Genomic DNA, 72,089 nt, shown 5'->3' with positions numbered 1-72,089 from the left:
AGTATCTTATATCCCTATAAAGTTTTTTCTTTTTAGGTAATTCTTATATAATACACCTGTAAGTATCTGATATCCCTATAAAGTTTTTTCTTTTTAGATAATTCTTATGTAATACACCTGTAAGTATCATATATCCCTATAAAGTTTTTTTCTTTTTAGATAATTCTTATGTAATACACCTGTAAGTATCTTATATCCCTATAAAGTTTTTTCTTTTTAGATAATTCTTATGTAATACACCTGTAAGTATCTGATATCCCTATAAAGTTTTTTCTTTTTAGATAATTCTTATGTAATACACCTGTAAGTATCATATATCCCTATAAAGTTTTTTTCTTTTTAGATAATTCTTATGTAATACACCTGTAAGTATCATATATCCCTATAAAGTTTTTTTCTTTTTAGATAATTCTTATGTAATACACCTGTAAGTATCTGATATCCCTATAAAGTTTTTTCTTTTTAGATAATTCTTATGTAATACACCTGTAAGTATCTCATATCCATATAAAGTTTTTCTGTTTAGATAATTCTTATGTAATACACCTGTAAGTATCATATATCCCTATAAAGTTTTTTTCTTTTTAGATAATTCTTATGTAATACACCTGTAAGTATCTGATATCCCTATAAAGTTTTTTCTTTTTAGATACTTCTTATGTAATACACCTGTAAGTATCTTATATCCCTATAAAGTTTTTTCTTTTTAGGTAATTCTTATGTAATACACCTGTAAGTATCTTATATCCCTATAAGGTTTTTTCTTTTTAGATAATTCTTATGTAATACACCTGTAAGTATCTGATATCCCTATAAAGTTTTTTCTTTTTAGATAATTCTTATGTAATACACCTGTAAGTATCTGATATCCCTATAAAGTTTTTTTCTTTTTAGATACTTCTTATGTAATACACCTGTAAGTATCTGATATCCCTATAAAGTTTTTTCTTTTTAGGTAATTCTTATGTAATACACCTGTAAGTATCATATATCCCTATAAAGTTTTTTTTCTTTTTAGATAATTCTTATGTAATACACCTGTAAGTATCTGATATCCCTATAATGTTTTTCTATTTAGATAATTCTTATGTAATACACCTGTAAGTATCTTATATACCTATAAAGTTTTTTCTTTTTATATAATTCTTATGTAATACACCTGTAAGTATCTGATATCCCTATAAAGGTTTTTCTTTTTAGATAATTCTTATGTAATACACCTGTAAGTATCTGATATCCCTATAAAGTTTTTTTCTTTTTAGGTAATTCTTATGGAATACACCTTTAAGTATCTTATATCCCTATAAAGTTTTTTCATTTTAGGTAATTCTTATGTAATACACCTGTAAGTATCTGATATCCCTATAAAGTTTTTTCTTTTTAGATAATTCTTATGTAATACACCTGTAAGTATCTTATATCCCTATAAAGTTTTTTCTTTTTAGATAATTCTTATGTAATACACCTGTAAGTATCTTATATCCCTATAAAGTTTTTCTGTTTAGATAATTCTGATGTAATACACCTGTAAGTATCTGATATCCCTATAAAGTTTTTTCTTTTTATATAATTCTTATGTAATACACCTGTAAGTATCTCATATCCCTATAAAGTTTTTCTGTTTAGATAATTCTTATATAATACACTTGTAAGTATCTCATATCCCTATAAAGTTTTTCTTTTTAGATAATTCTTATGTAATACACCTGTAAGTATCCCATATCCCTATAAAGTTTTTTCTTTTTATATAATTCTTATGTAATACACCTGTAAGTATCATATATCCCTATAAAGTTTTTTCTTTTTAGGTAATCCTTATGTAATACACCTGTAAGTATCTCATATCCCTATAAAGTTTTTCTGTTTAGATAATTCTTATATAATACACCTGTACGTATTTCATATCCCTATAAAGTTTTTCTGTTTAGATAATTCTTATATAATACACTTGTAAGTATCTCATATCCCTATAAGGTTTTTTCTTTTTATATAATTCTTATGTAATACACCTGTAAGTATCTGATATCCCTATAAAGTTTTTTTCTTTTTATATAATTCTTATGTAATACACCTGTAAGTATCTGATATCCCTATAAAGTTTTTTCTTTTTATATAATTCTTATATAATACACCTGTAAGTATCTCACATCCCTATAAAGTTTTTTACTTTTCATATAATTCTTATGTAATACACATGTAAGTATCTTATATCCCTATAAAGATTTCCTTTTTAGATAATTCTTATGTAATACACCTGTAAGTATCTATAAAGCCGCTATTCGCCCATGCATGAAGTATTGTTGCCACGTCATAGCTAGTGCATATAAGGTAGACAAAAAATTTGTTGCGGTTTTTAACATTAGATTTCAGATGAACATATCTCGGCTCAAACAAAAATTTATTGATCTAAATAAGCACCATCAGAACCAACACAAATCAAATGTATTCATGCCAGAAACGTAAAAATCTTGCCTTCTTATGACGATGAAGTCGCTGAAGTCGTTTTTGATATCGCTTATGTTTTTTAAGCATTTCTTATGCAGAAAGTTGTCGAGATCTTTGAAAAAATGGTAGTCGGTTGGTGAGAAATCTGGAGAGTATGGTGGATGAGGTAGAGTTTCGTAGCCCAATTCGTTCAACTTCTGCAGGGTCGGTTTACCAACGTGCGATCGGCCATTGTCGGAAAAGAGAATTGGACCTTTTCTGTTGACTAATGCTGAGTGTTGTCGAAGTTTCTGATGCATTTCTTCCCCGCCATAATGGTTTCACCTGCATAAAAAAAACTATAATGGATGAGATCGATCGCAGACCACTAAACAGTTAGAATTGTCGTTGAGCTCGCCGTTGGCCAGTACCAAACGGGGGAACTACTAAAATAAAAACCAACTATCGGAAAAAAATGTTAGATGGTCACGTCCAACAACATGTACCCAGCAAAATCAGGAATGGGATCTACTGACCAACGGATGTTTTGAATAATACGTATGGTTCTGCTATAACTGACCATTTGCTTAAAACCCCGTGATATGCAATGAATTTCAGCAGTGACTCATTTTCTATTCTAAGTCACGCTCATTCGCTATTTCATCTGAAGGTCTTGTAGACTATTCACGTCCGTTTAAGAAGACCTTCTGTCTGTAAGCTAAGGGATTGTCTTTTGGGTCTAGACGTGATTAGTCTCTAAGGCGTTGCCTCTCGATTGTATAATTATCATAACGATAGTTATTATAGTCGTTCCCCTGTCCCCCTCCCCCCGATAGATGGATTTTATTTAAGTCGTTTCCCCGTTTGAATTTCTTTTCCCTATACATAAATAAACCCTCGATTCGGTTTTTAAAAGTGAAGGCGAAACCTAGTCGGCTGACTCTACCCCCTTATTTATTTAATTTTTTTTTAACCTTCATTAAATGCTTACCCTCCGGCCTCCTTTTTACCATGGATACTAAAAAATTCAGTCTTCCTTTTTTCACAGCCATAATAAAGTTTTGTACCCCTCCCCAAAATAATGTATATATATTTGTAGTCATCGACATACAGTCCTGTTTAGTTGTATCACAAGTCATCAGTGCCGCTAGACTAGCATCTTTCCCAAGCCAAGGATTGAACCTAGAACCGTCGTATTGACAGTCGGCAGTTCTCCCACTCGACCATGGAATCGACGCCCGTAAATAACTCGTCGGAATGTCTATTTAAATAGACACCAGCCACCACCTTTATAGTGCTCAAATCGCCTGTTCGTAAACAAACAAACAACGCGTTTCGCATTTTCATCCAATTAAGTAGCGGGTGAGATTATTTACGACGCTCTACCCAAAGAGGGGGGGGGCTTAAAATATATCTGTAGTCATCGACATACAGTCCTGTTTCGTTGTATCACAGCTCATCAGTGTCGCTAGACTAGCATCTTTCCAAAGCCAAGGATTGATTCTAGAACCGTCGTGTTGACAGTCGGCAGTTCTCCCACTCGACCATGGAATCGACGCCCGCAAATAACTCGTCGGAATGTCTATTTAAATATATATCACAGCTACTTTCATAAGAAAAAAATAAAGGTATCAGAATCACCAGCCAGGCTATGAAAATTCAAATATTTTCAGAATTCATTCATGCTTTTTTGTAATTTTTTAAAAAGAAAATAGTAGTTCAATCTTAAGGTTGCATATTATTAATGTTATATTACATCCATGGGACATGCATTCATACCTCGTTTATTTCACAGATAAAAATTGAAAAACAAAACATACTTCATAATTAACATGTAAGTATTTATAGTCACAAACAACCGCAATCGTTTGAATGTAAAAACCTATTTTCCATTTCCTTCTTGCTCTCTTCTCTCATTTTTACTCTGTTCGTCATATGTCCTCAAGTTTACAAATTAGCTGTCTGTTGTTCTTATCAAATTGTGACAGACATCCATACCCATCTGATTGAATCACTAATTATTACTAGTTCTCATTTTAACTATCATTCTATTCATGCTTTTTTTTTTTCATGCTGAAAGAATATAAATAAATCTACGAATATTAATTCAATTATCTCTTAATATTGTATTGTAAAGTATAAGTTATATGTCCGTGTATTTTCTAGTGGAATCCAACTACGAACACCATTCGATAAGCTATATTCAGCATATGGTTTCTGACAGGAAAACAGCTTTTTTTTTTTTTAAATTCTGGTTTTTAATTGATTTCTATTTCAACTTACGTTTTAGTTTGTTGAATAATATTTTGTCATTGAACAATATCATACTATCATAGCCTATGCTATAATACGAAATGTTTTTATTTATCTTATACAGTATTGATTAAAAACGTTTGTTAATTGCAAAAATGAGATATCCATGAATCAAATAAGATATTTCCTTAACGTTTATTAAGTTCGAATGATATTGGATGGCATGTTACATTATGTAAATTAAAGCCCTCGAGTGTTACTTGTCCTACTCATGTTTCTGATGTTAATAAAGTCAACTCAACCACTCGTTAATCTGTCGTCAAAAATTCAATACTTCAATCTACACTTCCCAATCTCTCAAAACTCAGGCTTTGTTATTCCTAACCAAAGCATCCCATTTGCATATCACGTGACAAATTTGACAAACTCGGAGCCATATATAAAGAGAGATGTGGCCATTAGTTTTTTTTTTCTTTCTTCTGCATCATTTGAGGGTGTCGCACATATTTATTTTCTTGCCGACAGTTTTATTCAACTCATGGCTGAAGAATGGCTCAATTTCCAACCACTTTACCATGGGCATCCTGAAGCTGTTACGCAAAAAGAAAGATGGTGGGGACGGATTAGATAATTATAGATTATTAACAATGCTGAATGAAGAGCTAAAGATTTTGCCCAGCGTTCTTGCTAACCGCCTGCAGCTTGTGCTGGCTAGCCTTATTGGCCCGAAGCAATCCAGGATAATCTGCATGCGATGCGCTTGATCATAGAAAAAGTCGATACAGAAACCGCACTTAATTTGAATCTGTTCAAAGCCTTTGAAGTGTGGACTTAGCGCCTCTAACACGGTAAAGTACTCTGCCTATGCCGACGATGTGACTGTTTGTCACGAGCAATTCCGAGATTAGTGTTGTTGGGGCAGAAATCAATTTGTATGGGACAGTGGCAGGGGGCCAAGATTAACTGTGACAAGTCATGTGGCTGCGCATTGGTGTCTGGAGACGAGACTGTAATTCATGCTTTCTGCTATTGTCGCATCGTTGTGCCGCTAAGTGAGTTTGTTGCAGGGCTCATGGTTCTCATCCTGGACGTGCCGTCTTTCAATCTGGAACCCATCCATGTTTGTAGCATGAGTCCTGGCAACTGATAGGCTTAGAAGACAAATATGTCTGACTTTGTTAGCAGTGATGAGGGATGTCATATGGAGGACTCGCATGAAAGTGGTTTACGGTTGAGGACTTTGCTCTTCTCGACCTTGTTCGAATCTTTCGTTTTTGTTTGAAGGTTCGTATTAGGGCCGTGAGGGTTAGACTCTCTTCGTTTGACTTTGCTAAAAGGTGGGTGTCTGTTGCTCGTTTATGTCGAGTAAGTGGTGCAAGACTTGAGTTGTATTTGGACGAGTCCTAGGTTAGAGGATCTTGGGTTCCAAAAACAAACGTCAGCCTTGATTCGGTTCTGAAAGTCGAGAATATGGTTTAATTCAGGTTTCATCTTTAGACACCTCAAGTTTATAACTTAGCTAGAGTGTGAGAAGTATCATTAGGCCTCCCTTTGCCCCTTTCTCCGGACCCTATGTAAGTGACAGAGCATGCGATTTGTTTGAGATGCGGATTCACTTACAATGTTTTCGTAAGTGGTGTTAGCAATAAAGCGATCGGATCCGCGTCACCCTTTTTGACTGGCAAATCCATGTAGCTGCCACATGGTTTTAAAGGGGGATGTTTCTACATAGTATAATTTCTATTCATTGTAAATATCACCTTTCTTTTCTTCTTACACCTTCAACCCTCCTTTCGCTTGGGTTTAAGTAGGATAATCAGAGTGAAAGGTTTAGGTGATTGACGAAGGATGTACACGGTGATGGTAGTCTATAAATATAAAAGCGAAAATGTATGTATGTATGTGTGTTCGCTTTTTCTGCGTGTCTACAAAAGGCTTTTTTCAGAGAAGCGGTCGCTCGTTTCACAACTTTTTAAAACTTTTTATATCACATATAAATCGTAATATCTCACAGTTAACAACGAAGCTCGCCTGTCTATATAATTTGCTCGATTTCGGGAAGATAAATATTCAACATTTGTCGCTCGCCGCATGTGAGTTAGTCTTTTTCCTATAACATCTTGAGGGGCGGGGGAAGCGTTTAGCAGTAAATGAAATCCCGCAGTCAAACTTGACCTCATTAACTCATAAAAAAGGGCACCTGCTAAATCCAAGTAATTTAATGTTTCCGTTAGCATGTCGCGGTGGGGTAATGGTTAACGTCGCACTTTTTTTTTCACACTTTAATTTACAACTTTGCCCCAACGGCTTGGGTTCGATTCTCATACTTACTTTTTTTTTAAACCCCCAAACACCTCCAAACACCCGGGCAACGCCGGGTACCCCTCGCTAGTCTATATATATAAAAGCGAAAATGTATGTATGTATGTATGTATGTGTGTACGTTTGCGTGTCTACTAAAAACTTTCGACAGACACGACGAAAATTCACAAACTCGGTATCAGATCGAAGCCCCATCCTTCGCTCGAAAAATATCGAAAAATTGGCCAAAAACGTTAATTTTTTCACCCCGAAATCGACAGTTTTCGGCAGGGGGGGTCAACAAAAACAGTCTTTCGTGACAACAAGCGGTTCTACGCATGCGCCAGATGACGTCATGACCTGATTTACTTTAAATAGTTGAAAAACTTACAAAATTTCATGTACGTCGCGTTAGGTCAGTCGATTAGAGCTTTGTTTCATAATCTAAATCTTTTGCGTTCGAGTCGTGGTATGAGATGTCTTTAGTTTTTTTCGATTTTTAGAATTTAACGTTCGTATTTCTGTTTTTTTTTTTTACTTCGCTTATCCACCCCCGACTACACACCCAAAAATACTCGGGTACCCACCGATTTTTAAAATTTTAATATCAAAACAGGCTTATTTAAGCCATTTTTCCCGTGTTCGATCTGTTTTCATCGTCCGTTTGCCTTACGTTAGATTTTTTGTGTTTTTTTTTCGATGTTTTGATTACCCCCCCCCCCCGCTTAATTAAAACGTTGTTTTCTTTTTTTACTTCGCTTATAACAAACAAACCTGGTCACTGACGTTGTCGTCGTTGTCGTCGTCGTCGTCGTCGTCGTCGTCGTCGTAACGCTCGACGACTTCCGGGCGCTCACCTGTCAATTTGGTTCTTACTTAAATTCAAACATCTTTCACTAACTCATTCTGGCTGGCCGATTTCAAACTTCGCCCCAGAGCTTCGGGTTCGATCCTACTCCCGGTTTCTTTTTTATTTAACACCACACACACCTACAAACACCCGGGCAACGCCGGATACCCCCGCTAGTATAGTATAAATGCTGTATTTTGGTGAGAGTAAAATGAAAGTTAAATTAGGCAGCATTTGTTAGTCATGACCGACCTCTTCACCATTGCCCATTTTCCGGCCTTGTGCCAAATTTTTCTTTAAAAGTCTTGTAATTTTTATTGGAAATAAAAAACCTTTCTTCTTCATTCTTTCCGGCTGCCCCAGAACAGGTTTCTGCTAATTTTTAACATCTTGTCTTTGGTAACATTTCAGCTCACATATTCCAAGACCAAATAAGATCCTCTCAGCATTGCGAACGCACTGGCTCATACGATGAATAGTGCACCTATAACAAACTAAATCATTAAATCACACATTAGAAGCAAGAAAACTTGTGTGCATGTGTGCGTTTCAATGTGCTTATTCTGATCAGTGTGTGTGTGTGTGTGTGTGTGTGTGTGTGTGTGTGTGTGTGTGCATATGTATGCATAAATGTGTTCTGAATTTTGCTTCTTTATGTGCTTTTATTAATATTTGTTTAATGCCGGATTAAATTTTCTTGTGAAATTCCTTTCTTGTGTTAGTATATAGAAGTAATGTCCAGTTAGAAAAATTGGCATTATTTTGAATTTACCCCCACTGTATGTATAAATGTGCTGCGAAACACAACAGACTGTTTTCTGCGATTTTTATATTGCTTTTATGTAAAGCCATTCTATTGCAGAGAGTTAGATAAGATTTGTTGAATGCTGTGCATTATAGTACATAGACTACATTTCTGGAGGTGCACTTAATTTTGAATATTAGTCTTGAGTTCTTGAATATGTACGTGTTTCAGTCTATTATTATGTCATAAACTCTACCTCGTTGCAATATATATATATATATATATATATATATATATATATATATATATATATATATATATACTAGTCTGGGTACCCGGCGTTACCCGGGTGTTTGGAGATGTGTGCTGAGCAAAAAAAAAAAAAAAAAAAAAAAAAAAAGTAGTAGTAGGCAGGCAGGCTCGAAACCGTGACGTGAAGGCGGAAAAGAAAGTGAAAGAAAATCTGACGTCTTACCTTTACTCCATGACGTGACCGGAAGTTCGAAACGTTAAAATAGTGCAAAGTCAATTCAACCGATACAATGACTTGCAAAAATGGCTCGCAAAAAATCGACCCCTCCTTGTAGAAAACTGTCTAGTTGAGAGTGAAGGAATTAATGTTTTGACCAAGTTTTCGATATTTGTCGTCCGAGACGTCGAGCTTCAAAATGATACCGATCTTGTGAAAATCCGTCGCCTCTGTCAAAAGTTTTAGGCAGACACACATATACATTTAAACAGACAGGTTAGATTAATATTATAGAGTAGCCTGAGTACCCGGTGTTGTCCGGGTGTTTGGATGTGTGTGTTGAGCAAAACCAAAAAAAAAAAATGTGTAGTAGGCAAGCAGGGTCGAACCTGTACCGCGGAGGAGGAAAAGAACGTGAAAAAAACATGAGGTCTTTGCTGTTGCGCCCATCACTAAACCGGAAGAGACATTTATTTAAATTAAGGCTTGACAATCGAAAAGAGGGGATGACTTTCGAAAGTATCGGCGAAAAAAAGCGACCCCTCCCTGTAGAAAAGTGCACAGTTGAGAGCGAAGGAATTAATTTTTTAACCAATTATTCGATATTTGTCGTTCGAAGGGTGATGCTTCAAAGCGATACTGATCTCGTGAAAATTTGTCGTACTGTCGAAAGTTTTAGGCAGACATACATACATACAGACAGGTGAGATTTATATTATAGAAGACTAGCCTGGGTGCCCGGCATTGCCCGGGTGATTGGAGGTTTGTGTTGAGCAAAAAAAAAAAAAAAAAAAAAAAGAAAAAAGAAAAAAAGAAAAGAAAAAAGTGGTAGTAAGCAGGCAGCCTCGAACCCGTATCGCAAACGAGGTAAAGAACTTTAAAAAAAACGGTATGTCTTTGCTGTTGCGCCTATCGTCAACCTGGAAGTGACGTAGGTTTAAATTAAGGCTAGTCAATCGAAAAGAGGGGATGACATTTGAAAATATCGGCGGAAAAAGCTGCCCAGTTGAGAGTGAAGAAATTAATGTTTTTGGTTAATTTTTCGATATTTGTCGTCCAAAGGGTCGAGTTTCAAAATGATAACGATGTCGTGAAAACCCGTCGCCTCTGTCGAAAGTTTGAGGCAGACATACAAACACACATTTAAACAGACAGGTTAGATTTATATTATAGAAAATAACGTAGATTTGTTGTTGTTCTTTTTTTAACAATAATACTGTTAACTTAGCGCCTCCACCTTGAAGATCCTGTTTCTTAGAAAATCGCCCTTATTTTTATTTGGACGTAAACAAATAATATTTTATTTATTTATTGATTATTTTTTTAAACAGTAATCTATAGATATGCATTTTTTGGGGCCCTACCCCTCTCCAGCGTAACTTGACTGTTTTTAGGAATCGAACCCCGGATTTTGATATATATATATATATACTAGCATTTCAGCCCGGCGTTGCCCGGGTGTTTGGAGGTGTATGTTGAGCAAAAAAAAAAAATAGCGATCAATTTTTTTTAACTTTGACCCCTATTATGACCCCTTAAAATTTATAGTTTCGGGCTCAAATCACTTTATTAAGTTAGATCCAGGTTCAAGGAACCTATATCTAAAATTTCAAGTGTCTAGACCCAAAATTGTCGGAGGAGTTTGGTAGAGTTCTTAAAGGTCAAATCGTTGAAATTTGACCCCTTAACAGCCAAATTTCTGGCTGACACCCGTCACATCGATTTTCCCAAATCTCAGTACCCGGTATTTCAAATTTCGAGTCTATAGACTAAAAATTGACAGAGTTATTGCGTAGGGAAATGTACACAGGCAGACAGACACACAGACAGACACGTTCACTTTTATAGATATAATATATATATATATATATATATATATATATATATATATATATATATATATATATATATATATATGAGCAAACAGTTAATAAAATATGTTAAAAAAACACTTTGAAATGAATTAAAAACATATTTAATCTGAAAAGGAAACACTAGATAAATGGATAGTCCTTAATCCGCGGAGTTTCGAAGAAATACTTTCCTTCTCATCAGAGGGTAGGAATTAGCAAAGAGCGGGATCGGATTTTGTATGCAGAAGTATTTGATGAAACAACAAGTAAGTCAAAGATCTTTAGGGATTAATATTTGGTGCTTTTAAGGCACTCCCTAATAAAATAATTTAACACAATTTTCCGAACAAACAACAAACCACTTCTTAAACTTAACAAGGAAAAAGTTTATTTAGAAAGGCATTAAACTCGAAGGAGGAAAAGAAGGAAGGAAGGTTCGGGACTTCACTGCTTACTAGGTAGTTACAGCCGGTGGCTGTCGTCTGATACCTAGTAGGAGCAGAGAAGCAAAAGGTCTAGTCCCTTCGAAAGCTGGTGGAGTAAGAGAGAGTTTTTTCTTCTCAGGACCGGAAGCTGTCAGGTGCTTGGGGGTTAAAAATATTCATGCACTACTCCTCTGATTGGCCAGTGTATGGCCACATCACTCAATCAGGGAGGAATATGTGCAAGAAGAAAGAGGTCTATTTGCGTCTGCTACAGATCTTACTTGAAAACAAAGAAAAAGGTGAAGCAGAGGGAATACAGTGAAGAAAAAGGTGATTACACATGAATGGATAGTCTGGTGGAAAATAAAAAATCCAGTGACGGTAAAATCCAAATGTAAAACTTCAAGAAAGTTAAAAGAATTTCCATTTGTACAGGTGAAATCCAAGGAAATACCGTACTTAGAAGAAGATGGTCCATAATAATCCAAAGGCAGAAATCCATGGAATAATTCACAAAAATGTGTACAAAGAAAAAAGAAAAGATTCCAATAATATTAATAAGAGCATCAGACAAAGCCAAACTCTTTGTCAAGAACTTTGCAGCTAATTCTACCCTTTGCGATCAAGGCCGCCAACCCCCAATATTTCCTCCTGTATCAGAAAACACGCTATGTGATATACGTATATCTGTACGTGATGTTGCCAAGCTAATCAAAAACCTTGATTCCAGTAAAGTAACTGGCCCTGACGGTATTCCAATTATAGTACTCAAAAAACTTCAACCTGAACTAGCGCCCATACTTACAAAACTGTTTAAACGTTGTCTTAAGGAGAATAGTTTCCCATCTCCCTGGAAAATTTCATCAGTATGCCCTGTATTTAAGAATTCAGGTGATCGCTCATCCCCCTCTCAGTACAGGCCAATAAGTCTCCTGTGCGTCATGAGTAAGTTGCTGGAATCTGTGTTAAATACAGAAGTAACCAACCATCTCAACAAAAATAACCTTCTTAGTGACACACAATATGGTTTCCGTTCTGCTAGATCTACAGCAGATGTGCTTACAGTTATATCTCATAGGATTAGCAAATCTCTCGACGGAGGCAACCTTTCTAGGGCAATTACTCTTGACATATCTAAGGCCTTTGATAGGGTATGGCATAAAGGTTTACTTCATAAGATCTCTAGCTATGGTATTGCTGGAAATGTCTTCTCAATTATTAAATCATTTCTTTCTGATAGGTTCATAAGAGTAGTAGTTTATGGGCAAAAATCAGAAGCTCACAGTGTTAATGCCGGTGTCCCTCAGGGGTCCATCCTGGGCCCAACTCTATTCCTGATCTACATTAATGATCTTCCAAATCACATCCTTACATCATTTGTAGACATCTATGCTGACGACACTACCATTTATGGTAGCACATCTAAGACAGTAAACGACCAAGTTCTCTCCAATTCTCTCTCCTCTGATCTTGAGCACGTAGTACAATGGGATAAGGAGTGGCTGGTTACTTTTAATGCATCTAAAACCAAGCTTCTCTCTTTACATCATCAACATTTTGATCCACATCTGGCATCAATTGAAATGAATGGCTCTCGTCTTCAGGAGGCCTCAAGTTTTGACAAGCTTCTGGGCTTGACCATTACTCCTGATCTTAAATGGAACAAGTACTTTAAATCTGTTGCCAAGGCCGCTGGAAAAATGGTGGGATCTTTCTATCGATCCGGTAGATATCTCACTGCTGATGCTATTCTCTATCTATATAAGAGCCAAGTACGTCCAAGGATGGAATACTGTTGCCACATCTGGGCAGGAGCTGCTAGAAAGGACTTGGCCTGCCTTGATAGAGTTCAAAATAGACTTCGTAGCCTCGTAGGAGATGTCCTTTTCTCTTCCTTGCAACCTCTATCTCACAGAAGAGATGTTGCGAGTTTGTCTCTGATGTATCGTTATTTTCATGGAAAGTGTTCGACTGAGCTTCAATCTATGGTCCCCCCTCGCCAAACTTTCACAAGAAACACTCGTCTAGCTGTAAACACTATCAATAATTCCCCCCACTCTTTATCTGCGCCTAAACCTAAACATAGATTCCATGAACAAAGCTTCTTTCTTCGAACTGCACGCCTGTGGAATTGTCTTCCGTTTTCCTGCTTTCCGGCTGACTACAATATGGTTGTCTTCAAGTCTAACGTAAATAAGTTCTTGATGAGCCGTTCCATATAAGTTATCAAATTTACCAAATTTTCATTACTAATGATTACTATATTGTCCAATTTCTACTGTACACTCTGTAACCCTAATCCTTGAGTGGCCTCTTGGCCTTGATAATGTGGTGATGCCTATGTAAAAAAAAAGAAAAGAAAATTAAGATATGCTTTTAACTCTACTTCCGAGACATAAATATAAATAAGAAAAATCAGGGAAGAGAAAGAGGAAAAGAAAAAAATGATGATAAAGTTAAATATAAAATATAAAATAAAGGGAAACAAAAGTCAAAATGACCCAGACAGGAAATGTTAAAGGCGCGAAAAAATATATAGAGCAAAATAATATAGGTCAACTGAAATGTACAGGTCATCACTTAAAAAAATTTCAGCAAGAGTTATTAGACGAAACTAAATGGAAAATAAATAAATTAATAAATAAATAGAAAATAAATGATACAAAAAGAATAAATAAATAAATAATAAAAAATAAATAAATAATAAAAATAATAAAAATAAAATATAAAATATGAAATAAAATAAAAATAAAAAAACTAAATCAAAATTATTTAAGGGGATAGAGGATGGCCGCTATCTGCAAATTCAAGAAAAAGCAAGAAAAAAAATAAATGCATATATTAAAATATAAGTAAATATAGATACAAGATATGAAAATGTGGGTAGATTGATATATTAGATAGATAGGAAAGTTTAAAGAATAAAGCAGAAAATTCGGATAAATAACCGGCCATGCAAAGAAGAGATAAAGAATTAAAAATAAAGGATTATTAAATTATAAAGTATTGAGAAGTATGTAGAAAAAACGATAAAGTTAAAGAAAAATTTTTTATATCTATATAAAGGGTAAAAGTAATAACTATGTAATTTCAAAATTGCCATAATTAAATTTGGACTTATGTTTACAGAAAGAGATCAGTTCATTTTTAGAATTTATTATATTGTTACTTTGAGGGGAAGTAATTATAGTTATAGCTTCGGTTGTGCAGAGGCGACATGACTTAGAGCCTGGAGTATGAGACATAACTTTTTTATGATAGTCCATTTGATTGAGAAGGGGGTATTGTTAGAGTTAAGTTTTTTAATTAAAGTGGTTACAGAAGTTCCTTGGTTATTATTAAAATTATGATTGTTAAAAGAAGAAATGTGGTTTGATTTTCTTTTCTTAATTAATGTTGAAGTAGCGCCGATATATGTATGTACTTTATTAAAAGCTCGAGGTCTGGTATTAATATTAATTTGCTGATTTGTATTAGTTAAATAGTTTGAATTTTGTTCAAAATGTTCAACAAATGGTGGGACAATGTCTGTATGAGGACTATTTTGGAGGGGATAATGGGTGTTGTTAATGTTAGGATGGCTGTTAGGAGAAATATTATTATTATTATTATTATTATTATTATTATTATTATTATTACTAGTTGTATGATTGCAGATGGAAGGGCTGCTCGAGTGGTGTAACGGATTAGTAACTATATCAGATGGAGTATGGGAAGAAGAATAACTTGAAGACGAAATATTAGTGTCTGTTATGGGAGGATTGCGTGGGAGCTCAGTAATAGTGCAAGAATATATAACATCTTTATGGATGCAATCATTATTGAGTGGGCAAAGATATTTGTTATTACAATTACAGTTAGTTTTGGGCTTAATTGGGAAAGGGATTTAGTTTTGAGTTTAATTGGGAAAGGGATAGTTTTGGGTTTAATTGGGAAAGGGATGGCTGAGATAATTTTATAAATATTAATTCTTCAATATTTATAATATACTTTAATTTTACCATCTTGGATCATTTTGGTAAATTTAACTGTAATTTTTATTATATATATATATATATATATATAAATATATATATATATATATATATATATATATATATATATATATATATATATATATATTATTACATTTTCACCCCAAACAAAGCCCATTGCCACTTTGATATATGGGGCTACTATCAATGACATAATCTACAGGGGTACTCTGTGGGGAGTTGGGCAGCAAGATGTCGGGTCATGTTACACTTCAACTTCTGCATGTCACTACAGTTGGGGAAGCAGGAACCCGAAAGGGAATTCCAGAGTCTAGCGGTTCTGGGGAAGTAACTACTGGTATAGAAGACTCTCTTACATCTAGGGATCTCTACTGTCAAGGGATGGGATTTAGCTGCTTGTCTGGTTTGTCGAGGGTATTTACGTCGAAGGGGTACGAGTGCTTGCAGTTCGTCGGAGCATTCACCGTTAAAGTACTTGTAGAACAGGCAGAGGGATGCCACATTTCGTCGATGGGGCAGACGCTGAAGCTTAGATGACAGTTCAGGACTTATCAGATTGGCGACTCTCTTTTGAACCTTGTCTAGGAGTGAGAGACTAGTAGCAGATGCACCAGTCCACATATGACAACAATACTCTATACATGGACGAATGGTGGCCTTATAGAGGTATAGGATGTGGCCATCCATTTTCGTCTCCATTCCACTACAGATCTGAGGTCATCCTCTAGTGTTTCTGCCATTTCTTTAGATATGTGTTCATTTGTTATCCTGTCGTGTCTGTTAGAGAGCGTAGTGTAATCAGCATATATACCCATCTCAGGGAGGTCATTTATGAATATTAGAAATAACAGAGGTCCAAGGATAAACCCTTGAGGCAATCCCGCATTTATATCATATCGTTTAGATATACGACCGTCGAGGACAATCTGGATTTTTCTCTTATCTTAGAAGGATTTAATTATAGTAATTGTCTGTATTTTTTAGATGAGGTGTTTTCATTAATTGAGATTGTCGGACTGACTTCCTCATCTTGGTTGTTATTGTCACAACGTTTCGGCCGTTTTTCCCTCTGGCCTTCGTCAGGTGTTTTGTATCGAACTGGGGAACCGTTTGTTAGGAGTCTCGAACCCAACCCTTTATTATTATTACGGGGGTACCGTGTTCGGACTCTAGCTAGGCTTTGGGACATAGTTGCTGATTCTCTGTTTTCAACGTTACTTTTTCACTGCCTTCGTTCAGGATTGAACTCAGCACCTTTGGGTAACTGTCAACTTTGATACAACGTCTAGAACCACTCGGTCATATGTCACTAGAACAATTCTTAGTTGTTTTTTGTCAACTTTAAATCTTTGTTGTTATTCAAGGTTTTCTCTCTCTATCAGAGGTGTCCAAATTGCATTCAGCTCTATGCTTGGTTTGCTCAGTAGGTTGTTATGTCCGAGCATGTGAGCTGTTTCTTTAAGTTTTCTCACTTTCCAGTGTGTCTCTCTGTTTATTATTTTTACTCCATCCCATAGGGGGGCGATGGTCCTCCCTCTCCATCCAGACATGGTTGACTATATCCGATATTTCCGTCTCCCCTTTAGTTACCGCTTTGTTCTTACACCCTTACTTAAGGGGGTGGCATGTTTTACCCTTGTAAACTTTTCTGCAACTGTGTGGGATGGAGTATATGCAGTTTTTGGTCATGTTCTCATCCATGCGGGGCTTCACTCGTACCAGGTGTCGTCTGAGTGTTGACTCGCTTTTGAATACCGTCCTGATGTTGTAGGGGACACATATTCTCTGAATCTTTTCGGAGATGCCTCGTATGTATGGTAGGCAGACCGTTGGAGGGTTTTGGGTTTCATTCTCCTCTCTTATACTATTAACACGTCTGGTGGATAGTATGCTATCGGGGTAGTTGTTACGACGGAGGGTATTCTTCAACCTGACCATTTCTTGATGCTATGTAATGGTGTCTCTACTTATTGTCTCTGCTCGATGTTGTAAGCAGCGTGCGAGTCCATGTTTGATGCTGTATGGGTGATGGGAGTTGAAGTTTAGGTATTGTCCGGTGAAGGTAGGCTTGCGATATACGGATGTCTTAAACCCATGCTCCGTGCGTGATATGAGTATATCAAGGAAGGCCAGTTGGTTATCTTTTTCTTTCTCCATTGTGAACTGTATCGATAGTCTTATTGAGTTCACATGGTCTAGGAGAGCATGGATGTCTTCCTGATGGGGCCAGAGTATGAAGGTGTCATCAACGTATCTTAGCCACATGGTGGGCTTTAAGGGAGCTAAACCTAAGGCCATGTCTTCGAAGTATTCCATGTATATGTTCGCCATCAATAATAATAAAGGGTTGGGTTCGAGACTCCTAACAAACGGTTCCCCAGTTCGATACAAAACACCTGACGAAGGCCGGAGGGAAAAACGGCCGAAACGTTGTGACAATAACAACCAGGTTTTAATTATGTTAAGCATTCTTCCAGTGACACCGTATGATCTGATTTTCCTAAGAAGACCTTCATGCCATGATCTGTCAAAAGCCTTAGATATATCTAGAGCTACCACTCTACCCTCTCCTGCTTTGTCCAGTGAATGGTATATACTTTCAGAGATTACAGTTATGATGTGTGCTGTGGACCGGGCTTGCCTAAATCCATATTGTTGGTCAGTCACAAGTTTAGCATCTGTAAGGTGATAGACTAGAGCTTGGTTAATTATGGACTTAAATATTTTGGCGAAACGTGGGAAGAGGCTAATGTGGCGATAATTTACTGGGTCAGTTCTTTCGCCAGAATTCTTGAAAACTGGTACCACAGAAGCAGTTTTCCAGCAGGCTGGAAAGCAAGATCCATTAAGGCATTTGTATTACAGTCCGGCGTCTTATTCCTTACGCGAGACAATTTTACTGTTTACGTTTATCGCTTATATATTTTACTTAGATTTGTTGTTTTTTAAACGATAATGCGGTTAACTTAGCGTCTCCACTTTCAAGATCTTGTTTCTTAGAAAATCGCCCCCATTTGGACGTAAACAAATAATATTTTATTTATTTATTTATTTTAAAACAGTAATCTATGAGCATGCATGTTTTCGAGGTCCTACCCGTCTTCAGCTGAAGAAAGACAGTTGTTTCACTGTTGACAGATTTTATTTCCTTAAGTTTCAAAGATGTATCCATCATTGTTTCATGAATAGGAAATCAGTCAACTATCGGGCTTTGTTCCCCTACGTTGACAACTCAAATAAATGCAGGATGGCGTCTTCTAAGCATGTTCTACTCATCTGACATAGAAAAAGAAATAAAGTGGAAAAAAGACGGTCACATAAAATGGGATTGTGATGTAAGTGTATATGTTGATAAAAGAACATACCCTAAAAATAATCATTTTTATTATCTTCTGGGTTATCTATTCGCCCAGCACACGATATTCTCAGGATTGTATGCAATCTCCATTTCTTCCCTCCCTTTCTCACGTTGTTTTATTACGTGTTTGCTTGAAATGTTAACATAACATTGGAATTTACAATGAAGTCATATAGTAAAAAATAAAAAAAAATAATCGTAACCATTTAAGTTAACGTTCATTTGTTATGTTTACTAATAGAATACCCATTGAAGGACGGGTAACAATTCCCCGAACAAAACTGTTTTAGATCATTTTATGTCCACTAACGAAGATTAAAACGAAGATATAGTGCTGCTAAACCTTACGTCTAGATTTAAACCGGAGAAAATGTGTAAAATAAAAAGAGTCTTAAAAAATAACATTCAGGAAATCTTTGTAGTTCGTCTCATCAGTATGGAATTAAATTCAATGAAAATCAAATATATTCAAATTTTCGAATAGGAGGCTGTGTCAATAGTATACATACCCCTCCTAAAAAGTTTGAATACTCCACAAAAACTGAAATTTTGAGAATATTTATTAATTGATTGTTAAAATTCATAAAATTTGAACGCATCTGAATTTTTATGAAGCGTTTTCACACTCGTTCTAATCATTAGTGTTGATTAGGAAGAGAGTTAGGCCCAGGTTGAACCCATGAGGGACTCAAGCATTAATACTGTGAGCTTCTGATTTCTGCCCATCAACTACTACTTTTATGAACCTATCAGAGAGAAATTATTTAATAATTGAGAAGACATTTCCAGCTATACCATAGCTGGAGATCTTGTGAAGTAAACCTTTATGCCATACTCTATCAAAGGCCTTTGATATGTCAGGAGTAATTGCCCTAAAAAAGTTGACTCCGTCGAGAGATTCGCTAATCCTATGAGATATAACTGTAAGCACATCTGCTGTAGATCTAGCAGAACGGACACCATATTGAGTGTCACTAAGAAAGTTATTTTTGTTGAGATGGTTGATTACTTCTTTATATAACACAGATTCCAACGACTTACTCATGGCGCACAGGAGACTTATTAGTCAGTACTGAGAGGGAGATGAGCGATCACCTGAATTCTTAAATACAGGGCATACTGATGAGATTTCCCAGGGAGATGGGAAGCAATTCTCCTTAAGACAACGTTTAAACAGTTTTGCAAGTATGGGCGTTAGTTCTGGTTGAAGTTTTTTGAGTACTATAATTGGAATACCGTCAGGGCTGGTTGCTTTACTGGAATCAAAGTTTTTGATTAGTTTGGCAACATCACGTACAGATATTTGTATATCACATAGCGTGTTTTCAGATACAGGAGGAAATATTGAGGGTTGGCGGTTTTGATCGCAAAGGGTAGAATTAGCTGCAAAGTTCTTGGCAAAGGGTTTGGCTTTGTCTGATGCTGATGCGATGACCTCAGGCCCATTGATGATAGTTGGGATAGAGCACACGCTTCTGTTCAGGATTCTGTTTGTTATTTGCCAAAACTGGTGTGAACATAGCCGCTGTTCAGCTACTTTGGACTTGACGGACTGAGCATACAATTCTCTTGTGTATTTTTCACTTTTTTACAATGGTTGCTGACAGTTCTAAAAGCGGCTTTAGTCTCAATACATCTATTACATTGGAAGCAATGGAAAAAGTGATTTCTGTGAGCAATGGCAGCAGCTCATTCTGGAGAGAACCATGGCTGGCTGTTAGGTTTTTGCTAGAACTTTTTCGAGGGTATGAAACTGTCTATATCTACAATTAACCATTCTGTCAGGTCTGATACTATAGAGGACACATCATTTTTAAACATGGAACGCAGACGTAGATCTGATATAAAGGTGTGGAAGATATCCCAGTCAGCCAGTGTATGGATATACTGTACGATGAAGAGGTATGTCTGAGGACTTATTACATTTCATTTTTATCTTAATTGATACAACAGAGTGGTCGGAAGATCCAAGAGGAGACAGAAAGGAAACTGAACATAGTTAAGGGCAAGTTGTGAGAAAAGGGTCTAGGAGACTCGCATACTAGCCGTTAGTGTCGGGCACACGGGTGGGTTCATGAACAATCTAAGTGAGGCTATAAGCAATGGAGAAATCATGACAGAATTTCCCCTCATCTTCGTCTTATTTGCGTGGGTTAACCATTCCACATTGTGAACATTGAAGTTTCCACATACGTGAATGTTAGCTGAAGGATTAGTAGATAGGACTTGGTCAATTTTCTCAGATATGCTTTTAACGATAGTAACTCCGCTGTTGTGGGGGCGATAGAGAGTAAATATAAACGCAGTACTGTGAGCAAGTGCAACCTGGAAGCATATATAAGGTAAGTTAGGATCTTCTCTGGAGATGTTCCTACCACATGGAAAGCCATCTTTAATATAGGCACATATTCCATGCACATGGCGATCTTGGGGGTCAGATTTCGAAGTTAAGTTAGAGTATCCTTTAATTACGAACTCATTTAGGGAAATAGTATGTCCAATGCCAGTTTCGCTTAGAAATAATAGGTCTCGTTTAGTCTCCTTTAATTGGGGTTCAACCTCTGGAAGGTTAGAACGTAGACACCTGATGTTGGAGAAGGAGACATGGTAGTGGGAGTCTACGTTGGAAGTTGGAGATCCGGGTTTAATCATGTATTTTTTCTTGAAACTTTTCATGATAGAGTTTTGGGATTTGTGGACTAGGTCGACAGACTTGCTTAGACCAGGACAGAGAGGGAAACTAAGAGAGAAAAAGAAACGAAGACATTTTCTTTGTAGCACATGATAAGGTAAAGCCGTAACAATTGCCCACTAATATGGCAGCGAGAGGCCCAACCAGAAACAACTGCATGTTCATGAATCTATTCACCAAATGGCAATACAGCAGTCCCAGTACTTTGCACCTACTGATAGAACAGCCTCCTTAGTGGTTAATCCAAGGTCCGGGTCCCTGACTTTCAGGCGGATGTCAGCCCAGATAAAACGTTTACCTCCAGCACCCTTAGTAGTGACATGCTTACAGGGATAGACATAGAACCAGAAAATTTACGACATCTCTGGCAAAATACTGCTGACCTAAAATACAGCTTTTTTCTCTCTTTGCCAGAAAAATCACTTATTAAAAAATGAGGACTGAGTGACAAATAAAGAGAAGCAAGAGTAATGGGAGCTGCCAATAACGCACCCACAATACGTTCTCTACTCTCCATTAAAAATTATTTTATTAAGTATTGTACTTAATAAAAGTCCAATTGGCGTGTTTAAGGGAAAGTATGGTGATAGATTCCCCTTCTCACGAACTGAAAATTAATACAGTTGCCTAATTTATTTATGCAATCAACTAAGTAGATATAATAAAAAACATTTATGGATGAGAAAGTAATTATTAAATAAAACAATCAGAAAATAAAAATATAAATAAAATACTGAAATAAAATGTAGTGATTAACATTTGAATTTAAAAAGATAAAAATCAAAATTAATCTAGCAGCGACTTATCCCGAAAAAGAGTTACATCTCCAAAATAAATTGTTGAAGAGAAATTAGCTTTAAAAACATCACCATTTCAAAGACATTTTTTTTTAATTAACCGTTAAAAAGACAAACAAACGTGATCATATTCTGAACTTCGGCTAGTGGCGTTTTAAGAAATTGCGAGATAAAAGGAAAGCGGGAGGAGGGAAGTCTTCCGAAAGTCAGCTAGTGACATTTTAAGAAATTGCGAGATAAAAGGAAAGCGGGTGGGGGTGGGGGGTCTGTAAAGAGATTATAATGGTTGGGTCTATGCTATCATTAAGATCATCTTGGTAGATATAATAAACAACATTTATGAACGAGAAAAGCTATTATTGAATAAAACAATGAGAAAATAAAAATATGAATTAAATACTGAAATAAAATTTAGTTGTTAACATTTCAATCTAAAAAGGTAAAAATTAAAATTAATATAGCAGCGACTCTCTCTCTCTCTCTCTCTCTCTCTCTCTCTATATATATATATATATATATATATATATACACACACATATATCTTAGTGATGGGACGATTCCAATACTTTTCCCGATTCCAATAAAATTACCGATTCCATAATAAATTACCGATTCTGATACACTTACCTATTTCGATCCCGATTGTTAATAGATAACTATATATTTAATTATAGTATTGTCGTTTATCTTGATTACCGTAAAAACACGTGTTAAATTTGCAGCTATTTTCTTAGACGTAAAAATAAAAACTTGTGGCGTGGGGATTTATAGATTGCAGCTTCATTTGTTGTTTAAAATGAATGACTAGTTATTATTTTATTAGTACTACTAGCAGTAAAGATATTGTTTTAAACAAAATGGAATGAAAAAGGCAATTAAAAGAAACGTTTTTGGCATCGGAAAATATGCACCAATATTTTTCGATACCGATTCCTTTACCTCAAAATGTTCTGATTTTTCTGATTCCCGATTTAATCCTCCCATATATATATATATATATATATATATATATATATATATATATATATATATGTTTATATTTTGCTTTATTTTATTCATATATATATATATATATGTATATATATATATATATATATGTGTGTGTGTGTGTGTGTGTGTGTGTGTGTGTGTGTGTGTGTGTGTGTGTGTGCTTGTGTGTGTGTGTGCGCGCCCGCCCGCGTGAGTGTGCATATAGGAAACAATAAGACAAAACAAAACAATAAGACACAAAAACTATATATTGTCTTAGTGTGAAATAAATCTTCGTCCCAAAAACAGGTATCAAGAGTCCCTCCCAGACGAGAATTTCCAGATGGACCAACAAAATGGCAGAAGGTATGTTCAAATAACATGTCACACACATATTCACACTTAACAACATATGAACATATGTAATAGAAAGACCACTAGATGATCACATACAAACGACATTAACTCTGATAAGATAATCAAACACACAATCTTTTATAAATAGACACGTTTTCATATATCATCTCCATTCCAATTTCAACTAATATACAACAAACGCTCATTTTATGACACGACAACGTAACAAACACTCATTTGGTGTCCGTTGACCAGTTCGCATCGACGATGCGATATCGAACCTGGGTTACCATATTTCGTGTCAAGAAAAAAAAAAGACAAGAAAAACACATAAAACACAATAAAATGTGTGGAAAAAAAGAAAGAACAAGAGAAAAAAAGCAATACACACGTACAACCTTTTCACGAAGAAAGAAAAGAAAGACATATAGACACACAGATGTAAAACTTTATATATAGAAAATAGTTTAAAAAATGTTTATCGTAGTAGAAATTAGCTCGTTATGAACCGAAGAAAAATATCACTTAATGTAAAAATTAGAAGGGAAAAACAAAGAATTACGTTGTTCTGTTTAAAATAATGGACCGATGAGACAGTAAGAAAATGTAATGGGAACACGCACAGATGAAATTGTTTTGAATGTGTCAATCATGATTTGAAATATTTACACCGTTGCAGAAGTTTATAGAGGAAATGGCCATCGCTTGTTTTGAACTGGTTAAAAAAAGAAAAGAAAGAAGAAAAAAGAATTGATGCTCTTTTTCAGGTCAGAAGCAATGGACTGTTTCTGTAAATCGTGAACGTTGTTTTTCCAGTTTTAACGGCATTTTTGAACATTTTTTTAAGGACTGAAGAAGGTTGTTTATGTAATTACTTAGAAGTTAATGTTCATTGTTAAAAAAAATGTGTATTGATGATTTGATATTGTATTATATAATGTATAATTGTTGGATTCCAGGGGTCTGCAAAATAGTAATTAAAAAAAAAAAATGGAAAAGAAATCAGAAGATTAGATTAAGATAAAATGGTCGGTCTAGTCAAATTAGAATTTTAAAAAGGGGGCAGGTTTAAATTTACGTAGGCGGTTAACTATTTTTTTTTTGAAGAGATTCACAGGACCCTGCAAGGGGGATTTTTTAATAAGTTTTTCGATTATGAAAAATGCTATTTTCGCCGTCTGTATGTAGCTTGATTAAGCTGACCGGTGTTTCCGGTTGAAAGATCATGGGAGTACTGCAGACCTATGGGCTTAAAAGGCTTGTTGTAGCTGCAACGAGGGTGCGCGATAGAATGCACCCACATAGATGAAGCTTGCAGATAGGGCCGCTTGTGAGCTTCAGCTGATTGAAAATGCCCAATCTTGGGAGTAACAGAACTTCCAACTCAAGAGCGGACGTGTAGTGGTGACGTGGCCACTATGTAGTGAATCTGAAGTAGGAGAAAGAATTAAAAAAAAAAAAAAAAGGATAGAATATATGCCGCTAATACGTAATGACTTTAGAAGCCAGAAATCTGTCGGATGAGACGTCGGCAATTTTTTTTTATTTTAGATAAGGCGGGAAGCGCCTTAATATTGGAATTGGCATGGGATGGCTGGAAGACAGCTGTTAACGAACATGAGGTTACTTTACCCACATCCCTGAATGATGCCATATGGGCCGTGAAAAGGGGTCCGGCCGAATAAATTATTTAAGACGGGAGACATAGAAAACATTCTATGTTTGCGCCGTATATTTAACATATTTATTTTTATATTTTTTTTAGAATTTTCCTCTCACCCCACACAAATGAAATAGTAATAAATAAACGACTTTTTTTTATAAAATTTTATTTCTACATATGATACATATACGTATTTTATTAAAAAAAAAAAACAAAAAAAAACGCAAAAACAAAACAAAACTACCCCACTCCCGGTTTGGCGATGGACGCAACGTAAAGACGTCACTTTTTTTTTTTTATGTTCTTTTCCTCATTCGCGGTACGAGTTCGAACCTGACTGCCTACTACCACTTTTTTTTTTTTTTTTTGCTCATTTGTTTTGCTCAACACGTACCTCCAAGACGCCGGGTCCCCACATGAAAAAACGTAAACACATGTTCGTTTTGTCTGTTGCTAATCGAAGTCCATCCGGCTATCCCACTATGATAATAACAGATGTTTAGCGCATATCAGCCAGGAGGAAAATGAATCCATTCATTCATTTCGTATGAATCAGATAATTCTATTGTTGGCATTGGTTTCCCCGGTATATTTCTAGTTAAAATTCTTTCTACAAACACATCAGGTAGTTACAAATGGACCACGTGACGATTGCCAACTTTGCAAGTTAAAATGCTTCTGTGGAACGAAATGGATTCGAACCTAATACACCCAGTTCATCAGTCTGTCTCGTTAACAACTGAGCTACTGTCACATCCCGGCTAGTAAATATGAAGAGACAATAAAAAACGAGCCATTAAAAACAATTACTTCAACACAAGCTGGTATTTTATTTATAATATTACAATCTTTTCTTTTTTCTTTCTTTCTGGCTTTCATTTTCGTTGTCTTTTTCCCTTCATTTTACATACTTCTTTTTTCTTTTTTTCTTTCTTTCTTTCTTTCTTTCTTTCTTTCTTTCTTTCTTTCTTTCTATCTCTATGCCTTCTACACACTTCTATACACTTCTTACAGCGCTTCGTAATAAACATTCTACGCCGCCATCCGATGTCATCAGTCTGTCTCGTTAACAACTGAGCTACTGTCACCTTTCAGCAAGTAAATATGAAGAGACAATAAAAGACGAGCCATTCAAAACAATTCCTTCAACACAGGCTGGTATTTTATTTATAATAATCGTACTAGGTATGGGCAAAAATGGCTAGACAAAGATAGGGGGGAGCTAGTTTTTTCCCCCTTCATTTTACATTTTCTGTTTTCTTTCTTCCTTTCTATCTCTATCCTTTCTACACACTTCTATACACTTCTTACAGCGCTCCGTAATAAACATTTTCCGCCGCCATCCGATGTCAGCCGTAGTTCAGATAGAAAATAATAATTATCCCCGTCAAGGAGATTATGTCTTCAGTCGCGTTTAATTGTTGGCTTGTCATTATGTTTGCTTGTGTAAAGTCTGGTGTCAACATCGCTTGACCAATCCTCACCAAATATCGGTTATGGTCTAAATTAGAACTGAGTTAATGTTGGTATATCTAGATTCAAAAGTAAATGACAAGCTAGGCAATATTTTTGGTGATAATTTCGGTTCTGTTTATTGTAAAAAGTCGTTATTATCACATATTATAATCGATGAGGTCTATTGTGTCCCGGATAACGACTTTTGATGTTGATCTTGAAAAGTTCGATAAAATAAGTCAGCTGTTAGTTGTTTACTTGAATTTCTTCAGCCGTGTGCCTGATTTGGGTGCACACCGGCAATTTTTCAGTCCTCGGTTCTTATGGCGCTTTGACAATGGCAGTCGCTGGCTCGTTGGACATGCCCCTATCATTTAAATCGAGATGCACGGAACTTGTTAGTGATTAATGTTATTCTGTATTGTCGATGAAAGAGTTGATGTTGGAAAATTGTCAGTTTTATTGCGGTGTTTATTGAGCAATAACGGGTAGTCTAGTATATACACACACACACACACACACACACACACACACACACACACACACACATATATATATATATATATATATATATATATATATATATATATATATAAGGTGGAATGATTAAATTGTCACCCTAGAAAAAAAGGATATCATGATTCCATTTCGATTTGATGAAAACCGATTTTCTTTTTTTTTTTTTTGTTGCAGACCATCTACTAGTTGGTCCAGTTGAGTACAGACCCCTCCCCCAAAGCGATAGGAGCCTTCTATCATGTCTGAATTACTTAGTTGGTAGAGCGCTTGCCTCACATGCAAAGGGCTCGGGTTTCGAATTCTGAGTTCGGATGTGTCTAACTGATGAGCCCAAATTAGGGCGAAACTCGAGTTTTGGACTTCCGGTTCGTTGACTGTCATGGCTCTTGTGGTCTGCGACGTTGTTTAGCTGTGGATATATATATATATATATATATATATATATATATATATATATATATATATATATATATATACTAGCAGAAGTACCCGTATGATATATGATAGTATGAAAGGTTATGAAAAGGGGGTGAGCGTATGAATAAATAACTTCAAATTTTTGGGTATCGAAACCAAAGCAAAATATGATGAAAAAGAAAAGTACAACTTTGCAGAAATATATATTTTTATATCAACTTTCTTATCTTCCGTAGTTAATAGTGACCAACAAAATTATGTTTTTTATAAAAGAAGAAAAAAACGGAGATTCCGCACTCATTGACCCATTTCAATTTTTCAATTGCAAAGAGAATGTGAAACCATGTCAAACAATAGAATATTTGTCAACAGTTTGTCTATCAATAGTTCTTAGAAATGAAAATGAAGTCGGTTCTCTTATTGGATGACGAAGGAGTCTAAAAAAAAAGAAACGTTCATGGTGACGTAGGTGCACAGAGTAAACTCTTCCAATTGTAATGTCAAATTCTAAACCTGGATGACCCTCAACATTAGCCCCTCGTTTTCTCCTCTTCGCGTATTTTTACTCCATGTGTAATAAGATGGAACCTGGTTATAAATAGTTTTTTGCAAAATTATCTTTTTCACAGAATTAAAAAATGCAGTAAGAGTTGTATCTTTTGGGTTTAGGACAACTTGGCTAGCATTTTCGTTTGTGAAATAAACCCGTTGACACGTTTCAAGTTGGATTGGAGGATGCCTTTCATGAATAGGAAACCTCAAATTATGCAAAAATGCCTCATTACTGCCGATATATCTACTCAATCCATATTGAGTAAATGAAGTACTGCTGCCACATCAGGACAGGAGCTGCTAAAAACAGCCTATCCTGCCTTGACAGAGTACGAAATAGACTTCGTGGCTTAGTGGGGGATGCCCTTTTCTCTTCCCTGCAACCTCTCTCCCATAGAAGAGACGTTGCGAGCCTGTCTTTGTTTATCCTTATTTCCATGGCAAGTGCTCGTCTGAGCTCTAATCTCTGGTCCCCCTCGCCAAACCACTGTCATTAATTTTCCCCACTCTTTATCTTTGCCTAAATCAAAACGTAGATACCATGAACAAAGCTTCTTTCTTAGAAGTGCGCGCCTGTAGAACTCTCTTCCGTTTGCTTGTTTCCCACCTGACTACAACTTGGATGTCTTCAAGTCCAACATAAACAAATTCCTGATGAACCGCCCCTTAAGTAAGACACTCTATCAAATCTCCAATACTAACGATTATTACGATAGTATCCCATTGATTACTGTACACGCAATAACCCTTATTCCCGAGTGGCTTCCGGGCTTTGATAAGTGGTGACCTCCATGTAAAAAAAAAAAAGTTAATCGCTAACATTATTTTTTGTAAGGCTGCATCAGATCGCTTATTTAAGTATTTGCAAACATATTTGATAGATTTCATAGAATTGTAAAAAATGTGAGCATTGCATTTCTTTGAAAGTAAGGGAGAGTAAGGTACAACCCACCTATTGTCAACTTCATGCGTGCCAACCATAGTTTTAAAGCCACTATCTTCAGGCGATCTTCTCCTATAAGACGGATTACCATCCTCACCAAACTGAGTTTCAAGAGGAAAGTTTTTAGGATATCTTTTTGTACATTGTCATCAAGCATGCAGGGTGAATTTCTATAGATATTATCACAAGGCCCATGCACCATGTGACTTTTTACTATTTCAATTAAGGTTTGATCAGTTTGTATATCCGGTAATAAGAAAACGATATTATAAAAATATATACTAATGCGTATACATTTATTCGTTGATTCAATAAGAATGATACATCAATTAGGAGTGTAGGATAAATAGAACTCTTTATACCTACACCCGTACCATCATTATTGAATAAACGAATAAATATATACACGTTAGTCTATACTATCGTTTTCTTCCCCCTGCTTCCGTTCAGTCTTGAAAGATAAAGGATATCCCTTAGGGGTAGTAGCGCGGGTAATTGTGAGGCAAGGGTTGTGCAATCCTCTACCACACCTCTCCTGAATCGGCACTGCTTGAGTCCAGTGGAAAGGAGAAGACTAGGACGACTGGAAACAATGCCAAAATAAGTGGAGATCACATACAGCACCTGTACGTGGTCACCCATCTAGTCCTGACCAGGTTCAATGTTGCTTAACTTCGGTGGTCCAGCGGGAACCGGTGTGTCAACGTGATTATGCCGTTTTCTTATTTTCTTTATATTTTATGGATTATGAATCTTTAAAATTATCAGTTTATTTTTGATAAGTATTCCACATGCACTAGTAAATATAAGACTCCATGTTAATATTAATAAAATCCGGAATGGTAGTCCATGTCTTGATATTTTGATAGGACATACAACTTTTCCAAAAATAGAAAAGAGTTTAAAGAAAAGAAAACGTCCAAGATGGCTGCTTCTCAGAAGATAACATTTCTTTAATATCCACGATCAGTCTTAAATAGATAATTGTTAAGACTAATACTTCTAATATGACTTTCGATAGTTTGTTTTTGCTCAATATCTCTTTTATCGTTTCGGTTTTCTGCATTGTTGTCATCTTCATAAATATCCACATACTGAAATTTAAGATAATGCACTGTGCATATATTTTGTTTCACTTTATTATATCATCAGTTCTATATACATGAGTCAAACTATGTAGCGGTATAAAAAATATACTTATGGCAAGTAAGCTACGCAAAATGTTTTTGTTTCATCCAAACTAAATGCAATTAGCCTGACCTATCTATTAAAGAAATGAAACAAAACATTATGTGTATCAGGAGTATATTTTATATATATATATATATATATATATATATATATATATATATATATATATATATATATATATATGACTACTTCATTTAATCACATAAATTAATATACGAAAGTATAAATTTATGCGTAAACTTTAACTATTTACTTCATCAGTGCCCAATACGTAGGTAAAGCTAGGTAGTAAGTTATAAAATATATATGGCAATTAAGCTACACAGTGTATTCCGCGTTTCATCAACTCTAGGCATAAGCCTGATGAATCCGAGCGTATATGAAACGCGGAATATTCTATGTAGCTTAATTTCCATATATATATATATATATATATATATATATATATATATATATATATATATATATATATATATATATATAACATTAGGACTATTGAAGATTCGTGAAAGCAAATTGATTCAGCGATTGCAGGAAATTGACTTAATATCAAAATAAGTTTCCAACGAAGGACTAAAATATTTTTATATAGTTAAAAGGTTAAAAACTTCAAAGTTTAATGATATATATATATATATATATATATATATATATATATATATATATATATATATATATATATATATATATAATAAAATGGAACATCATACGTGGCAGCAAATTTTTGTCCTCTTTTAATAGAGTCCACCAACACAACCCGAATTCACCGGGTCTGTTTTCAAATTCATACTTCGTCAAATGACACCAGTGAATTATTCAACTGCTTAAATGCATTTTCTTTCATACCACGTTTACCTTAAACTTGAAAATCACTAACGTCCACGTTTCAGTGTTAGTTTGGCAGAATGACGCAATAGCCGCCAACGGCAATTGTCACTACACCTTAGAAACAATCACTTTCAGTATTACTATTATTATTACTTTAATTAGTAATAATATTACGACGATAACAGTTTTGTTTGTTTTATACGTTTTTATCTTTTCATTATTGTTCACATGCACCTTTCTATTATGTAATTATTAAATGAAACTCGAATATCACATCTACACATAGCACGGTTTGTCTTTTATTTATCAAGTCGCGTACACACAGCGTTTTGGCCTCGGACTTTTCTATCTCTTACAAAAACATTTATTAAGACGCACCTTATACGTAAACATTGAAGGAAACATATCTGCATATAGTACAGTTTGTATTTTATTTTCCTAATTTGGCCATTGAATTTTCGTCACTTACTGTAAATTCTCGGGCAACGCCGTGCCACAGGTAGGCTGGGTTATATATATATATATATATATATATATATATATATATATATATATATATATATATATATATATATATATATATATATATAGCTGCTCGTCTGTAGAACAAAATACCACGGAGTTACTTTCTGGCTGATTATGATATTGTCGTTTCATGTCCAATGAGAACAGGTTCTTGAAGAGCCGTCTGCTAAAATAAATTATGAAAATTATCTGGTTGCTTTGGTGGAGAAGAAAAAACCATCCCTGGCTGAGAAATGGTGGAATTAGAGGAGAAGGAGGGGAAAAAGATAGTTATTACATTTGGATTGTGTCCTTTATTTTCTTACTTGTCTACATCTTCAGTTAAAATTGTCGGGAAAATTATACTTCGCTCGTTTACGAAAATATACATTTGGAAAGTATAGAATTACGTCAGCAATTAAAATTTTCATATACAAATCATTATTATCATTTCTTATGACTTAGAAATAAAACTACGCTAGTTTCCATACACTGTGATATGCTGACACGCGAAAGCAATACTGGGACACAAAGCTAATAACTGCTACTAGGATGAGTATGCATCCTTTCTCTTTTTCGGATTAAATAGAAGATCAAGAACCGAGACATTAATACGTAATATCCGTAAGTAAAATCTGACTGATAAGAACTAATATTTTCAGGAGAACCGTGAGAGAAATGTTGTGGTGCGAAACGGGTAACGGCTATTGTGATGAATATATAACGTTTTTTCAGCAAGTAGGCCAATAATTGTAACAGTCTTTATTGGACAGGGTTAAAAAAAGATTCGCCAATATAATAGGTCGTGCTGTAAAAAAAAAAAAGCTCAAACAACTGTTTTATGTTGTATCCCTATGTATGCTAGTTTTACAAGTTCTTTAATGGAATATGCTCTACCGAACTAGTAGAACAGGTGTCCACTCGACGTAAATACCTTCGACTAAACCCGGCAATCATGTTGAAGTTAATATTTTGAATTTGATGTGGATCATTTAATTTGAGCTTGATCTTTTTTTTTTAAATTAAATAATGATATTGATAATATCAATATTATCATTAAAGTCAACATGAAATTTAAAGATCATGTTTAAATTGAAAAGATTTTAAATTAAAAAATTAAGTTCAAATTAAAGAACATAATGTTAAAATTATAATTTTTTAATTTGAAGTTATCTATTCAATTTTTACTTAATATTCGTTTAAGTTGGGAGTTTTTATGCAAATTGAGTTTTAAAATATTTAACTTGATCTTTTTTTAATTTGAAGTTGATCTGCTTTTATTTTATCTTGGTCTTTTTTTTTTAAATTTGAGCTTGAATGTTTTTAATTTGAAACTGATCTTTCTAGTTTGATTTCTCCATGTTTTTGTTTTCACCTGTTAGATTATGACAGGTGTAAACAAGGGTAACTCTTCGCACGCATCACGCCACTAGGTCAGAATACAGTCCTGATCTGAACAGAAATATCAACACTCATTGGCTGAGACTAATCTCCCGCCATGAGAGACCGTCGATATAAAAACCTCGCCGCGTTGGGGATTTGTCAGTTCACACATCGCAGTCGTAAACTCTGACATCTTTCACTGATTAATCCGTTAAACAGCCATGAAGAACACCTCTAAATTGTTGGCACTTGCCTTAACATTTGCCGCCGCAACATTGGTCACTGCTTCGCCTTATCAAAACTGCAGTGAGTATTTTAAAAAAAAAAACTTTTTTAACGGCTGTTGCTGGACTATCACCTTTATAAAAATTAACTAAAATTCTTAGATTATCACTTATATATATATATATATATATATATATATATATATATATATATATATATATATATATATATATATATATATATATATATATAATGTTGGTGCAAAATAATGTCGTTTTTTAACGTTCGGCTATATATAAAAACGACATTAATTTTGCACTAACCTATATCTATCGATCTTTTTTCTTTCTTTTTTTTATATTACATGTTCACCCCAAACCAGGCACATTGCCACTTTGGTGTACTATCAGGGGCACCAACTACTGGGGCACTATGTTGGGATTTGGGCAGCAAGATGTCGGTTCACGTTACACTTGAACTTCTGCGTGTCAGTACAGTTGGGGAAGCAGGGACCTGGACTGGAATTCCAGTCTAGCGGTTCTGGGGAAGAAACTACTGGAGTAGAAAGATCTTTTACATCTAGGAATTTCTACTGATTGGGGTGGGATTTAGCTGCCTTTCGGGTTTGTCGAAGGTGTCTACGTCGTGGGAGCACAATTGTTTGCAGTTCACCATTAAAATACTTGTAGAACAGACAGAGGGATGCAACGTTTCGTCGATGAGACAGAGGCTGAAGCTAAGATGCCAGTTCAGGGCCTATCAGATTGGTGACTCTCTTTTGAACCTTGTCTAGGATCTATCTATACATATATATATATATATATATATATATATATATATATATATATATGTGTGTGTGTGTGTGTGTGTGTGTGTGTGTGTGTGTATGTATATATAAATAGATATATATATGTATATATATATATATATATATATATATATATATATATGTGTGTGTGTGTGTGTGTTCCTTAGAAGCGTCGGTTGAGTTTGAATGAAATAAATACGTATTATATACGTTTGAAACCAAAAAAACAACGCATGATTTACAAAATAAGCAGACATTTATTTTGTTTGAAAATTATGTTGAAATTTCAACATAATTTTCAAACAAAGTAAATGGCTGTATATTTTGTAAATAATGCGTTGTTTTTTGTTTTTGTTTTCAAACGAACATAATACGTATTTTATATATATATATATATATATATATATATATATATATATATATATATATATATATATATATATATATATATATGCACTTTTGTTTATCTTTCTGCTATGTTTTGCTTTTTTATAGCATTATAGTATTATTTTTTAGTTTTATCTCCTGCTAATAATTCAAATTAATCCAGGCTTTTTCTTTGTTTTTGTTTTTTTCAAAGGTATCTTTCCTTTCTCTTTCTTTTAACTACTATCTACCTTTCAAAGTCTAATGCGTATTGATTTCTATATAAACAAATATATGTATTTCCATCCTGTCATTGACAAAAAAGTTTTACGAAATGAGAAAACAAATAGCAAGTCGAATAATCACTCCACACTTAGTCCCCATTATTGGGAATGATTTTTGAAAAAATTCACTGCACTGTAATAAAACCTCAACAGTGGGTGTTATTTTTTTTTTTTATTTACGTCATCACAAATGGTGGCAATTATTTATATATGAAAAGTTAGATTACTGGTGTAAGTCTTTGATTTCATACGATTATTTTAACAATACATGCAGATTAATATTGAATTTGAACACTGGCAAAATATAATTTTTCGTTACTTTTAGCGAAAGATATCTCCTAGCATATATATATATATATATATATATATATATATATATATATATATATATATATATATATGTAGTCATCGACATACAGTCCTGTTTCGTTGCATCACAACTCATCAGTGCCGCTAGACTAGCATCTCTCCTAAGCCAAGGATTGAACCTATATATATATATATATATATATATATATATATATATATATATATATATATATATATATATATATATATATACATGTATATGTATATATATATACATACATATACATGTATATATATATACATACATATATGTAAATATATATATATATATATATATATATATACGTATATATTAGTCCTCGCGCGAAAGAGCAGGACACAAAATGTTTTAAATAATAATAATAATAATAGAATAACAATAATAAAGACTTTCGCCGGCGAGGACTACTATTGACCGTAACCAGTTATACAGTCCTTTTGAAATTTTCATCTCTATTTTTCTCGTTATGTACTGAATATTTGTTAATGAAACCTATATAAAATATGTTCCTTATTAAATTTTAAAGATTTTCTATTCTGAAAGAAGTTTAAAAAAATTTAATCTAAAAAAGTTATTTTAAAGTTTTTGTTTTAAAAAATTCAAATTTTCTCATTATTTAGATCTGTATTACAAAGAGGGGTGTTGCAAAAAATGAGATGTGGTGTGAGGAGAAATACCAACTGAAACAGAGAGAAGGAGAGTTTTAAAATTTAATCTTAAAACGATAAGATACAAGTTAGAAAAGCATTTCATCCAAATCATAAAAATTGTTAAACAAAATGTTTTTACTATAGGCGTTAAAAATAAAGGTACAAGATTCAATTTGAAATTTATTTATCTTCAAAGTGCACTTTTATAAATTTTACAAAGTAAGGTATAAAAATTTAATTTAAATTGAATCAAAAAATTACCTTGGATTTATTTTATGTAATGTACATTTTGGTGCACTTTAAAAACATTATCTTTCATCTAGCAATTAATGATATAGATATAAAATTTTCAATGATTTTTAAAAATTGCAACAGAATGTACATTACATAAAATAAATCCAAGGTAATTTTTTGATTTAATTTAAATTAAATTTTTATACCTTACTTTGTAAAATTTATAAAAGTGCACTTTGAAGATAAATAAATTTCAAACTGAATCTTGTACCTTTATTTTTAAAGCCTGTAGTAAAAACATTTTGTTTAACAATTTTCATGCCTTCGATGAAATGCTTTTCTAACTTCTATATATATGGGCACATAAAAACACACACACACACACACACGTATATATATATATATATATATATATATATATATATATATATATATATATATATATATATATATATATACACACATATATACGCGTATATATACATATTACAAGAACAAGAGAGATAATGACACAATGAATACGACATAAATAAATTCTGGGTACGTCATGTGTTTTTCTTCCTTTTTATTTCTTTTATTTCCCTATATTTCTTTTATTTGCTGAGTAATTTTTTACGAGTTTAATAAATTGTTTCGAATGAAAAAACTGTGGTCAAATTAGGATATAAAAAAAAAATTATATAAAAAGTATATTGCCATGATGCGCACGTCTTTTCACCGTGTCTCGTCTCTTTCATGCTAAACAACGTCTCCTTATAATGTCGTTGGTTCGTTGATATGCAAATTAATGTTTATCTACTACAAAGATTGAAGACAAATGTTCAAAGTGATTTGGCAACAGAATTTTTCAGTTGTCGCTTGCCGAATTTGGAAAAAAATGACTAAAAAAAAAAGCCTCCAAAAGACACAAAATAGAGATAAAGGAGAAATGTAGGGTTGGCTCTCAGCGACTGCCATCAAGAGCATCTGTCATAATGCTGTCAACAGTTATTTCACATATTTAACACTTTTATCCGGTTATGGCTGACGGAACGAGAACAATCTCCCTCCGTGGATTAAATAAAGAGTTCTGTTCGAAATTCTGTGTAGGTTTACGGGTTTAATATAAGTATTTGAAGTTCGAAAAGCTGTACCTGAAGAAGGTTGGAGTTATATTGGCTGAAATGTTGTAAAAATAAGAAGAAAGACGTGATTAGTAGTCCGAATAATCCAAATACTTTAATTCACCGGGTGAGACAGATAAACCTACTAATTTGTTGTTAATCCGGGATAATCCTCAGAGTGCAGTTGTCGAACACAACACAAATAAATAATCAAGAGTGTAACCTCTCTCCTTCTCTCCCCCCTCTCTCACTCTCTTTATATATATATATATATATATATATATATATATATAGAGAGAGAGAGAGAGAGAGAGAGAGAGAGAGAGAGAGAGAGAGAGAGGGGAGAGAAGGAGAGAGGTTACACTCTTGATTATATATATATATAAGGAACTTTGTCTCTGTGTGTTTGTGCGAGTTCCTTCCTATGGACTCTGAAACGATTGGGTCGATTTTTATGAAATTTCAAACAAATGTACTTTATTTATCTGTCAGGGTTCTTAGATAGGTTTTGTATCGGAATGTCTTCGATAAGTATCGATAATCGATGATCGAAAAAATCTGATGGGAGACACTTTATACAGCCTAACATCACAATTGCATTTGAGAAGTTTTATTACCACACAAGCAGAAAGGTCCGGCATATAAATTCAACAGTAGATTATTTGATGTGACAGGGACGCGTTCGAAATGAACGTTTCTGTTTCAAGCAAAATCGACCCATGGTACTGGACTTTTTCATTTTGAACTTAAATTCAAGCTATTATCACCGCACAAGCAAAAAAACCAGGCATGTAAAATCAACAGTAAGGTTCTTTGATATGACAAGGGGCGCGTACAAAATAAATGTTTCTACTTAGGGCACAATTAAACCATTATACTTAACTATAAACTTTAATTCAAGCCATTATATGTAAAATTGCCATTCAATTCAAGCTATTACATACTAAATAATTTTATAAAATTAGCAATATGTTCTCTGCAGTGCATTTTAAACTACCATGTATTGTAGAATGCCACTGCGAGGAGGAATGTGAAGCTTCCTCATGGTGCACCACGATGGGTTCCCAACTAGAGGAGCTAATCAACCGATTTGATTGGAAAATAGGCGATTTCGTTGACAATAAAAATATGGGAGTGTGAAACATTCGTTGATCATTATTTAATTTACGGTCACGTCGGGCCTCCCTGCTAGTTATTAGTAGCTGAAGTACTCGCCTACCATATGGTTTTCAAATATTGTAGCGGTTTAAATTTCGAATTCCTCAGCGCCATTGTTGTGCTTTGCAGACCGTTAATAATCAAGATAACCACAGTGTTGTTGTGAACAAAATGTGTATCAGCAAAAATATGTTACAATTCATGATTCTAGGTGACATAATTAGTACGAATCGATATACTATATATAATAGTGTGTTAGATGTAACTATATCTATAGTCTCGCGGTAAGTTAATTCCTGAAATAGGTATATCAACTTACTCCATAACAAATACTTATCGCTTAAATGCCAACTAAATCGCATTTTTGGTCTTTATACGTCTTTGTTTTCTTCTGTTTGTTTTACTAATATTTTCATTGAAGAAATGACGTAATTCTATGCAATCGCTTCTGTCACTGTTTTCTTTCTTTTTTATTTTTTTTATTACATTTTCACCCCAAACAAGGCACATTGCCACTTTGGTGTAGGGGGCTACTATCAGGGGCAGCAACTACTGGGGCACTATGTAGGGATTTGGGCAGCAAGATGTCGGTTCACGTTGCACTTGAACTTCTGCATGTCAGTACATTTAGGGAAGCAGGGACCTGGAATGGAATTCCAGAGTCTAGCGGTTCTGGGGAAGAAACTACTAGAGTAGAAAGATCTTTTACATCTAGGGATCTCTACTGTGTGGGGTGGGATTTAGCTGCCTGTCGGGTTTGTCGAAGGTGTCTACGTCGTGGGGGCACAAGTGTCTGCAGTTCGTCAGAGCATTCACCATTAAAATACTTGTAGAACAAGCAGAGGGATGCAACGTTTCGTCGATGGGACAGAGGCTGAAGCTTAGATGCCAGTTCAGGGCCTATCAGATTGGCGACTCTTTTTTGAACCTTGTCTAGGAGCGAGAGACTAGTAGCAGATGCACCAGCCCAAATGTGACAACAATACTCCATACATGGGCGAATGGTGGCCTTATAGAGGTACAGGATACTTTCAGGTGTCAGTAGTTTTCTAGCACGGTAGAGAGAGCCTACCTTTTTCGCAGCGGCCCTGACAATGTTTCAATATAATTGTTCCAGCTCATGTTTCCTGTGAATGTTAGGCCAAGCAGTTTGAAAGATGTACTCTCAGACAGGGAGTTTCTCTAGCATATTTTATTGATATTTTCTCTAGTCTCCGACACGCAAAGTTCGGGAAGGGATAACTACATTATTCCTATTTCAATACAGGAAATTATTTTTCGCCTTTGGCAATAATGCATTTCCTTAACGCGATCACGTCATATTCAGTCCGTGACAAATATGGGTTAACAACAAACGCTAATATAGATGTCCCCACTTTAAACGTTGAATAAATGCAGGGTGAGATCATTTGAATATTAAGACTACTGTTCTCATTTTTAATTGTAATTCACACAACGTTTCAGCCGATATAACCTCCGACAAAATGTGTATCTTGTCGAATTTTGGAATATTTTTTTTGAACTCATTCTGTTGAACTCAAGAATTTATACAGAATTTCGAACGGAACCCTTTATTTAATCCCTAGAAATAATATATTCTCGTTCAGATCGCTAATCAATAGTTTGTTTTTTCTGACAACCTTACTTATTTTTACGAAACCCGACAAGAAAAATCAGGAGGCGTTATTTTGCTATAATAATAGCTATACTAACACTGTCTTACGTTGTTAAAATTAAGATGGCGGCAATGCTAAAACAAGATGGCGTAAAACCAGATGACGTGCTAAACATTATGCAGTAAAAAGTGTACTCCAGCTGGAAAGTTTAATTAAACATGTGATTAATTTGAATGATTTAATAGCAAACCACCCGGCGTTGCCCGATCATGAAATAGTTTTAAGTCTTTTCAAGTGCAACACGCGACTCACGTGAGTGCATTTAAAGGTAAATAAACATCCTTTCAAAAATTTTATATCGTTTGGTTTTTATCAAAAAATTAAGCATTTATTCATAACGATAATTTGAAACAAGTTTATTTTTTTTATTTCTTAATACATTTATCACGTGAGCCGCGTGTGGAACTTTAAAAGACTTAAAGCCGTCCATTTAACATCCTAACGGACTTATTACTCAGAGAAAAAGTTTATATCTTCAAGGAATAAAATGATTTATTTAAAAATAAATCGCATGAAAATGCTCTCAAAGGGACGAAAGCTTGCTTCATCTTTTAAGAAAAAAATCTTATATTTTCTGGCATTTTTTAATATATATATATATATATATATATATATATATATATATATATATATATATATATATATATCCCCGAAACAGTGTTTCATGGTTAACAACTGATGATTCCTTTAAGAACGTTGGTACTATTTTTTGTTCATGTAAGTAAGGCTACGGGAGATAAATAGACTTACTGGCAAAATAATGTTCCAAAGAAGGACAATATTTATTTATATAGTTTTAAAGGTTTTAAAGAAACTTTCAAGACTATATATATATATATATATATATATATATATATATATATATATATATATATATATATATATATATATAATATAAAGCTGAATGTGTGTGTGTGTGTGTGTGTGTGTGTGTGTGTGTGTGGTCACGAATAGGCTCCTATATGGTTGACTATTTTAAAAAACTGATTGCATATAATGATAGAAGATGTATCGAGACACAGGAATGGGTATGTTTGATCTGGCAGAACAGTGGTTCATTAAAATTGTGAGTCTGCGTTTGCGCCTGGTCCACAAAGTATGGAAATAAAAAAAAATGAAATTAAAAAAAAAACGTTTACAAGTGTTTTTGATATAGATGCACATAAGAATACTTTGATAAGTATGTTTTAACTTAAATAGGGATGGTATAATAAACTTGTGGGGTCTGCGTTCGCGCCTGGCCTCCATAGAATGGAAATAGGCACAAACTTTAATAAAGACTTTTCATATCTATCTGCGTAAGTATACTTTGATTATTATGTTTCAGTTTGAAGAAATATGGTATAATAAAATTATGGGGTGTTCGTTCGCCCCTGACCTACATAGAATGGAAATATGTCACAAAGTTTAACAAGGTTTTTTTTTTAATATAGATCCACAGAATATTGTGATAAGTATTTCAGTGTGAACAGGTATGGTATAATAAATTATGGGGTTTATCTATTTTATTTTTACTTTCATCATATTTTGCTTTAGTTTTGATACCCCCAAATTCGAAGCTATCTCTTTACAACCCTTCCTTTTCATAACCTATCATACTTTATAAATCAGAGTCCATTTTCTGTAGGCTGTTTTTGAACCCAGTCAACGACGGGTACTTTTGCTAATATATATATATATATATATATATATATATATATATATATATATATATATATATATATATATATATAAAGTTTGGATTGTAACTAGACAAACGAGCTTTTAAAATTAGGTTGCCGTCTCAAGCATGATGCGTTTACTCATATTCTTTGCTCTTCGATTTTCATTTCTACTCATTATTTTATGTTCTCACACGTTTGATCATTAAAAAAACCTCATTCACTTTTTATTATGATACTTTCATATTATTATGCCTTGTGAAACTACTATAAAAACAAACATAATATGAAAACATTTTAGAACAAATTCGTCAATTTCTTAAACGGAAAACATTAAACAGACATTTTGTAAAAATAACGACATATTAAAAAAAAAAAAATAATGAGACCCCCCCCCCCGAAAAAAATTTTGTTTTGCCCGAATTTCCTTTTCTTTTCCATAACTCTCAGTAATCGATTGTTTACACTTGATATTAGATGCGCAAATTAGTCGCTGGTTTGCCACTTTAACCGATTCTCAAAGAACATACATGCTATTGAATTGCCTTTCATATGAATGAATATCTCTTCTTCAGGATACTCTACAGGTTCTTGATAGGACCCAAATCACATATATTTGAAGGCCAGCCCATAAGATCTTCAAAAAATCCCTTTTCATTTAATCAGGATTTGATGCATCATGTGCTCGTTGTCTTCTTGCATAAAACTCATAGATCAACACTTAGTTAAAATCTGATTATGAAGCCATTCAAAGAAATGTTGCTCTAGAGGATCACAGTCACATTTGGAATTTATTTTGACCTCGTCTCTCACTGTCTGGACCCACAAACTCATTACAAGGGCTATAACAACTGAATATTCTTTTCATTATGTTGACTCTCGAGTATATATCAGTAAATATCTTATATGTTTTTATATAGAGTGATGTGGTTCTCGATTGGTTAACTGTGTCTACCTGTGTCGAATATATGCTCGAGAGTCAAAACAATGGTAAGAATATTCTCTTGTCATAGCCATACTCATTACTAATAATTCTAGCTCATATCACGATGACACCGCCCTTTGTTGGCGTCCAAAAACCCATCCGCGAGCCCATCCTCGGGCTTATCGAGGGTGATTCGTGATTCATCTGTCAAAAGCATTTTACTCCAATCAGTTTTCATGTATTTTCTGCCCACTGCAATCTTTTCTTTTTACGTAGGAGTCACCCACTTATCAAGGAACTGGGGCCACTTGAGGGTAAGGGTTATTGAGTGTACAGTAATCAATGGGATAATATCGTAGTAGTCGTTATTAATGGACATTTGGTAGATTTAATTACTTAATGGAACGGTTCATGAAGAATTTGTTTATGTTGGATTTGAAGACAACCAAGTTGTAGTCAGCTGGGAAACAAGCAAACGGGAAAGAGTTCCACAGGCGTGCAGTTCTAAGAAAGAAGCTTTGTTCATGGAATCTACGTTTTGATTTAGGCACAGTTAAAGAGTTAGGAAAGTTATTGAAAGTGGTTTCAGCTAGACGGGTGTTTTTCGAGAAAGAATCGCGAGGGAGACCAGAGATTTGAGCTCATACAATCACTTGCCATGGAAATAACGATAAAACAAAGAAGGCTCGCAACATCCCTTCTGTGGGAAAGAGGTTACAGGGAAGAGAAAAGGGGCATTCCCCACTAAGTTACGAAGTCCATTTTGTACTCTGTTAAGGCAGGATAAGCTGCTTCTAGCAGCTCCTGCCCAGATGTGGCAACAATACTCTGTCCCTGGATTTACTTGGCTTTTATATAGATAGAGAATTGCATCAGCAGTGAGATATCTACTGGAGCGGTAGAAAGATCCCACCATTCTTCCAGCGACCTGTGAAACATATTTGATGTACATGTTCCATTTCAGATCAGGAGTAAATGTCAAGCTCAGAAGTTTGTCAAAATATAAAGCTTTTCCAATACTAGAGTCATTCATTCCAATTAATGCCAGATGGGGATCAGAACAATGGTAATGTAAAGATAAAAGCTTGGTTTTAGATGCATTAAAAGTAACAAGTCACCTCTTTCCCCATTATACCACACGCTCAAGATCCGAGGAGAGAGAATCAGAGAGAACTTGGTCAATCACGGTCTTTGATGTGTTGCCATAGATGGTAGTGTCATCAGCATAGATGTCAACGAATGATCTAAGTATGGGTTTTGGGAGATCATTGATGTAGATCAGGAAAAGAGTTGGGCCCAGGACAGACCCTTGAGGGGCTCCAGCATTAATACTGTGAGCTTCTGATTTCTGCCCAACAACTACTACTCTTATGAGCCTATCAGAGAGAAATGATTTAATAATTGACAAGACATTTCCAGCTATACCGTAGCTGGAAATCTTGTGAAGTAGGCCTTTATGCCATACCCTATCAAACGCCTTTGATATGTCAAGAGCAATTGCCCTAGAGAGGAAGCCTTTGTCGAGAAATTCGCTAATCCTATGAGATAAAACCATTAGCGTATCTTGTGTAGGTCTAGCAGAACGGAAACCATATTGCATGTCACTAAGAAGGTTATTTCTGCTGAGGTGGTGGACTACTTTTTTATTTAATATGGATTCCAGCAACTTACTCATGACGCACAGGAGACTTATTGGTCTGTACTGAGAGGGAGATTATCTATCATCTAAATTCTTAAATACAGGTCATATTGATGAGGTTTTCCAGGTTGTTGGGAAGCACTTCTCCTTAAGACAACGCTTAAATTTTTTTGTGAGTATTGGAGCAAGTTCTTGTTGAAGCTTTTTCTTTATGTTATTTCATGGAAATAGGACAATTGATTTTATTTTTTACCTTAGAAAACTGCCTTAATACTTTATACCTTGTTTACCTTGGCAACATAGGAGCCCCAGCGGCCTCAAATATGAAAGCACATGGCGCATGTTGGGTTTCTTATTAATTCTCTTTACACATGTCATAAATCTCGCAATGTTGAATTCTTTTTCTTTTGTTGAATTCCCATTTGACATATTTTCTTGATTTCTCTCCCTTTAAAGCTTTAAAAATTTGAAGCGAATGATTTCCTTTGCTAATTTCTTAGATTATATAGTTCTCAAAAGATTGCTAGCTTTTTTTTTATGAGTCATAATACTAAATTCTAGCTTTCGCAAATAATTTCTTGACACTGCAAATTGCTGCAATTACTGAAAAATACTAAACATTTATCTGAAATTGAAAATTGTAACTTAATTGCTTCCATGCTTACTCGCTCTACCTAATAATACAAATTATTTAATTTGTTAACACACATGCTTTTTATATAACATATTCGACAATAGCTCATTTGCATATAATTACTAGATGCAGTTAAACATGTTTTATATAAGCTTAAGTATACAAGTGATTTATTTTACATATTGTAAATGTTGTTCATATTGCAGCGTCCAATGCCGGTTACGCCGTTGATGTCAGAGTCAGCAAGTGCGCAAGCAGCCCGTGCGTCCTAAAGAAAGGCACTAGCGTTTCCATTGAAGTCGACTTCATAGCGTGTAAGTACAATAATATCTATCGATATCAAGGGATAAACTACTTAACCGATCATTATTAAATTTGGCACAGAGCTATTAGGCGTGAAGGATCCAAATGTGAGCTATAATTAGTTTAATTTAATTTTATGAAATATATGAAAGCCCAACGTAAAAATTCAGATATCTTCAATTTTTGTGACATTTCGTCAATAAATATTAAATATAAATTAATAAATATTCAACAATTTTCAGTTTATTTGGAGTATTTTACTGATTTTATTACGCAGGGGGGTATAATATGGACACAATATATCAATATATAAGACTTTCATTGAATTTGATCCTTAATCATTAGGCATAAATTATACACAATTATTTTAATTTCAATTTGGTCTTAAGGACCCTTAAGCTTAAGGCTTCAATTTTAGATATTTTTTATAATCATAATTATGTAATAGAATTTGATCAAAAATGGAATAAGGATTCTAGACATAAGATTTAGTACTATTGTATCCTGGATTATAATCTTTACAAAAGATATATGAAAATGATGCGAATCTGTTTTGTTCGAGAAGTTAGTTTTACCTGTCCTAGATAGTAGATTATTATTATTATTATTATTATTATTATTATTATTATTATTATTATTATTATTATTATTATTACTAGTAGTAGTAGTTTTTAACCCGTGAAAACGAGCAAAAGTTATAGCCCGTTGACTAAGAATGAGTGCCTTATGCCAAATTGATGGTTGAATATGGTTATATTTGCGCTTGTTTTTTTGCAATAAATACTAATCCTATTAATACCTATGAACTCCTAACTATGCATCGACGGAATACCATAATACTTAGTTCGATACACCTCATCAGAATAAAGGACCAGACAAAATTTCAGCCAGATCGGCCCAGTACTTTCCTAAAAAGTGGAACGGACAGACAGACAAACAGACAGACAGAGAAATATAATATGGATGAAGATTATTACAACAACAACAACAATAGTAATTTATGAAATTCATAACGTAGATGACCCAAATAATTTGTAATTTTCTCCATGTCTCCTGAACATTAACTCCTTTTAACACTGTATCACCAAATGATGATAGAAAAGTATGGGAGCAACATACGAAATATAGATTGGAATAACTGACGCCATAACAAGTGTACGTAATTATAACATATCGGAAAACAGAAAAAAAAACATTGATTGTCAAGAAAATATAAATAACGAAGGAAAGAAAACATTAAAAAAAATTTTTTTTAGTGGAAACTACCAAGATAGCCCATTAATATCAACCGTACTATTGATGTTGCTGGTTGAGTTTATGTCAACTTAGCTTATGTTCAAGAGAGATTAGTATAGGCACAATATAAATTATTATTGGCATCCATAGCTGAAAAGTTTTTTTTTTTTTTTTTTTTTTTTTTCATAAATAAAATCTTATAGGATATTACCAGCAATGCACATTTACGGGTTAAAAACTATCGCAGGGAAATTCAACGAAACAGCGTGATTGAGATGCTGGGGATGTAATCAAATGAATGGTTACGATTCTGTTGGTTTTACATCAATTTTGAGGCAGTCGACCGAGACGGAGACAATGATCACCGACCCGACAGGATGACACTTTTAACTTTTCAAGCCGGAAAACTATGGATATAGGACACCTATGTTCCAGCCTGTAGCAGATGCTTATCTTGTGTTTAAGAGAGATAGACAATGAGTACAATATAGGTTATTATGGGCATCCGAATCTAAAAAGTTGATTTTCATAAATACTAACTTGTACATCATCTTAGGCATTACCTTCTATTTTGACAGATGTGTAGTGTCTGTTCATTCGTCATATATACATTGATTGGCGATAAAACAATGGCCTAAATTTGGTGAACAAGTCAGGCTTCGAGCAAAATTTATTTGTACCAAATATAATAAAAAAAATTTTAAGCTACCTATCAATTCTCTTTTTATTCCAGTGTTCGCTCTAAACAAATAAACGTTGATATTAAGTTGTGAAAGTGTGGTTTTATCTATATGAGATGGTGACCGTTTTCTTAAGTAAAGCATAGGCAGATACAGCATCATGTATCTATGTAACGTTACACTTACACACATGTTTCCACACGGGACCCAACACGTTGTATGCAGTCTACATCGCAAAGGAGATCAAGACAAAGAATAACTCAAACTCACTTTTTCATAACAATGACATTTATTTCCTCATTCTCCCACCACGCGTGACTTCTTGTTATGGCTGTAACACCTTTAACGTGATCGTCTTCTCAAACGTGCTCTCGAACGCCATCTACGTCTCTAACGTGATCGTCTTCTAGAAGAGGCTTTTTCTTTTTATGGTCTTATTTTCCTTACTGTGGCATCATTTCGCTCGGCATTTGCATATAGTCGTCAGCGCTATGTGACATCTACAAAACCACCATACGCATATGTCTCTGGTCTCTTTCTCCTAGACAGGGTTCAAAAAAAGAAACTGCAATATAATATGTATGTCTCGCACTTCAACCAAGCTCCAACCAATGTCTCATCGCCGCAGTGTTGTATCCCTGTGCCTATTTTACAAGCACTTTAATGAAATATGCACTGATGAACTCGTAGCAATTGTGATCTCTCAACGAATAACCTGAGAGACGCCTCTACCCTTCACTGTAGGGGTCCTTAGATGCTGAAAAGCTTTTTACTCTTATAATTTCTTGCTAGACTTCGGAATTCCTTCCATCTTCCTTGTTTCCCTGGCCGTATTAATGTGCAGAAATTTAAATGTAATGCGAAGAGATATTTCACTACCCAATTCTCTACCGTAGGCATAATCCCAAGTAGGAGCCCCTTACGTCCATAAAAAGATGGAACTAGTTTTTCCAAGTTACGTTATTCATCTTGACTTTCTGCCTTATCAACCAACCAACCAACCATGCAACTATCCAACCATAACCTCTTCACCCAAATAAATACATAAATAAATCTATATATATAAAAGCGAAAATAGGTGTATGTATGTATGTATGTATGTATGTATGTATGTATGTTCGGTTTTTGTGTATGTCTGTAAAAGGTTTTTTCGCTGGACTTCTCGGTCGGTTCATTCCTTCTTAAAACTTTTTTTTATATCACGTCTAAAAGATAATATCTATGAGTTACGAATGGGGGTCGCCTGTCTATTTAATTTGCCCGACTTTCACACGCTATTTTTTCCAGATTTTTAGAGCGTCTCGTATATCTTTCGCATTTCAGTATAAACCAAGCGAAAACTGGCTTGCAGCCGCGTCATGTTTCAAGGTCAAACATCACGCAACTTAAGTTTCTCGCACCTGTTAATTTCATTTTATAAACGTTAAATTATGAGGCTTTTCATTCCTCTTCGCTCGTGGCCGAGATGGCTAGGTCCCAGGGTTTTTGTTTTTATTTTCATTTCGTTTCCATCTCCATGTCAAAGGTTCGGGGTTCAAGCCTACTTTCCTACTAAAACTTTTTTCTTCTTTTATACCTCCCAACACCCGGCCAACGGTTTTTTTTAAACAGGGTGTTTTTGATCCCCCCCAACACACACTACAAACACCCGGGCCACGCCGGGTACCCTCCGTTAGTAAATAAATAAAATAAGCTCTAAATGTGAATTTCTGCTTTACAAGCACACATGGGGTCGACTAATTTAGATTATTGTTTCTATAGCGTATTTTTTTTAAATCGTGCCTTTTGATATCAAAATGAGATGCTTGATAATTTACTGAACAGATCGTTCAGGCAGACATTTTGCCAAATTTAGACCAAATAGTCGTGTAAAAAGCGCTGACGCGCGTTTAGCAACTGTATACAAATGCCGTGCCGTGTGCGAAGTGACGTCACAGTACGGAAGACAAAATACAATGAAAAGAACGTGAGCACAGATCGACGATCACGTTAGGGGCGATAAAAATCACTTTAGAGATGAAGATCATGTTAGAGACGTGGGTGACGTCAAAACCTTAACGCGGTCACTCGTAGCGAGAGAATAAAGAATAAAGATCTTATTTTTGAAACCTGAAACAGCGAGTTGAAGTTCTTTCACATTCTTTGTCTCCTTTGCGACCGATTCTACAACATTTTGGGTCCCGAGTGTGTACGTGTTAACGCGTGTGTAAACGTGTACAACGTTACAGTCGAACGATATAATTTTCCATAACTACTAAACTCACTGCTGGGTTTAGACCGTCATAAAATAGGTTAGTTTTATCCCACCGATCAACACGTATGTAACTATCCCGTTTAGTACGACAAAAAACAGTGGGATCGGAGCAAAAGTTTGCATGCTCGCTCAAATAAATGGTGGTGCCACGCTGCCTCCGTGTGATAATGGTTGGAAGCCTCTCAGCCAGAATCCAGACTGGTGCTGTCACGGTGTTACGAAATGCATTTCTTTTTGTTCTGCTGTCATAGTAGTCGCTATCGCTGGCGGTGATTTGTTTGTTTGTGTTTTTGTTGAACATTCATTCTATTAGGAATTCTTTCTAAAACGATATCGGTAATTACAGAAGGGATCACGAGAAGGTTGTCAACGTTCCTAAATGAAAATATTTCTGTGGAACGAACTAAGTTCAAACTTGGCACACCCAGGTTGTCATCCCGCATCGTTAACCACTCAGCTACCATCACCTCCCACTGGTGGTGTTGTCAGCGGCTGTAGTGTTCGCTGACGATCGACAGATTATCATAAGGCCACTATCACCGTTGCCGCTTATGTGACGACGTGCTTGACCTGAAGGATGTTGCCATCCTCGTCCTATTTTGAAGACCATGAAGAGCATGAAGCGAGAGATCGTTCGTAAACTATAAGATGACGTATGGAATGAAATAAGAATAAAAAAAGTTGCAACTTTTCTGGATTCACATCAATTCTCGAGCCAGTCACACAAAACAGAGACAATGCCTGCCAATCCGAGGGAATGACACTTTTTGCTTTCAAAGCTGGAACGCCACTCATATGGTATGCCATAAGTAAGTTTGTTGAAACCAGAAAAAATAGCAACTACAACTACCCAACTGATCTTGATACTGCACGGTTACTATCGTCTTTCGCTAGCTAAATATTGACGAAGAAAACAACAAAAAATAAATAAATATTAGACGCATGATACTCACTTGCAATTATTAGCCATGAGAGACCGCTTCGGTGTCCTAACACATCTCTTGATGTCTATCATACGAAGTAACACCATGTATTGAATATTTGGCAGGTGACCCCGAGAGGGGGAGGCATTCGATGGGTTGCACACACGTAGACTGATTCCATTTGAGGAATGATTGACTTTCGACCATTGTCTATTGGAATACATAATTTCACCAGAAATATGTGAGAAGATATCGGTCAAAGGATTGAGACAATAGCCAATGGGAAATATTAAACATTCCGAGTGGAAAGAATGTTTATATAAATCGATACAAACAGAAAGCGAGGCAGTTAGTCACAGAGCGAAAAAAAGCTGAAGCATTCTTAACCACCAAACATCCACACTACCCCCACATGCCTTCACTGATGTCAACACACGTCATAACTGTAAATCCAAAAACTGTTGTCGGCGTGAAATAAAATAAAGTGTAATTTGATAGATCAGCTGTGTTGTGTTTTACTTACTGTCAGTGTGTATACATCGTAACCCAGTGACAAATGTAGATTTAGCAATTATATAGAAATAAAAGCACATTTGAACGACCAGCTGTTGCAAATATATAGCACATGTTTGTTATGGCATTGTTTACATGTAACTAAATATTTATTTGTTCTTTACACATCATGTTCCATGATATAAAAGTCTTATTTATTTGTCCTGTATAAACGCATTTGACTTTTAACATATTACTATTCAGCTATAGATTACAGTTTAAGTAGAAATTAGAAGAAAAATATTGTGCATAGTATTATGGTATGCAATTAATTTTGAGAATATATTATTTTAAATTCTTCGTTGTGTCTTCTTTTGGATCTTAATATGAGACATTAGACGAATGCTAGCCACTCTCATGAATGAATCTTGAGAGATATCTGGAACGTTTCAACGCATTTATCTAGCTATCATCCAAGACAATGTCATGTCAATTATTATGTCATCCTGAAGCATTTAAATCTTGATGAAAAAAAGTAACATTTATTTGTTCTTTTGCAGATTGTGTTTCAAAATATTAGACATCTTTTCATGTTTTAGTATTACAACAAAAACTCTTCTAGCTACAACCATTGTATATAATTTTTATCTTCCCTTGTGTACCTAGAACTTTCATGTACAAAGTTTTTTTTCTCCCAAGCACTACCTGTTTTTTAAACACAATACCACGGAGCTGCTTCTCAGCTAACAATAACATGATCGTTTTCATGTCCAATTTTAAGAAATTCCTGTTGAGTTGTCCCCTTAAATCATAAAATTTTGCTCAGTTCCAATAATCGTCACCAACCATCACGTTGTTGTCTCACAGTCCACCTCATAAACCCGTTATCTCTTATCCTCGAGTATCCTTAGGATCTTTATAAACGGTGACTAGTTAGGAGATAGAAATATTTTCAAGTTTTATTTCAAATAAAATAAGAATTTATAAATTTTGATTATTAACGGAACCCTGAAAATTTCACATTTGTATCCTTCATCTGTTGCATGTTACAGCTAATTCAATAGATGTCCGGCGCGAACGCAGACCCCACAATATTATAGTACCACATTAAGCGAAACATACTTATCTAAGTACTCTGATTAATGAAGTTTTAAAATATCGGAATCTGTCTCCAAAACTCGTGTATTAGTTTGTGGAATTTTTCCATTGTATGGACGTCCGGCACGACGAAGACCCCGCATTATTATTGTGCCATATTTTGAAAGAGCAGGCACTGCACTTTTAAATATTTATTAGCTTTAAAGTAAAATGATGTAGTGTAACAGATTAGGCATAAGGATATCAAAATGTGGAGTCGGTAGTTCTTTGTTATATATCTTACTCTTAAGTAGATTTATTCATTTCCGAAGACTTCAAAGGTTTATTTTAGAGTTTCAAGTTCGACATAATAGCGCCATCAGATGAAACTAAACAATTTCTTATTTGCATTTAATCTTCGGTGATTGGACGATCACATATTTTTTAAAAAGAGATGAATAGTGATAACGTAATGCAAAAATGAAATTGCTTTAGCTTCTTATTATATAGACTAGACTTTTTAAATCGTTAAAAACGAGCAAAAGGTATAGACCGTTGACTTAGAACGCATTCTTTATGCCAGATTGATGGTTAAATATGGTTCAAGTTATACTCATTTTTTCATTAAGTACTAATTCCTATAAATCCCTATTAATATGTACGTGTGCATGGAATGGATGCCATAATACTTAGTTCACTGCACATTATCATAACAGAAGTCCATATCCAGATCGGCCCAGTAGTTTCCGAGAAAAAGTGAACTTAAATACTAATCCCTATTAAAATTCATTAACCCCTAACTACGCATGAGCATCGAATGGATACCATAATACTTAGTTCGCTGCATCTTATCATAAAGATTCATACACATTTACACCCAGATCGGCTCAGTAGTTTCTGAGAAAATGTGCAACGGAGAGACAAGCAGACATACAAACAAACAGACGAAGAGAAATATAGATTTGAAAAGGCCAAAAGTCATCCGCAGGAGCATGACTAAAAGACGTGCCTTTGAGCGGCATTTTATAGAGTCGGTAAGAATTAATAACGCGTTTGATTTTGTTGTTACTTTCAGCCCAGGATTCATCTGTCTTGACTGACCGCGTAAAAGGTATAATTGCTGGAATAAAACTGCCCTTTAGCACAGAGAACGCCGACGGCTGCATGGGAAAAGGTCTTACGTGTCCATTGACCAAAGGCCAAAAATACACCTACAAGAGCAGTATACCCATATCAGTCCTCTACCCGTCGGTAAGTATATTTGAATCTTTCCCGCAACAAAAGCATATTTGAATCTTTACCTGCAACGAAAATACATTGAGTTACACATCTACGATAAAGGTCGAGAGTAAGTAAGGTCCTACTCCTAACTCTTTCCTAAGAATTAGATCGTCCACTGATTTCAGGGTTGTCAGGAAACAAGCAAGCCAGTCTTCAAATGGGAGTAGAAGCTAAAAGGGACATCATAAATCAAAGAAATAATATCTGGATGGAGTATACGAATGGATGGTTTCCTCCAAGAAAGAAAAACATTTTAGAAGTGGTCAAGAGCAAAACAAATATGAGCGTATCTTTAGGGACTCTCTAATACCCCCCTCCCAAATGGGACAAGTAATCATTCACCTCACTAGCTAATAGTTTCCTTAACAAATGTTCTAAAACAAGGGGTCAAGGAAGAGTCGCTCAACCTGTTACTCTTGAAATAGCATTTATTTTGGTCTGGCTATATATACATAATACACACACACACACACACACACACACACAGATATATATATATATATATATATATATATATATATATATATATATATATATATATATATATATATATATATATATATATACTTGGGCAGCATTTCCCCCTTTATGCACGTTTCATTGAAAAGCAGAGAAAACTATTGTTTTTTTTTTCTCTTACAATCCATTTTTTCTTTTTGACGGACTAGTTTCCGAACATTCTGTTCGAGTGTAAAAAGAAATTTGCCGTATTTGCGAACGTTTTCGACCTCCATAGGTAGTCCTCAGGCGAGTGATAAAAAATAATAAAAAATAAAAAATGAAATAGTGAGTTGAATGGAAAGACGATTAAAATCGTTTACAATACTTAAAAGCATTTAAGCGTACCATCCGTTTCGTATTAAGCCTCGTTAACAGTTTTTTTTTTAAATACGTATCAACAAGGCTTCAATAATCGGGAGGCGCACATCACAGTGTGAAACAGTTGAAATGGCAGTGTTTTTTATTAGTATGTCTCTAAATTCAGTTTTGGTGGTGTCGTATGCTCTGAGGTGCTGATAAATGGAGCTATTTGGGAAAGATAGATGACATGTTAATCGACGAGAGATGCTGGTTCGAGTCATGCCAATGTACGTGTTATTTTTGGAGACACATTCTCCTATAGGGCATTTAAAGACGTACACAGCGTTTCTAGTTTTGAGAATACTGTCGTCGGATGTAGGTTATTGTTTATTAATAATTGGCTTGTTTTTAATTTTTTGTAATAAATGCTTTTAAGTATTGTAAACGATTTTAATCGTCTTTCCATTCAACTAATTATTTCATTATTTATTTTTTTTTTTTATCATTTTTTTATCACTCGCCTAAAGACGACCTATGGAGGTCACAAACGTTCGTGAATACGGCAAATTTCTTTTTACACTCTAACAGAATGTTCAGAAATTAGTCCGTCAAAAAGAAAAAAAGTGCATTGTGTCAACGTGATTATGCCGGATTTATGCAAACATAAACAAAAAACTAAAAAATTAAAAACAGAAAAAAAAAATGCGTAATAAAAACCAAGTAAAAGCGTAGAATAAAAAGAAAAAAGAAAAAGACAAAGAAAAATAAGAGAATATATATATATATGTATATATATGTATACATATGTATATATATATATGTATGCATATATGTATATATATATATGTATGTATATAAATATGTATATATGTATATAAATATATATATACATACATGTATATATATATATGTGTGTGTGTGTGTGTGTGTGTGTGTGTGTGTGTGTGTGTGTGTGTGTGTGTGTGTATTAAACAGAAAGGAAAAGATAAATTAACACTTCACAAGGATGGTTTGCGCACGTGCTACACTAGATTATAACCCATTCGTCGACCACACCATCATCCAACCATTTTAAATATTAAAACACCATTGAAACAAGATAGCGTGCAACATCCGTTATCAAAAATTAAATTGTTTTTAAACAAATACAAGTAACTTAGTTACGATTAGAACCCATATAAGCCATTCAGTCATGCTTTAATAACGTGAAACATTTCTACTAAAATTCAAAATTAATGCTTTATTTATGGTTTATTATCGTTATTTACACACACACACGCGCGCGCACACACACATATATATTTATATATATATATATAAAAGTGAAAGTGTCTGTGTGTCTGTGTACATTTCCCTACGCAATAACTCAGTCAATTTTTGGTCTATAGAATCGAAATTTGATATACAGCTTACTGAGATTTGGGAAAATCGAAGTGATCGGTTTTTGGTCAGAAATTTGGCGATTAAGGGGTCGATTTGACCTTTGAGAACTCTACCAAACTCCTCCGACAATTTTGGGTCTAAACACTTGAAATTTTAGATATAGGTTCCTTGAACATGGATCGAACTTAATAATTTGATGTGAGCCCAAAACAATAAATGTTAAGGGGTCATAATAGGGGTCAAAGTTTTTAAAATTTTGACCTCTGCGGTCTCTACCAAATTACTCAGACAATTTCTGGTCTAAACATTTGAAATTTGACATAAAGGGTATTCAGAGATAGGGCAAGCTTTTTAATCGGTTTGGGTCGAAAATTTTTAGTTACCAATATATAAATCTATGTATGTATGTATGTTTGCATGTCTGCCTAAAGCTTTCGACAGAGTCGACGGATTTTACCAAGATCAGTATCGTTTTAAGTACGACCTTTCAGAAGACAAACATCGAAAAATTGGCTAAAAACAATAATATCTTCACCTTCAACTGGGAACATTTCTACAGAGGAGAGGGGTCGCTTTTTTTCGCCGATATTTTTGAAAGTCATCCTCTCCTTTCGATTGTCTAGCCTTAATTTAAAAAAATGTAACTTCCGGTTTGGCGGTGGTCGTAACAGCATAGACGTACGGTCCCCCCCCCGTTCTTTTCCTCCTTCGCAGTACGGGTTCGAGCCTGCCTTCCTACTACCACTTTTTTTTCTCAACAGACACATCCAAACACCCGGGCAACGCCAGGATGAAATGCTAGTATATATATATATATATATATATATATATATATATATATATATATATATTGCAATAGAAAAATAAAAGCATGAAAAGTAATATGGTTAAGCTTAAACATGGAAAAGTAAAGGACTGTTTGTTAAAACTGGAAAAGGAAAGGAGAAAATATTCTAGTAAAAATATAATCTATGATTTAATTCTCACCGGTCTGTTTAAATGTATGTATGTATGTATGTATAATGTATATCTCACAAATACTTTCGACAGAGGCGACAGATTTTCACGAGATTAGTATCATTTTGAAGATCGACCCTTCGACAACAAATATCGAAAAATTGGTTAAAAATATTAATTGTTTCACCCTCACCTGGGCATTTTTCTACAAGGAGGGGTCGCTTTTTTCGCTGATATTTTCGAAAGTTATCCCCCTTTTACATTGTCTATCCTTAATTTAAACCTACGTCACTTCCGGTTTGGCGATGGGCGCAACAGCAAAGACGTCAGGTTTTTTTCATGTTTTTTGCCTCTTTCGTGGTACTGGTTCGTGTCAACCTGCCTACTACGACTTTTTTTTTTTTGCTCAATACACACCTCCAGACACCCGGGCAACACCGGGTACCCAGGCTAGTAAATTTATAATTTAAAATATTTTAGCATTAAGAATTGGTTATATAATGTTAAATTATTTTTTTATGCTTAATGCTGCAATATTTTAAGTTATAAATTTATTATATTTTTTACTAGAATATCTTGTCCTTTTTTTCCAGTTATAACAACTAGTCCTTTACTTTTCATGCTCGCATTTTTCTATTGTAATCTATGATTTTTCCGGGCTTCTAGTGAATTAACTTGTTCTTTGTTTAATTTCAATCTTATTTTTTGGGCCCCATAAACATAATGTACACATATGTAATAGCAATGTACGGCTCTTGTTTGATTTCAATAAAATTCCCCCGAATTATCCCCCTTTCATTCTCTATCTTTCACTTGTTACTTCTCTTTTTGCGAGAGCGGTGAATTGGTAGCAACAATAGTCGTTGGAGCGACGATGTTGGTATGGAAACCAGTAGTTAAAAACGTCGCTCACCTCCTTACGAATTTTTACGATTTTGAACACCAGTAATTTTATCATAACTTTTGTGTTACTGAACGAAAATTGTAAAATATTTTTTTCACAATATAGCTGAGAAGGTGGTCTATAAACTGTAATAATTGTTTGAAATTTGGTCTAAAACTGAAAAGCAGTTCTAAGTGACTAAAACTGGTACTTAACCATATATTCAAACACTACTGTGTGTATATATATATATATATATATATAGTCTGAAGAAATTTTGAGTAAAAAAAAATAAATAATGCAGTTAAATTCCTGGAAAAAAGAAACTAAAGTTAACCTATCGCAGACTTAGCACCTATATAATCCGACTTCTAAAAAGTTTATAATTATCAATTATGTAATGATTACAAAAAAAAAACCATAACTAAAATTGATAAATAGAAATAGACTTAGCACTTGCATAAGCCGATTTTTAAAAAGTCTGCAATTATAAAAGAGAATTGAACTATATAAGGATGGAAAAAAAAAAAACTTAATTAAATTTTTGTAAATGGAAAACGGGGACACACACACACACACACACACACACACACACACACACACACACACACACATATGTATGCATAATTTTTCGCGTTTAATCCTCCTGAGACTATTGCGGGTTACTGCGTATCTTTAGATATTCACGTGATGTTGATTTGGGTAATTAGCCAATCAGATAATTTGTTATTCACACACCAATCTATCGCAATCAATGATCGCGCGTTTATCAAGCAGAGATTTCCTTGACGTGCAATTAACCCCTTTCTTTGTTCGTTGTTTAGTGATAGGGCAATCTTTTTTTGTATTGGGTGACATAGTTTTAATCTGGATGTGTTCAGAAATTTCTGCTTGTGTTTTTGTTTATACTTTTTATTTATTTGTGTATTAATTAATTAATTAATTAATTATTATTATTATTATTATTATTATTATTATTATTATTATTATTATTATTATTATTATTATAGTTGTTATTATTATTTATTTATTTCATTTTTTAATGTGTTATCCTAAGGTAAAATTTATTTTGTATATGCATACGTTTGTTATTTCACTTTCCTAGTTTAATGAATTATATATATATATATATATATATATATATATATATATATATATATATATATATATATATATACACAGAAAGTTTAGATGAGATAAGTCATCGGTAGCGTCGGTTTAAAACCTAATAACAAGCGACCGTCATGTGCAACTGTAATACAATAGGAAAATCTTTTATTTACATTATCGATAATTAACGCTTTTTATTGTATCTGAATCGTGTCACTAGATAAGGCTGTCTGAAGATATTGGTTTCCTGACCAATAATGCATCAAACATTGATTTTACTGTTTTTTATATTTCCCTTTTGCAAAACTCAATCATGTTCTGCAAAACCAAAGGCACAAACAATGTCGTTTCTGAATTTTTTAGATGAGGGTTGGTTATTCGTATTATTTGGATTTTTCGGACTACTGTTCTCATCTTGAATGTTTTTCAGGATGTTTGGAAGCAAGACAACGTTTAAACAGCTTTGTAAGTATGGTGGATAGTTCTGGTTGAAACATTTTAGGACTATAATTTGAATTCCATCGGGGTCAGTTGCTTTACTGGGATCGATATTTTTTATAAGCTTGACAACATCACGCACAGTTATTTTTATCTCGCATAGTGTGTTTTCAGACACAGAAGGAAATATGAGAGTTAAGAGGTCCTGATCACATAGAATAGAATTTGCTGCAAAGTTCTTGGCAAGGAGTTTGGCTTTATTTATGCTGATGAGATTGCCTCAAGTCCATTGATGATGGTTTGGATATAGCACATGTTTTGGTTCAAGATCCTGTTTGTTATTTGCCAAAACTTATGGGAATCAAGTCGCTGCTCAGCTACTTTGAATTTGACGGACTGAGCATACAACTCTCTTGCGTTCTTTATTACTCTTTTACAGTGGTTGCTGGCAGTCCTAAAAGCGGTTTTAGTCTCAGTACACCTATTTCTCTAAAAACAGTGGCAATAGTAATTTCTGTGTGCATTCTGGAGAAAACCACGACTGGCTGTTGGATTTTTGCTGCGATCTATTCCGATAATTAACCATTCAGCCAGATCTGATACTATAGAGGACACTCCATTTTAAACATGGTGCGAAGAAGAATTTCTGATATAAATGTACAGAAGCTATTCCAATCAGTCATAGAGTATCGATATACTGTACGATGTAGAGGTACATCTGAGGACTTATTACATTTTGTTTATATTTTAACTGAGATAATCAAGAAGTCGGAATATCTTGGTGGGGACAGAACTCAGAATGAACATAGCTCGGGGCAAGTTGTAAGAAAAGGTCTAAGAGACTTGTATACTAGCCGTCAATGTCGGGCACACGAGTGGGTGCATGCATAATCTGAGTTAGGTCATAGGCGATGGAGAAATTATGACAGTACCTCCCCTCCTCGTCCGTTTTGTTTGAGTGGTTATGCCATTCAACATTTTGAACATTGAAGTCACCACAGGACGTAAATGTTAGCCGAAGTAACTGCCAAGGCCATGTTTTACTAGAAAACATAATAAGGGGAGGTAATCAGTGAGTGTTTTGACAGTTTACACGTGCATTAAGGTTGTCTGTTCTTGTCCACTGATTTGTTGCCCGCTTTTTTCACCGTATCAAAACAGAGTCAAACTTGATTTTCTTGAATAAAAATAAAACTACTTGAACAAATTACATGATTTTTTTTTAATTTTTCTTTTCGCCCCATGACTGGCACGTACGTCATACAGGTATTTCTGTATTTATTTTGATTTTAAATGCCGCCATAAGTGCCAACCTGAATAAGCGGTCAAATCAATTTACAAATATTCTTACGGAATAAATCGATTCTATATCTTAAACCTGTGCATTGTTGTCCATTCGACGATCCAACGAGAGAAAAGACTGATGATTATGATCAGGTACTAAATGTGTATCATTTAGACAAAGATTTTTGTGATTGATTTTTTTTTTTTAATTCGGAATAAAAAGGTATTCTCCTTTTTCTCTCAATAAGAAAATCCCGAAAATTACAAAAAAAAACAAAAAACAAAAAAAACAAACAAAAACAACAAACAAACAAAGATTTTGCGAGATTCTAAAAGATTCCGAAAGAACTAAAAAATTTTTTTGATGTTTCAATATTAATCAGGATTAATCACGCTTACACACCGGTTCCTTGTTAAATCACCGAAGTTAAGCAACATTGAACCTGGTCAGTACTAAATGGGTGACCATTTGGGACTTCCAGCTGCTGTATGTGCTCTCCGCTAATTTCGCCATTGTTTCCAGTCGTCCTGGACTTCTCTTTGTCACTGGACTCAAGCAGTGCATGTGTGGTTGGCGCGTTGCTCAACCCTTGCCTCATAATTACACGCGCAGCTGCCTCTACAGGGAGTATCCCTTGATCTTTCGAGACTGGACGATTCATAATGATCCCAGAAGATTCTGAATAATTCAGGTAGATTGTGGAGGATTCCACGAAATCCCAAATATTTTAAATGATTTCAAACGATTTTATGCTAATTAACCTCTTCCCTGAATATTGACTGGATATTCTGAACATTATTTTTGATAATCCTGATTATTTTCGTTCTATCATTGAACCGAAATTTGTTGACTCGAGAAGCTTCCTTCGTTGATAATTTTCCGAGTTCTATGAGTCTTGAGTAATTTTGGTTCTTATATATAGTTGTGACATAGCGAAACAGTACTGTATGTGGATTACTATACTTTAAGCGCCCCTCTCCTTGGGTAGAGCACTGTCGTAAATGTCGTAATTAGTTTTTCTGTTTTCTTATGGGATGATTACCTTTAGTTAACTATTACGTGTAATTATATTCATGCAGATATTCTACATAGTTTATACTTGCATAAAATTTACGCAAAAAAGCTTATAATAAACACAAAACTCCTTCTAAATATATTAATTTATGTGTATATATTTTTTGTTAAAAAATTTTTGGCTACCAAACTCCTCCGTCAGTTTTTGGCCTACAGACATGAAACTTAATATATAGGGTATTCGAACTCATGCGAAACTTTGTATTCGGGTTTTAGCCGGGGAAAATTGGCGCAAAAGTGTGAAATTAAATTTAAAAATGAAATTTGCCAGGTGAAGGTCGAACGACGCCATACAAATATGCATGTGCAACGTAATAGCTATTGGTTCATGTTTTAATTTTTAGCTCTGCAGTAAACATGTCACTATAATACAGTCATTAACTTCAAAGGAAAAAGTAATTCGTAAGCTAAACGTTTTGGTTTCGATTTTCGGTGGTGCGCACGAATATTAAATATGGATTAATCAAAATATCATATTACGACCGGGCAATGCCGGACAACCTGCTTATATATATATATATATATATATAAATATATATATATATATATATATATATATATATATATATATATATATATATATATATTTCAAGTTAACTTCAATGTTCACAACGTCGAATGGTTGACCCACTCAAACAAGACCGATGATGAGGGGAGGTTCTGTCATGATTTCTCCATTGCCTATGACCTCACTCAGATTGTTCAGGAACCTACCCGTGTGCCCGATAATGACGGCCAGTATGCGAGCCTACTAGACCTTTTTCTCACAACTTGCCCTGAACTATGTTCAGTTTGTGTTCTGTCGCCTCTTGGATCTTCCGACCACTCTGTTGTATCAATTAAGATAAAAATGAAATGTAATAAGTCCCCAGACGTACCTCTTCATCGTACAGTATATCGATACACTAAGGCTGACTGGGATAGCTTCCGTACATTTATATCTGATCTACCTCTGCATTCCATGTTTAAAAAGGATGTGTCCTCTATAGTATTAGACCTAACTGAATGGTTAATTGTAGGTATTGACCATTTCATACCCTCTAAAAAGTTTCAGCAAAAACCTAACAGCCAGCCATGGTTCTCTCCAGAATGTGCTGCTGCCATTGCGCACAGAAATCACTTTTTCCACTGCTTCAAACGTAATAGATGTATGGAAACTAAAGCCGTTTTCAGGACTGCCAGCAACCATTGTAAGAAAGTAATAAGGAACGCAAGAGAGTTATATGCTCAATCTGTTAAGTCCAAAGTAGCTGAGCAGCGGCTTGGTTCCCACCAGTTTTGGCAAATAGCAAACAGAATCCTGAACAGAAGCGTGTGCTCCATCCCAACTATTATCAATGGACCTGAGGTAATCTCGTCAGCATCAGACAAAGCCAAACTCTTTGTCAAGAACTTTGCAGCTAATTCTACCCTTTGCGACCAAGACCGCCAACCCCCAATATTTCCTCTTGTATCAGAAAACACGCTACGTGATATACGTATATCTGTACGTGATGTTGCCAAGCTAATCAAAAACCTTGATTCCAGTAAAGCAACTGGCCCTGATGGTATTCCAATTATAGTACTCAAAAAACTTCAACCTGAACTAGCGCCCATACTTACAAAACTGTTTAAACGTTGTCTTAAGGAGAATAGTTTCCCATCTCCCTGGAAAATCTCATCAGTATGCCCTGTATTTAAGAATTCAGGTGATCGCTCATCCCCCTCTCAGTACAGGCCAATAAGTCTCCTGTGCGTCATGAGTAAGTTGCTAGAATCTGTATTAAATACAGAAGTAATCAAACATCTCAACAAAAATAACCTTCTTAGTGACACTCAATATGGTTTCCGTTCTGCTAGATCTACAGCAGATGTCCTTACAGTTATATCGCATAGGATTAGCAAATCTCTCGACGGTGGCAATCTTTCTAGGGCAATTGCTCTTGACATATCTAAAGCCTTTGATAGGGTATGGCATAAAGGTTTACTTCATAAGATCGCTAGCTATGGTATAGCTGGAAAAGTCTTCTCAATTATTAAATCATTTCTTTCTGATAGGTTCATAAGAGTAGTAGTTGAGGGGCAAAAATCAGAAGCTCACAGTATTAATGCCGGTGTCCCTCAGGGATCCATCCTGGGCCCAACTCTTTTCCTGATCTACATTAATGATCTTCCAAATCATATCCTTACATCATTTGTAGACATTTATGCTGACGACACTACCATTTATGGTACCACATCTAAGACAGTAAACGACCAAGTTCTCTCCAATTCTCTCTCCTCTGATCTTGAGCACGTAGTACAATGGGGAAAGGAGTGGCTGGTTACTTTTAATGCATCTAAAACCAAGCTTCTCTCTTTACATCATCAACATTCTAATCCACATTTGTCATCAATTGAAATGAATGGCTCTCGTCTTCAGGAGGCCTCAAGTTTTGACAAGCTTCTGGGCTTGACCATTACTCCTGATCTTAAATGGAACACGTATATCAAATCTGTTGCCAAGGCCGCTGGAAAAATGGTGGGATCTTTCTATCGATCCAGTAGATATCTCACTGCTGATGCTATTCTCTATCTATATAAGAGCCAGGTACGTCCAAGGATGGAATACTGTTGCCACATCTGGGCAGGAGCTGCTAGAAAGGACTTGGCCTGCCTTGATAGAGTTCAAAATAGACTTCGTAGCCTCGTAGGAGATGTCCTTTTCTCCTCCTTGCAACCTCTATCTCACAGAAGAGATGTTGCGAGTTTGTCTCTGATGTATCGTTATTTTCATGGAAAGTGTTCAACTGAGCTTCAATCTATGGTCCCCCCTCGCCAAACTTTCACAAGAAACACTCGTCTAGCTGTAAACACTATCAATAATTTCCCCCACTCTTTATCTGTCCCTAAACCTAAACGTAGATTCCATGAACAAAGCTTCTTTCTTAGAACTGCACGCCTGTGGAATTGTCTTCCGTTTTCCTGCTTTCCGGCTGACTACAATATGGTTTTGTTCAAGTCTAAAGTAAATAAGTTCTTGATGAGCCGTTCCATATAAGTTATTAAATTTACCAAATTTTCATTACTAATGATTACTATATTGACCAACTTCTACTGTACACTCTTTAACCCTTATCCTTGAGTGGCCTCTGGGCCTTGATAATGTGGTGATGCCTTTGTAAAAAAAAAAAAAAAAAAAAAAAAAAACATTTTCTGGAGGCAAAGTAACCAATGAAGTGTTAATGAGGTTAATACAAGAGTGCTCAATAATAATAATAATAATAATAATAATAATAATATATATATATATATATATATATATATATATATATATATATATATATATATATATATATATATATATATATATATATATATATATATATAATAAAATTTTTATAACAGCAAAGATTTTCCATAAACATTTTCCTTAGGACTGAAATCCACGGTGAGATGGGGTAAACTTTTTTCTTTCTCTCTCTTGTTTATTCTTTCCGAAACCTTCATATTTTCCCTAATTTTTCTTTCTTTATACTCTCATACACATTGGTCTATGTATGTGTATGCGTGTGCGTATTATGTACGCATATATGTATGTATTTATGCGAGTGTATGTGTATATGTACCTGAAAGTGTATGCACATATCAGTATATGTGTACATATGTATATGCATGTATGCATATATATATATATATATATATATATATATATATATATATATACTTATATATATATATATATATATATATATATATATATATATATATATATATATATATATATGTATTTATAAAATAGTTTTTTAATTTTTTGTTCATAATATTATTTTGTATTCCTGCACGTCACCAATTGAAAACGAATAAAGAAAAGTTATAAGATTTTATACTTTTCGTATTCTTTTTTATACATTTCCATTCATATATATATATATATATATATATATATATATATATATATATATATATATATATATATGTGTGTGTGTATATGTGTATGTATGTATATGTGGATATATGTGTATGTGTGTACATGTATGTATGTGTGTGTGTTTTTTTTTAAACACATTTTCTTTAAGTGTTAATTTTCTTCATATTACCGTATATATATATATGTATTTCTCGAACACCTATACCTCTTTTCCCATCCCTCTCTTCCTCTTTCCCTCTCTCTCTCTCCCTACATTCGCTTATCTAGACTTGTGTATATATGTATAGCTGTCTCTGCGTGTACGTATATGCGCAAACATGCATGTATGTGCATGTGTATTTCTTAGTATATGTATATGTGCATATATGCATGCGTTTATGTGTGTATATATACATATATATGTATATATTTGTACATGTGAGTATTTGTTTGTATACGTATGTATATGTACGTATTAATATATGAATTAATAAAAGTAGCGTTTCGTTTCTGTCTTTAAACGGTTCAATTTGGAAACGATGTTTTCGTTCTTTTTCGAACGAGAAATAGCCGTTGATTTACAAATTAGCACCATAACGTTTCTCCTCATAACCTCTTATATCCTTCGAATTCTTATTCTCTCTTGGAATAAATAATATCGTTAGAATTCAAAAGATTGGACAGTTAAAGGCGAGTTTCTTCATTTTTATTTACTGTTTAATTCTTAATTTTTCGTTTATATGTGTATATGTACTGTGTGCATGTGTGTATGTGCGTACTTATATGTGTATATATTTAAAACTGACGTGGCACCTTCTCATTGGCTATACCTCCTCCCCCTTCTTCTTCTTCTTCTTCTCCTCCTCCTCCTCCTCCTCATTCCTTCTTTTTCCATTCCCCTTTTCTCCGTGCATGCTCATACTTTCACTACACCGATGAAGACTGAAGGATCGGTCAAAAATTATGTACCTGCAAAACAAGTTTTTAAATTGTTTTTCATAATATTATTTTGTATTCCTACCCATCACCAATTGAAAACGAATAAAGAAAAGTTATAAGCTTTTATACTTTTCGTATACTTTTTGATACATTTCCATCCATATATATATATATATATATATATATATATATATATATATATATATATATATATATATATATATACACATGTTGTTTCATTGGTAGACACATGTTGTTTCATTGGATGTACTTCTAGGAAACTAAACTCTACTGGCTAAATACAAATGCTCCTACATAGTAGAGCACTTTACTTCGTGTCTTCATTAAAACACAAACATGGAAAGGATTAACTTCGATACGTCACTCAAGAACATTCCCACACCAAATACCAAGGATTATTTACTAAAATTGATAAAGAAAATGGATGACTTACTCAGAAGGATGAAATGGAAGGCTACCTTTTTTCTACTTGATAAGGATGACAACACCAAAAAAGAAAGATATGGATTTAAAAGCGTAAAATCTATATAATAACAGTCATGATGTATGGTATCCAGGTGTGTACATGGATACCTGTGTTTGAGCGTCCATGCACTGATATAACTGTGTATGTAGGTAGAGATGTAAACATATTATAACTGTATATGAGCATTATATGTCTATGTATGTGTATATATGTGTGTGTATGTGTATATAGGCGCGGTTGTATCAAGGTGTGGGTATATATACGTGTATTTATATATATGTATGCGTGAGGAGTTTGATAACTTTCGGCGTTTTATTTTTGTTTTTGGCTTGTTTTATTTGTTTTTTGTTTTGTTTTATTTTTGTTTTTATTTTTGTTTTTGTTTTATTTTGTTTATTTATTTAATTTATTTTAATTTTGTATTTTAATTTTATTCCTGTGTCGATATAGTTATGGCCTGTTTCCAGCGCGTGTGTGTGAGTGTGTGTGAGTAAAATACAACACTCTTGAGTATAGATATAAGCGTATGTTTGCTTCTAGTGTGTGTGTGTGTGTGTGTGTGTGTGTGTGTGTGTGTGTGTGTGTGTGTGTGTGTGTGTGTGTGTGTGTGTGTGTGTGTGTGTGTGGATTGAACGGCACCGGTCAGTACTTAATGCCCATGTAAATGTCTTTAATTTACAGACCGCAAGACAAAAATGCCACATTCTCAACTACCTTGTGCCATAAAAACCAAAAGATGGGATAGATGAACTAATAAAAAAAAGGGAATATAAAAAAAGGGAAATAAAAAAGATGTTTATTATCTTCAAAGACCTCACTTTTCCACCCACCCCCGCTTATAACCCCTATCCATGTTACATTCTAACTTTGTAAACGAAATAAGAAAATGTTTTTGTTTGAAATATCAGTTCTCTTGGCCTGAAGACGTAATCCCCCAAAGCGGGTGATTACAGAAACATGTATGCACATATGTAGCCATCAATGTTTGTATAAATAAATTTCATATATATATATATATATATATATATATATATATATATATATATATATATATATATATATATATATATATATATATATATATACGGAGGAGGATTCAGTACCTAAGAACAACTCATATAAAATGTGACTGTTCCTTCTATCATTCGTATTTTCGACTGAATTCTTATCTGTGTATATCTGTTTATACTCATCTTTCTTTCTATTACAGCTTCAAGTCATTGTGGAGTGGGCCCTTGTCAACCAAAACGACGCGGAGGTTTTCTGCATTCAAATTCCCGCCAAAATCCTTTCATTTTTCTAAGAAGGCGCTTACCAAATCAAATCACCAGTCAAGAATCCAATGAAGATTTAAGAAACGGTCACGTGGCTCTAGTTTGTAACCATCCTATCCAATCAGCACCAGGATAAATAAAAAAACAAAACAAAGAAAAAACACTATTTTGCTCAATGACATGCACTTAGAAATAACGCTGATTTGTGAGTTAATCCGGCTTAATCTGCAGCGATATAAGGAGATTAACGATTATTGATGTGTATTGTCTGGAGTTGATTTTGATCGTTAAGCACACACACACACAGTGTAAATAATAAACATGTGAATATATCTTAATTACGATTCAGAGTTTTATTTATTTCATTTAAAAAAAAAAAAAAAAAAACATTCGTTCTCTCTTTCTCTTTTTCTCTCTTTATCTCTCCTCACTCTCTCGCCTCTCTCTCTCTCTCTCTCTCTCTCTCTCTCTCTCTTGTATATCTTTCTACAACTAACTTTGGTTTAAATTCACCCTACCAATATTTCCTCACTGAAATTTATTCTGTGAGACCGCGGCATAAATGATGATAGCAACATTATTATACTTACTAGAGAGGGGGTACCTAGCGTTGCCCGGGTGTGGTGATGTGTCTGCCGGGGCGGGGGGTGAATCAAAACAATAATAACAGTGAAAATGAAGAATAAGCGAAAGAAAAAATGTTAAAACTTTTTTAAATCGGATAAAAAACAACCACCCACAAAAAATCAGTAAACGCGATGAAAAAATAAGAAAATGGAAAATAAAGAATAAACGAACGAAAAAACAATGTTTAAATGTTAACACTTCTTTTTAAAAAATCCGGGGAAAAAAAAAAAAAAAAAAAAAAAAAAAAAAAATAGCGAATGTGATGGGAAAATAAAAAAGGGAAAATAAAGAAAACGCGAACGAAAAATGTCATAAATAACTCTGTTTAAATATTCAAACTTTAAAAATCGAAAAACAAATTACATTTATTTCGGCTCAAACGTTCAACCTTAAATAACCATGCTGTCACGTTAACCATTGCTCCTAGATGACGTCAGCAAAGTAACATAGTTTTTTTTAAACACAAATTTAAGAAAGAACGTTTTTCGCGCATGCGTGTTTGGCTAAATTGTCATGAAGGAATGATTTTTTGCTATCCTCCTTCATTGCAAACGTCTATTTTCATAGGAGATAATTGACCGTTTTTTCTAATTTTCACATATTATTCAGACGGTACGGGTTTCGACCCTGTCCGATACCGCTGAAAAAAGTTTTAGGCAAACATACAAACATTCATACATGCATTCAAACAGACAGGTTAGATTTATATAATAGATTTTATTTACTACCGTCTTCGAAACAGTAAATATAATAAGTTTTTTTTTCGAGCCATGGTTGTAAGTGTAGTATCTGTTCTGGTCCTGCACGTTTATGTTAACATAACGAATACATATGAACAAAAAACACACACACGAACGTACATGCACATACTCAAAGCAAACACACGCGCACGCAAGAAAAAAGTAAACACACACGCTCATATAAGTGTATACCACCAATACACGTGTCCAAGTTTATGCGGCTTAATCGATTTATGGTACAAACACTCACACAAACACACAGACAGACACAGACACATATATGAACACACACACGTTCGCAAACACACACACGAACACGCCCGCACGCACACATATACACAAACACACACGCACACACGTACACAAACACACACACGCACACATACACACGTACACAGACGCACTTAAGCAAACAAAAACAAACACACGCACATGTATATGTGTAAACACAAACACACGCGTGCGGAAATTTATGCGGCCTATTAGTTTAATGTCACACACACCGCAATGTTTTTTTAATGTGCAAATACAAGTGTAATGCGCTGTCGGTGTGTTTAATGCGATAAATAATGATCCAGAAGGTTTATCTTTCGTATGTATGTGATAGGAAGAGGCCATATTGAAATGCAAGTGGGAGTTTAGTTTTGAGGCTGATACCGTTAAACTAGAATGTAGGAACGCTTAGAGTTCAGACAATCGAAAGCCTGTGTATACGGAAAAGGATACACCATAATTTCTATAGATGAAAAGTGGTAAGAGTATGCGATGTGTATGAATTCAGTAGCCAGTTAATGATGACACAGGAAAGTAGGAAAAAGTATAAATTCGCGCGGTGAAGAATGAGGTCATAAGAAGACTTATTGAATAGAGGGGCAAAATTAGAACTTCTTTCTCTGTAGGTTATGATGACGATGATGATGTCGCGCCTAGGAATAAATGTAATGTTTTAATATTACGAATTAATGTGTCCAAAATGTCGTTCCATAGTTAAATAAGGTAATGGCTAATATTGTTAACATAATAAATTTGTATGTGTCATCCGTTGTTCTTTTGGTCCAGATGGGTAAAACTGCGCCTCGTTTATTATATATAGGGACTATGCTCGCCTCTGCTATGAGTTTCGTACAATGTTTCTTCCATTTATAGTCTTTATCTCTGCGTATTCTATCGATGATTCAGCGCTTTTATATTATACAAACAAAAAATATTACATTTCAAGTGAAACAAATGGTAGCAACGTAATTGCCAAGTCTCCTATAGTAACATATCTAAAAATTACGAAAAGCGATAAGGTATCACTGGGAGAATACTTAACATATTTAAATCCTTCTTAGATAAGAGAAAACTCCAGGTTGTCCTCGGCGGTCGTACATCTAAACAATATGATATAAAAGCGGGAGTGCCTCAGGGGTCTATCCTTGGACCTCTATTGTTCCTAATATTTATTAATGACCTCCCCGACAAAGCTGCCTCTGAGATGGGTATATATGCTGATGACACCACACTCTATAACAGGCATGGCAGGAAAACAAATGAACACATATCTAAAGAAATGGCAAAAACACTAGAGGATGACCTCCAATCTGTAGTGGAATGGGGACAAAAATGGATGGCCACATTCATGCTGCCAAGACTAAACTAGTTTCCTTCAATAATTACAAGAAACCTTCTCTGCCACCTATAGCAATGGCCAGTGACTCTCTATCTGAGAGTACATCTTTCAAACTTCTTGGCCTAACGTTCACAGAAAACATGAGTTGGAACAATTACATTGAAAACATTGCAAGGGCCGCTGCGAAGAATGTAGGCTCTCTCTACCGTGCTAGAAAACTATTGATACCTGAAAGTATCCTGTACCTCTATAAGGCCACCATTCGCCCATGTATGGAGTATTTCTGTCACATCTGGGCTGATGCATCTGCTACTAGTCTCTTGCTCCTAGACAAGGTTCAAACGAGAGACGCCAATCTGATAGGTCCTAAACTGGCATCTAAGCATCAGACTTTGTCCCATCGACGAAACGAAACATTGCATTCCTCTGCCTGTTCTACAAGTATTTTAATGGTGAATGATCTGGTGAACTGCAGACACTTGTGCCTCCACGACGTAGACACCCTCTACAAATCCGACAGGCAGCTAAATCCCACCCCCACACAGTAGAGATCCCTAGATGTAAAAGATCTTTCTATGCCAGTAGTTTTTTCCCCAGAACCGCTAGACTCTGGAATTCCATTCCAGGTCCCTGCTTCCCCAACTGTACTGACATGCAGAAGTTCAAGTGTAATGTGAACCGACATCTTGCTGCCCAAATCCCAACATAGTGCCCCAGTAGTTGTTGCCCCTGATAGTAGCCACCTACACCAAAGTGGCAATGTGCCTTGTTTGGGGTGAAAATGTAATAAAAAAAATTATTAAAAAAAGGTAGAAAATACCTATTAATGAAAACAACATGAACTAGCGCCCATGCTTACAAAGTTATTTAAGCGTTGTCTTAAGGAGAAATGTTTCCCAACACCTTAGAAAATCTCATCAGTATGCCCTGTATTTAAAAATTCAGATGATCGCTCATCTCCATCGTGGTATAGCTGGAAATGTCTTCTCAACTATTAAATCTCTGATAGGTTATTAAGAGTAATGGTTGATGGGCAGGTCAGAAGCTCTCAGTATTAATGCTGGAGTCCCTCAGGAGTCCATCCTGGGTCAAACTCTCTTACTGATCTACATCAATGATCTTCCAAACCACATCCTTAGATCATTCGTAGACATTTATGATGACGACACTACCATCTATAGTAGCACTTTGAAGACCTTAAACGACCAAGTTCTCTCTGATTCTCTCTCCTCTGACCTTGAGCACGTGGTACAGTGGGGAAAAAGTGGCTGGTTACTTTTAATGCATCTCAAACCAAGCTTCTATCTTTACATCATCAACGCTCTGTTGCCCAGCTGCCATCAATCGAAATGAATGGATCCTGTCTTGGGGAGGCCTCATGTTTTGACAAGCTTCTGAGCTTGACCTTTACACCTGATCTGAAATGGAACACGTATATCAAATCCATTGCCAAAGTCGCTGGAAAAATGGTGGGATCCTTCTACGCTCCAGTAGATATCTCACTCCTGATGAAATTCTTTACCTATATAAATGCCAGGTTCGGCCAACGATGGAGTACTGTTGCCACATCTGAGCAGGAGCTGCAAAATAAACTTCATAGCTTAGCGGGGAATGCCCTTTTCTCTTCCCTGCAACCTCTTTCCCACAGAAGAGACGTAGCGAGCCTGTCCTTGCTTTATCGTTATTTTCATGGCAGGTGCTCATCTGAGC

The 72,089-nt window shown here is 34.7% G+C and overlaps 1 protein-coding gene across 1 annotated transcript; it reads left to right on the top strand.

The window, feature by feature from the left end:
• The first annotated feature begins 33,090 nt into the window (after window positions 1-33,090).
• On the top strand, window positions 33,091-67,746 carry LOC145256102 (NPC intracellular cholesterol transporter 2-like). The gene is made up of 4 exons (XM_080114689.1): window positions 33,091-33,249; window positions 44,862-44,969; window positions 52,696-52,871; window positions 67,337-67,746. Exons 1-4 carry the CDS (start codon window positions 33,165-33,167, stop codon window positions 67,427-67,429), a joined length of 462 nt encoding a protein of 153 aa, XP_079970815.1. The 5' UTR covers window positions 33,091-33,164; the 3' UTR covers window positions 67,430-67,746.
• The last annotated feature ends 4,343 nt before the right edge of the window (window positions 67,747-72,089 follow it).

This window comes from Euprymna scolopes, chromosome 32, assembly GCF_053919585.1.
Source record: "Euprymna scolopes isolate OS-2025 chromosome 32, ASM5391958v1, whole genome shotgun sequence".
NCBI lineage: Eukaryota > Metazoa > Mollusca > Cephalopoda > Sepiida > Sepiolidae > Euprymna > Euprymna scolopes.
This window is presented reverse-complemented; position numbering and strand designations above follow the sequence as displayed.

What these genes read in the sequence shown, in the direction of transcription:
- LOC145256102 (XM_080114689.1), top strand. Translation starts at nt 33,165, where the DNA reads ATGAAGAACACCTCTAAATTGTTGGCACTTGCCTTAACATTTGCCGCC. An exon ending in TTCGCCTTATCAAAACTGCA is followed by an intron (nt 33,250 to 44,861) that starts GTGAGTATTTTA and finishes TTCATATTGCAG; the next exon opens with CGTCCAATGCCGGTTACGCC. An exon ending in TATCAGTCCTCTACCCGTCG is followed by an intron (nt 52,872 to 67,336) that starts GTAAGTATATTT and finishes TTTCTATTACAG; the next exon opens with CTTCAAGTCATTGTGGAGTG.